General features: G+C 41.6%; 1 protein-coding gene across 1 annotated transcript; it reads right to left on the bottom strand.

Annotated features, from left to right (window-relative positions):
- Positions 1-4,927: 4,927 nt before the first annotated feature.
- Positions 4,928-23,551, bottom strand: LOC135527508 (homeobox protein aristaless-like 3). The gene is made up of 4 exons (XM_064956011.1): positions 23,191-23,551; positions 8,965-9,242; positions 6,123-6,230; positions 4,928-5,346 (listed from the first exon to the last, which is right to left on the bottom strand). Exons 1-4 carry the CDS (start codon positions 23,549-23,551, stop codon positions 4,984-4,986), a joined length of 1,110 nt encoding a protein of 369 aa, XP_064812083.1. The 3' UTR covers positions 4,928-4,983.
- Positions 23,552-57,509: the final 33,958 nt, after the last annotated feature.

The following is a 57,509-nucleotide window of genomic DNA, read 5'->3' on the forward strand; positions in this document are numbered from 1 at the left end:
TACCAGATGGGGTGGTGCCACGCAACTCTACAGTTCAGAGCAGCACCAGCCATTGATGAGAAGACATTACACACAGAAAGAGCATGTAGTTATCTTCATCTTCCTCCAATCAATAGTAGCCAGCAACCACACCATCCTGCTGCATCCTTGATTGCCTCTGAAGCTAAACTGCCCTGCAGGGTTGGGCATGTTCGACCCTTGGATGGGAGACCAGATGCTGCTGGAAGTGTTGTTGGAGGGCCAGTAGGGGCCACTCTTCCCTCTGGTCTAAGGAGACCCCAATAACGGTGGTGTATAAAAATGACAAGGCCATGCATTTACCACCAATCCCTCCTTATACATTGCTCTCCATTACATTTATTTTTGTATGGGTCATTATCACAGTATACATGATCCCAATATTAGCGCCAAGTCACCGCTAATTTAAAAAAGAAAATGTAAAGTGGATTGTGAGGATTTATTGCCGCATTGAACCATGCCTTCGTTTGAAAACCATTTGGATATGTTTAAAACAATGACGTCATGTCTGAACTCCAACATCTTTGTGTACATTCGGCCATTGTCTCCATGAGTTACAGTAACTCATGAAGGCTTTCCCTGGGTCATTGAAACCCATATGTAATGTGGAACATCATGCAACACCACCACTGTGTCAAGTGCCTATCAGTATACAGTAATTAATCACCTCTGCATAAAATACTCCTTGTGATAAAAAAAATAATGAAGAAACAACCAGGGAATTATAACCCCAATTTCTTCATAGCTCATCATTCATTGGAGTTTTTGGGTTGACCCTCTCTGTTGCCAGATGTGAACTAGGTAGACCCTGCATTCTCAATACGGAGCTGGGACTCTAGAGGGATGTCTGATAGCCGACCTACACTTCATCATCAATGGCATAGTGCAGTCGCTCAGTTACTTTTTCATTAATAGGCCTACCACTTTAAACTGATGCATGGGGTGCCATCCGAAGGCCTCTTGATGTGAGGCCAGCTATACCGCTACATACACACCACACACACACAGAGCCCCTCCCTCAGCACACCTCAATGGACAAACCTGGATGTTGTGTAGGAATATTGTTTATTCTGTACTTCTTTCCTTTCACTCTGTCAATTAGGTTATTATTGTGGAGTAACTACAATGTTGTTGATTAATCTACAGTTTTCTCCTGTTAAAGCCATTAAACTCTAACTGTTTTAAAGTCACCATTGTTCCTCATAGTGAAATCCCTTGAGCGGTTTCCTTCCTCTCCGGCAACTGGAAGATATAGGACGGACGCCTGTATCTTTGTAGTGACTGGGTGTATTGATACACCATCCAAAGTGTTATTAGCAACTTTATCATGCTCAAAGGGACTTTCAATGTCTGCTTTTTATTATACCCATCTACCAATAGGTGACCTACTTTGCAAGGCATTGGAAAACCTCCCTGGTCTTTGTGGTTGAATCTGTGTTTGAAGTTCACTGCTCGACCTTACAGATATTTTATATTTGTGGGATACAGAGATGAGGTAGTCGTTAAAAAAATCATGTAAAACACTATTATTGCACACAGAGTAAACTTATTATGTGACCTGTTAACCAAATATTTCCTCCTGAACTTATTCAGTGTTGAAAGTGTTGAATAATTATTGACCCAAGACATTTCAGCTTTTCATTTTTTTTAAATAAATGTGTAAAATGTTCTACAAACATACCGTACATTAGCAAAAGTACAGTACTGCAGATGTTTTGGTACCCTTCCCCAGATCTGTGCCTCGACACAATCCTGTCTCGGAGCTCTACGGACAATTCCTTCGACCTCATGGCTTGGTTTTTGCTCTGGCGTGCCCTGTCAACTGTGGGAGCTTATGTAGACAGTGGTGTGCCTTTCCAAATCATGTCCAATTCATTGAATTTACCACAGGTGGCCTCCAATCAAGTTGTAGAAACATCTCAAGGATGATCAATGGAAACAGGATGCACATGAGCTTCATTTTGAGTCTCATAGAAAAGGGTCAGAATACTTATGTAAATTAGGTATTTCTGTTTTTTATGTTTAACACATTTGCTAAAATGTCTAACAACCTGTTTTCACTTGGTCATTATGGGGTACTGTGTATATATTTATGTATGGGGTACTGTGTATAGAACAATATTTTTAAAATATTTAATATATTTATATATTTAATATATATTTTTTATGACCAACTAAGCAAGAGACGCCTCACAAGTCCTCAACTGGCAGCTTCATTAAATAGTACCCGCAAAACACCAGTCTTAACGTCAACAGTGGAGAGGCGACTCCGGGATGCTGGCCTTCTAGGCAGAGTTGCAAAGAAAAACCATATCTGACTGGCCAATAAAAAGAAAAGATTAAGATGGGAAAAAGAACACAGGCACTGGACAGACGAACTCTGCCTCGAAGCCGCCTCTTCACTGTTGACGTTGAGACTGGTGTTTTGCGGGTACTGTTTAATGAAGCTGCCAGTTGAAGACTTGTGAGGCGTCTGTTTGTCAAACTGGACACTCTAATGTAATTCTCCTCTTGCTCAGTTGTGCACCGGAGCCTCCCACTCCTCTTTCTATTCTGGTTAGAACCAGTTTGCGCTGTTCTGTGAAGGGAGTAGTACACAGCGTTGTACGAGATCTTCAGGTTCTTGACAATTTCTCGCATGGAAAAGCCTTAATTTCTCAAAACAAGAATAGATTAACGAGTTTCGGAAGAAAGTTCTTTGTTTCTGGTAATTTTGAGCCTGAAATCGAACCTACAATGCTGATGCTCCAGATACTCAACTAGTCTAAAGAAGGCCAGTTGTATTGCTTCTTTAATCAGCACAATAGTTTTCAGCTGTGCTAACATAATTGCAAAAGGGTTTTCTAATGATCAATTAGCCTTTTAAAATGATAAACTTGGATTAGCTAACACAACGTGCCATTGGAACACAGGAGTGATAGTTGCTGATAATGGGCCTCTGTACGCCATATATAGATATTCCATAAAAAAAATCAGCCGTTTCCAGCTACAATAGTCAATTACAACATTAACAATGTCTACACTGTATTTCTGATCAATTTGATGTTATTTTAATGGACAAAAATGTGCAAAAAACAAGGACATTTCTAAGTGACTCAACTTTTGAACGTTAGTGTATATATACTGTATATTTATTTTCTGGAGTCTGACATTGCTCGTTCGGATATTTCTTAATTTCTATTTTTGGAATTTGTGTGTATTGTTTGTATTGTTAGGCATTACTGCACCTGCAATAACATGTGTGACCACAACTATGCTAATGGGTAGGTGTCAGTAAGAGGTGGGAGAAGTAACATTAACTGGAGAGAGAGAGAGAGAGAGAGAGAGAGAGAGAGAGAGAGAGAGAGAGAGAGAGAGAGAGAGAGAGAGAGAGAGAGAGAGAGACAGACGGACAGACGGACGGACAGACAGAGGGAGAGGGAGAGAGGGGGGGGGGGGGGTTGTCCGGACAGACTGTTTTAACACTCTTGCTTTGACCACCAGATGATGAGCTGAATATAACAGTCAGTGGAAGGGAGGACAGTAGCAGGAGACACTATGAGCTGAACATAACAGTCAGTGGAAGGGAGGACAGTAGCAGGAGACACTATGAGCTGAACAGAATGCCAGTGGAAGGGAGGACAGTAGCAGGAGACACTATGAGCTGAACATAACAGTCAGTAGAAGGGAGGACATTAGCAGGAGACACTATGAGCTGAACATAACAGTCAGTAGAAGGGAGGACATTAGCAGGAGACACTATGAGCTGAACATAACAGTCAGTAGAAGGGAGGACAGTAGCAGGAGACACTATGAGCTGAACATAACAGAATGCCAGTGGAAGAGAGGACAGTAGCAGGAGACACTATGAGCTGAACATAACAGGAGACACTATGAGCTGAACATAACAGTCAGTGGAAGGGAGGACAGTAACAGGTGATCCAACTGTGGTTTGCGACTACTACGATTTCCTATCGTAGCCAATTCAGTTGCAGTCATTACGTTACAGATTGCTTGGTATTTCGAATTACGAATTTTAATCACTTAATACGTCAAAAACAAAATTTGATATCAGTAAAATCACTATAACTAATTGGTATGTCTCATGAAGGAGATGTGTGGCTGTTTGGTAACGGAATTACAAATCACAATTACAGAGGAAATATTTATTATACTTTCAGATGGTACATTTAACCAAAACTAAAAGTAAGTGTTGATAAGTGTTGATATTAGTTGGCAGGGGTCGTTATACAGCATGGGGCGGCAGTGTAGCCTAGTGGTTAGAGCGTTGGACTAGTAACCGAAAGGTTGCAAGTTCAAATCCCCGAGCTGACAAGGTACAAAATCTGTCGTTCTGCCCCTGAACAGGCAGTTAACACACTGTTCCTAGGCCGTCATTGAAAATAAGATTTTGTTCTTAACTGACTTGCCTAGTAAAAAAAATAATAAAAAAAATACTACAATATTATTGTCTTTTGATGTATTTCTGATACCTTTAAATACTTTTTTCTGGTAGAAGTTTTCTAAGACCCCCTTTGTCCATCTGTTTGACCAGAAATCAAAACCTTTTACTTTATGACAAATGTTCAAGATGGAAAATGGTTTCTATGCTTTCATTTCCACAAAAATATATACTCTTAGTTTTCATTTGACACCCAGTTTTACCTGTTTGTTTTAACTTTATATGTTGGTCCTTTTTACATGGAAATGCCCAGGGACAAAATACCTAACAGACTCAAAGGTTGATCATGTCATGTTTTGAAGTCTGTGGGTTTATGTTTTCGGGAGAAAAATAGCAGAGTGTGTGTATACATATTATAGTGAATCACAGGAGAGAGTTTTGACTTCTGCTGTTATCAACATGCAGTAACAAAAACACATGTGGCCATAACTATCCATGGCGTAGCTAGTATACAAGATTGAGTTTGAATGTGTGTGTGTACATTGGCTCAGTCAGTACATAGTAGGGCCCTGACACTGTGGTGGTCATGTAGGCCAGGATAGAAGACTCCCAGGGTCCTTAGCCTTCATCCGCAGGGCCAACAGGCTGGATGGCTTATACTCTGTCTCGGGCCCCGGCTCAAAGGAGTGGCCCCCGAGGGCCCCAGGAAAGCTGTGGAGAGAGTAGAGGCTATTGATGCCAGGGTGGTGTGGGGGGTGATGGTGAGGGTGGTGGGGGTGGCTGGAGGACGGGGGCATGCCCATGAATCCCATGGAGGAGAGGTTACTGTGGGGATGGGGGTAGGGACTCATACAAGAGGAAGACATGGTGTCAGGGCTCAGGACACAGCCCCCGCCGGACCCCCCGCCCCCTCCTGCACCAGCTCCTGGCCACAGGTTGCTCTGCATCTAGAGAGGAAGAGAGTACGTCAGATTAGATTGAGGGATGAGCGTGCGTAGGATTGACGCCACCTGTCGGAAGACAGTACCTGGTAGGTGGAGATATCATATGGAGCAGCAAAGTGAACTAGGTGTGTCAGTGTTTACCTGGTAGGTGGAGATATCATATGTAGTAGCAAAGTGAACTATGTGTGTCAGTGTTTACCTGGTAGGTGGAGATATTGTATGTAGTAGCAAAGTGAACTAGGTGTGTCAGTGTTTACCTGGTAGGTGGAGATATTGTATGTAGCAGCAAAGTGAACTATGTGTGTCAGTGTTTACCTGGTAGGTGGAGATATCATATGTAGTAGCAAAGTGAACTATGTGTGTCAGTGTTTACCTGGTAGGTGGAGATATTGTATGTAGCAGCAAAGTGAACTAGGTGTGTCAGTGTTTACCTGGTAGGTGGAGATATCATATGTAGTAGCAAAGTGAACTATGTGTGTCAGTGTTTACCTGGTAGGTGGAGATATTGTATGTAGTAGCAAAGTGAACTATGTGTGTCAGTGTTTACCTGGTAGGTGGAGATATTGTATGTAGCAGCAAAGTGAACTAGGTGTGTCAGTGTTTACCTGGTAGGTGGAGATATCATATGTAGTAGCAAAGTGAACTAGGTGTGTCAGTGTTTACCTGGTAGGTGGAGATATTGTATGTAGCAGCAAAGTGAACTATGTGTGTCAGTGTTTACCTGGTAGGTGGAGATATCATATGTAGTAGCAAAGTGAACTATGTGTGTCAGTGTTTACCTGGTAGGTGGAGATATTGTATGTAGCAGCAAAGTGGTTTCGCACCTCCTGGATCTTCCCGTAGCGTTCCCTCTTCCTCCACTTGGCCCGGCGGTTTTGGAACCACACCTGAATGGAGAGAGAGAGAAAGGGATCAGAGGACATCTGCCACCTACCGTAATTCACTTTGAAATGCAAAAGTTTGTTGTAAGGCAACAAACAAAAATCTTAACTTAAAAGGACTGAGCAGCAGTTCTGCTTTGCATTTCTGCACGTAAATATTGTAGCCTATAATCTGGATGTCTTAACTGTTTGCAGCATGGTACTGCAAACTATTACAGTTGCAAACTGAGACAGTTACTGTAGCAGCCAGGATAGGGGACTGAGATAGTTACTGTAGCAGCCAGGATGGGGACTGAGATAGTTACTGTAGCAGCCAGGATAGGGGACTGAGATAGTTACTGTAGCAGCCAGGATAGGGGACTGAGACAGTTACTGTAGCAGCCAAGATAGGGGACTGAGATAGTTACTGTAGCAGCCAGGATAGGGACTGAGATAGTTACTGTAGCAGCCAGGATAGGGGACTGAGACAGTTACTGTAGCAGCCAAGATAGGGGACTGAGATAGTTACTGTAGCAGCCAGGATAGGGGACTGAGATAGTTACTGTAGCAGCCAGGATAGGGGACTGAGATAGTTACTGTAGCAGCCAGGATAGGGGACTGAGATAGTTACTGTAGCAGCCAGGATAGGGGACTGAGATAGTTACTGTAGCAGCCAGGATAGGGGACTGAGACAGTTACTGTAGCAGCCAGGATAGGGGACTGAGATAGTTACTGTAGCAGCCAGGATAGGGGACTGAGACAGTTACTGTAGCAGCCAAGATAGGGGACTGAGATAGTTACTGTAGCAGCCAGGATAGGGGACTGAGATAGTTACTGTAGCAGCCAGGATAGGGGACTGAGACAGTTACTGTAGCAGCCAAGATAGGGGACTGAGATAGTTACTGTAGCAGCCAGGATAGGGGACTGAGATAGTTACTGTAGCAGCCAGGATAGGGGACTGAGATAGTTACTGTAGCAGCCAGGATAGGGGACTGAGATAGTTACTGTAGCAGCCAGGATAGGGGACTGAGATAGTTACTGTAGCAGCCAGGATAGGGGACTGAGATAGTTACTGTAGCAGCCAGGATAGGGGACTGAGATAGTTACTGTAGCAGCCAGGATAGGGGACTGAGATAGTTACTGTAGCAGCCAGGATAGGGGACTGAGATAGTTACTGTAGCAGCCAGGATAGGGGACTGAGACAGTTACTGTAGCAGCCAGGATAGGGGACTGAGATAGTTACTGTAGCAGCCAGGATAGGGGACTGAGATAGTTACTGTAGCAGCCAGGATAGGGGACTGAGATAGTTACTGTAGCAGCCAGGATAGGGGACTGAGATAGTTACTGTAGCAGCCAGGATAGGGGACTGAGACAGTTACTGTAGCAGCCAGGATAGGGGACTGAGACAGTTACTGTAGCAGCCAGGATAGGGGACTGAGATAGTTACTGTAGCAGCCAGGATAGGGGACTGAGATAGTTACTGTAGCAGCCAGCATAGGGGACTGAGATAGTTACTGTAGCAGCCAGCATAGGGGACTGAGATAGTTACTGTAGCAGCCAGGATAGGGGACTGAGACAGTTACTGTAGCAGCCAGGATAGGGGACTGAGATAGTTACTGTAGCAGCCAGGATATGGGACTGGGATAGTTACTGTAGCAGCCAAGATAGGGGACTGAGATAGTTACTGTAGCAGCCAGGATAGGGGACTGAGATAGTTACTGTAGCAGCCAGGATAGGGGACTGAGATAGTTACTGTAGCAGCCAGGATAGGGGACTGAGACAGTTACTGTAGCAGCCAGGATAGGGGACTGAGATAGTTACTGTAGCAGCCAAGATAGGGGACTGAGATAGTTACTGTAGCAGCCAGGATAGGGGACTGAGATAGTTACTGTAGCAGCCAGGATAGGGGACTGAGATAGTTACTGTAGCAGCCAGGATAGGGGACTGAGATAGTTACTGTAGCAGCCAGGATAGGGGACTGAGATAGTTACTGTAGCAGCCAGGATAGGGGACTGAGACAGTTACTGTAGCAGCCAGGATAGGGGACTGAGACAGTTACTGTAGCAGCCAGGATGGGGACTGAGATAGTTACTGTAGCAGCCAGGATAGGGGACTGAGATAGTTACTGTAGCAGCCAGGATAGGGGACTGAGACAGTTACTGTAGCAGCCAGGATAGGGGACTGAGACAGTTACTGTAGCAGCCAGGATGGGGACTGAGATAGTTACTGTAGCAGCCAGGATAGGTGACTGAGACAGTTACTGTAGCAGCCAGGATAGGGGACTGAGATAGTTACTGTAGCAGCCAGGATAGGGGACTGAGATAGTTACTGTAGCAGCCAGGATGGGGACTGAGATAGATACTGTAGCAGCCAGGATAGGGGACTGAGACAGTTACTGTAGCAGCCAGGATAGGGGACTGAGACAGTTACTGTAGCAGCCAGGATAGGGGACTGAGACAGTTACTGTAGCAGCCAGGATAGGGGACTGAGACAGTTACTGTAGCAGCCAGGATAGGGGACTGAGACAGTTACTGTAGCAGCCAGGATAGGGGACTGAGACAGTTACTGTAGCAGCCAGGATAGGGGACTGAGACAGTTACTGTAGCAGCCAGGATAGGAGACTGAGACAGTTACTGTAGCAGCCAGGATAGGGGACTGAGACAGTTAGTATAGCAGCCAGGATAGGAGACTGAGACAGTTACTGTAGCAGCCAGGATAGGGGACTGTAGGATGTGTAGGATGTGATGATGAGGGGGATTACCTGTACACGGGCCTCTGTCAGTTCGGTCCTGAGGGCCAGCTGTTCCCGGGCGTAAACGTCAGGGTAGTGAGTCTTCTGAAACACTTTCTCCAGCTCCTCCAACTGGAAGGTACTGAACGTGGTACGGTTACGACGCTTCTTGTTCTTGCCCGATAGGTCGATGGAGTCTGCTATGGAGTCCCCTGGTTGGAGACCGTTGGTTGGCTCCTTCAGCTTGATGCAGAAGTCTGAACCAATCACTGGGTAGCCCATGGGCTTGGGACCCACCTTCTCTCTGGCTGAGGGCGGGTAGAGAGAGAGAAAGGAGGAAGATAGGGCTTACTATAGGAAATGTGTGTGTGTGTGTGTGTGTGTGTGTGTGTGTGTGTGTGTGTGTGTGTGTGTGTGTGTGTGTGTGTGTGTGTGTGTGTGTGTGTGTGTGTGTGTGTGTGTGTGTGTGTGTGTGTGTGTGTGTGTGTGTGTGTGTGTGTAAAAAGTAAATTGCTGTGTTTAAGCGAGGCTCTGATGTCTACCAGTGGTAACATTGTCACACAGAGATATTCAGATTAAACAGCCAACCTAACATTAATGTCCACTGAGGCATCAGTGTAATCTCCGTTAATAATAAACAGGATTCATTAACGTCCACTGTAAGAGTATCACGATGTTCTTAATAATGATGGTCGGACCAAGGCGCAGCGTGAGTTTAGTTCCACATCTTTTAATGAATAAGTGAAACTGAAAACAAAATAACTAAACCTACAAAGATACGTGACTACGTAGTGCTCAAACACACTTATACATAAACAATATCCCATTATCCACAGGTGGACAAAATGCTACTTATAAGTATGATCCCCAATTAGAGACAACGATAACCAGCTGCCTCTAATTGGGAATCATACAAATCACCAACATAGAAAATCAAACCTAGAACCCCACATAGAAAATAGACCTACTCTACGATAGACAATGACAGGTTTTCTATGGTCAGGATTTTTCATAGAGGCATCAACGTAATATTCTCCATGAATAATAAAAAGGATTCAGCCACGGAGACCTGTCTTTTCTCAGGAGATTTGACTAAGATCTGAAAAAGGACGTTGGTTTGGAAAGGAGTGAACGTTCCTATGTTGTCTCAGGGGTCCCACTGGTCTCTTACAGACCCCTGATAAGAGGTGAGAAAAACAGGCCAGATGAGCCACGAATACAAGACAAGCAACTATATGTGCAAAACACTAAGTGAGCTGCTGACGGAATTATTTTACAGTTATGCACAAATTTGTATGAGATAGAGTTGGAAATAAACATGCGTTGCTTTTAAAACTTGCTTTTTTTTTCTCTTAATTTAATATTTTAGTTTGAAGTCTCCTTGTTATGGTTTTAATCAGATCTGACCAGACACAACATTCCAGACCACTGCAACACTGTTTGTTTTGACCCGCATTAAATGAAGGTCAAGACCCCCTGAGCAGAACTCAAACGGATGTGTTTTGGGTTTGAGGAGGTTTCACATGGACCTAGTGTTTGGGATCATGTTATGGAGAGAATATACTACAGATTCTTCCAACTAATTTAACAAGTTCAAAGTTTATTTTTGAAGACTGAAAATCTCGTTATGTGATATCTCTTATTCCAAGAACACATTTTTGACATTGTGAGTCATTTGAGTTTTTAATTAAATTTAGAAAGTTAGACTGACCAAATTTGATACAAAGTATCATTGTGTGTATGAAATAACAAGGCATGGTCAAATATATGTATTTCATGACTATGATTGATATGACAAACAGACCATCTATTCATTTATGTGATACAAGTCACTTCCTTGTAACTGTACCGGACAGTACCATTATGGACTGGGTGTGTTTGGATCACTGGACAGTACCATTATCAACTCCCTGAGTGTTTGGATGACTGGACAGTACCATTATGGACTGGGTGTGTTTGGATCACTGGACAGTACCATTATCAACTCCCTGAGTGTTTGGATGACTGGACAGTACCATTATGGACTGGGTGTGTTTGGATCACTGGACAGTACCATTATCAACTCCCTGAGTGTTTGGATGACTGGACAGTACCATTATGGACTGGGTGTGTTTGGATCACTGGACAGTACCATTATCAACTCCCTGAGTGTTTGGATGACTGGACAGTACCATTATGGACTGGGTGTGTTTGGATCACTGGACAGTACCATTATCAACTCCCTGAGTGTTTGGATGACTGGACAGTACCATTATGGACTGGGTGTGTTTGGATCACTGGACAGTACCATTATCAACTCCCTGAGTGTTTGGATGACTGGACAGTACCATTATGGACTCTGGGTGTGTTTGGATCACTGGACAGTACCATTATCAACTCTCTGAGTGTTTGGATGACTGGACAGTACCATTATGGACTCTGGGTGTGTTTGGATCACTTGACAATGCCATTATGGACTGGGTCCATTTGGATGACTGGACAGTACCATTATCAACTACCTGTGTTTGGTTGACTGGACAGTACCATTATGGACTCTGGGAGTGTTTGTTTGACTGGACAGTACCATTATTGATTATGTGTGCATTTGGATGACTGGACAGTACCATTATGGACTCTGGGAGTGTTTGTTTGACTGGACAGTACCATTATGGATTATGTGTGCATTTGGATGACTGGACAGTACCATTATGGATTCTGGGTGTGTTTGTTTGACTGGACAGTACCATTATGGACTCTGTGTGCGTTTGGATGACTGGACAGTACCATTATCAACTCCCTGAGTGTTTGTTTGACTGGACAGTACCATTATGGACTCCAGGAGTGTTTGAATGACTGGACAGTACCATTATGGATGTCACTGGACTAAAACATTATGGATGTTTCACTCGGGCTGTGTTTGGATGTTGTTCTTCATGTTAATGATGGGGTCCCAGAAGATAATTATTCTCTCTTGGTCCCATTTGTCTTATCTAGACTTTCCCCATGTCCTATCATTAGGCTCACTCAGAGGACAGTTGAGATCAGTCATTCAGCATAGTCCTAATTAACTTCCTGTCCCAAACAGATAAGTCTTTTCTTTGAAAAACCCTATTCCCTACAGAGTGCACTACTTTTGACGAGGGCCAATAGGTCTTTGCTCAAAAGTAGTGCACTATTTATGGAATAAGGAGTCATTTTGGGACGCACCCCTGATGTTGGTTTAGAATAGATCCAACCTCACACCATAATTCATATGTGGTATTGTGTGACAAAATGGCACATTTTGAAAATGGCCTTTTATTGTCCCCCAGCACAAGGTGCACCTGTGTAATGATCATGAGGTTTAATCAGCTTCTTGATATGCCACACTTGTCAGGTGGATGGATTATCTTGGCAAAGGATAAATGCTCACTAACAGGGATATAAACAAATTTGAGAGAAATAAGCTTTTTGCTGCATTATGCTTTTGCTGCATTGTCAGACATTTTTGGTAAAATGTCAAATTTTGGGAGCATTGAATTGGGTTTAACGGTTTCTTAGAATTTAAAACATATATTTTTTTTTTAAATGTTGTATTATTCATTTTTGGACTGTGCTGTTAAAGAAATGTCAACATGGTTGAGATCTGGGGGTTAGGAATATCTAGTCAATTCATCATCCCTCTAACTCACTATACTTATATACTTCTTTATATAACATTTTAGGCTATGTGCTATACCATCCCCCCCTACTTTTCAATCTCTAAACCCTAACCCTCTCCCCTTCCAAGCACCAATAGACAAAACAGGAAGACAAGTCTGCCTTTGAAGGTGTGTGAGTCTGACTGTGTCCCAGAATGTTGGACAGCAATCAAGTGTCATGTGGACACAACATATCTCTACTCAGATCTGAGTCAGAAAAACACCACTCAGGTTAAATTCACAGACAGACTGACGCCAAATGGATTATCTTGTCCAAAAAAAAAAAGTATTCCAATCGTAACAATATTTGGGGCTTTCTGTATCTCATTCTTATATGGTCCACAACTCCATATTTCAAAAAAGTTGAATGAAAACCATTTCATTGAGGGTTTAAAAAAAAGGGCAATTCCATTGTAACAAAATTGCGATTTGACACAGATTTTTCACTTTAACATGTATGCCATACAAAAAACATTGATTTTAAAGTTTAACATACAAAAAACATTGATTTTAAAGTTTAACATGTATGCCATACAAAATACATTGATTTTAAAGTTTAACATGTATGCCATACAAAAAACATTGATTTTAAAGTTTAACATGTATGCCATACAAAATACATTGATTTTAAAGTTTAACATGTATGCCATACAAAATACATTGATTTTAAAGTTTAACATGTATGCCATACAAAATACATTGATTTTAAAGTTTAACATGTATGCCATACAAAATACATTGATTTTAAAGTTTAACAAACTGTGCACTATGCACAAGGACTACTTTGGATAATTTACATTAAAAATCTGAACCAATCATAAATGTCTATGTTTCACAAGTTTGGACGTCACAGTACAGCACAGCAGAGTACAGTACAACACAGCACAGTAGAGTTAAGTACAGTACAGTAAATATGTCCAATACTGTACATTGTACCGTACTCTACTCTAGTTTGCTCTACTCTACTGAACTCTACTCTATTGAACTCTCATGTACAGTACTGGACTCTACTGGACTCTACTATACTGTACAGTACAGTACTCTACTGTACTGAATACTGTACTCTACTGTACTGAACTCTACTCTATTTTACAGTACTGTACTCTTCTCTACTCTTTTCTACTCTAATGTACAGTACTCTATTTTAATGTACTGAACTCTACTGTACAGTAGTGAACTCTACTGTACTGTACAGTACTGAACTGTACTGTACTGTACTCAACTCTACTGTACAGTACTCTACTTTTTGGTAATTCCGTTACCAATTTGGTAACAGAATTACAAGTTTGAATAACTTAATTATTCATAAACAAACTTGATATCAGTAAAATCACTATAACTAATTGTTAGGTCTACCTTTACTTGTTACTCCTGTGAACTTTCATTATCCTCCCTTCTCGTGAGCGAGAGAAACTGGAATATATCTTAAAGATCAGTGGGTGTTTGGTAACAGAATTACAAGGCAATATGTGTTGATATTAGTGGGCATGTGTCTGTATACTACAATATTATTGTGTTTTGATGTATTTCTGATACCTTTAAAACCTTTTTTTCTGGTAGATGTTTTCTAAGACCCCCTTTGTCCATCTGTTTGACCAGAAATCAAAGCCTTTTACTTTATGACAAATGTTCAAGATGGAAAATGGTTTCTATGCATTCATTTCCCCAAAAATATAGACTCTTAGTTTTCATTTGACATCCAATTTGATATGCTCCTATGAACTTCACATGTTGGTGCTGATTGATCCATTTGGATGGAAATGGTTGAAATGGGGACAACAGAAAGGGGGTACCTAGTCAGTTGAACAACAGAAAGGGGGTACCTAGTCAGTTGTACAACAGAAAGGGGGGTGCCTAGTCAGTTGTACAACAGAAAGGGGGATATCTAGTCAGTTGTACAACAGAAAGGGGGGTGCCTAGTCAGTTGTACAACAGAAAGGGGGATATCTAGTCAGTTGTACAACAGAAAGGGAGATATCTAGTCAGTTGTATAACAGAAAGGGGGGTGCCTAGTCAGTTGTACAACAGAAAGGGGGGATACCTAGTCAGTTGTACAACAGAAAGGGGGGTACCTAGTCAGTTGTACAACAGAAAGGGAAAGGGAGGATACCTAGTCAGTTGTACAACAGAAAGGGAGGATACCTAGTCAGTTGTACAACAGAAAGGGAGATATCTAGTCAGTTGTACAACAGAAAGGGGGGTGCCTAGTCAGTTGTACAACAGAAAGGGGGGATACCTAGTCAGTTGTACAACAGAAAGGGGGGTACCTAGTCAGTTGTACAACAGAAAGGGAAAGGGGGATACCTAGTCAGTTGTACAACAGAAAGGGGGATATCTAGTCAGTTGTACAACAGAAAGGGGATATCTAGTCAGTTGTACAACAGAAAGGGGGATACCTAGTCAGTTGTACAACAGAAAGGGGATACCTAGTCAGTTGTACAACAGAAAGGGGATATCTAGTCAGTTGTACAACAGAAAGGGGGATACCTAGTCAGTTGTACAACAGAAAGGGGGATACCTAGTCAGTTGTACAACAGAAAGGGGATATCTAGTCAGTTGTACAACAGAAAGGGGGGATACCTAGTCAGTTGTACAACAGAAAGGGGGATACCTAGTCAGTTGTGCAACAGAAAGGGGGGTACCTAGTCAGTTGTGCAACAGAAAGGGGGGTACCTAGTCAGTTGTGCAACAGAAAGGGGGGTACCTAGTCAGTTGTACAACAGAAAGGGGGGATACCTAGTCAGTTGTACAACAGAAAGGGGGATACCTAGTCAGTTGTGCAACAGAAAGGGGGGTACCTAGTCAGTTGTGCAACAGAAAGGGGGGTACCTAGTCAGTTGTGCAACAGAAAGGGGGTACCTAGTCAGTTGTACAACAGAAAGGGGATACCTAGTCAGTTGTACAACAGAAAGGGGATACCTAGTCAGTTGTACAACAGAAAGGGGGATACCTAGTCAGTTGTACAACAGAAAGGGGGATACCTAGTCAGTTGTACAACAGAAAGGAAAGGGGGATACCTAGTCAGTTGTACAACAGAAAGGGGGATATCTAGTCAGTTGTACAACAGAAAGGGAAAGGGGGATACCTAGTCAGTTGTACAACAGAAAGGGGGATATCTAGTCAGTTGTACAACAGAAAGGGGGATATCTAGTCAGTTGTACAACAGAAAGGGGGATATCTAGTCAGTTGTACAACAGAAAGGGGGGATACCTAGTCAGTTGTACAACAGAAAGGGGGGTACCTAGTCAGTTGTACAACAGAAAGGGAAAGGGAGGATACCTAGTCAGTTGTACAACAGAAAGGGAGGATACCTAGTCAGTTGTACAACAGAAAGGGAGATATCTAGTCAGTTGTACAACAGAAAGGGGGGTGCCTAGTCAGTTGTACAACAGAAAGGGGGGATACCTAGTCAGTTGTACAACAGAAAGGGGGGTACCTAGTCAGTTGTACAACAGAAAGGGAAAGGGGGATACCTAGTCAGTTGTACAACAGAAAGGGGGATATCTAGTCAGTTGTACAACAGAAAGGGGGATACCTAGTCAGTTGTACAACAGAAAGGGGGATACCTAGTCAGTTGTACAACAGAAAGGGGGATATCTAGTCAGTTGTACAACAGAAAGGGGGATACCTAGTCAGTTGTACAACAGAAAGGGGGATACCTAGTCAGTTGTACAACAGAAAGGGGGATATCTAGTCAGTTGTACAACAGAAAGGGGGGATACCTAGTCAGTTGTACAACAGAAAGGGGGATACCTAGTCAGTTGTGCAACAGAAAGGGGGGTACCTAGTCAGTTGTGCAACAGAAAGGGGGGTACCTAGTCAGTTGTACAACAGAAAGGGGGGTACCGAGTCAGTTGTACAACAGAAAGGGGGATATCTAGACAGTTGTATAACTGAAATGTGTCTTCTGCATTTAACCCCACCCCTCTGAAACAGAGAGGTGACGGGGGGCTGCCTTAACCCTTGTGTTGTCGTAAGGGTAAAAAATGACCCGCCACTATGTTCAACAGCAGAGAAAACCCCCTAAATTATATTTTTTTCAGCTTGAAATTTGATGACTTTTCCTAGAGTGAGCCCAACATTAGAAAAAGTGAAACATTGCCTTTGTTCATATTTCCATGAAAGCTGGACACCACCAGGGTACAAAGATTGTCTTAGGGTAATTTTTGACCCGGCAGTTATAGAATCATTTAAAAACCACAACAAAAAAGACAAAGACACACACACACAATGAGAAATGTAGATTGTGTGCTGCTGATTGAACTGAAACTTTCTTGTGCATGTGCAGCATCTGCCCTCCACGACCCCACAAGACTCAAGTTCACAGACAAAATAAAAAACTATTTCAGACAAAATTAAAACAATTTCAGACCACTAATTGGGAATGCAGTCAGAGGCAATAAAGGTGCTGCAGATGACTGTTCTCTCTTTGCTGAAGCCATGAGGGCACGTTTCAGTGCCCAACAGGTCGTAGATCTGAGTTTTTCAGATGTCCGGAGGAACAAGAGAACAATGATTTAGAAGAGGACGAGGTATCTGAAGAAGATCACCATGGTTGGCACAGTGAGAAAGAACAAGCCTGAGCTCCCCCTGCACTCCTCGCAACAAGGGGGAGAAAGGCCTTCTCATCAAAGTTTGCCATCACCAACACTCTAGTTTCTTACCTCCCAATGAGGAACAAGAATGTGGTCTTCCTGACCACACTGCACAAAACGGCTGAGATCAGTGAGCGTGAGGACAGGAAGCCAGTCATCATCCTGGACTACAACCACAACAATAGAAGCATGGACAACCTGGACAAGGTGATTGGAACTTACAGCTGCAGGAGGATGACTGCCCGCTGGCTCCTGGTCATCTTCCAAAACATCATTGATGTGTCCTCATACAATGCCTTAGTGATATAGAACAAGATCAACCCTACCTGGATGCCTGATAAGCAGAACAAGAGCAGGGTGTTCCTGGAGCAGTTGGGACAGGCACTTGTAATTCCTCATTGGACAGTATATAACAATATATCACTATGTTGCCCAAAAAGTTCAAGACTGTTATTGTTTCCCTAAAAATGCATTCAAAACTACTTTCTGCACATTTCTGCTACTTTCTTTGGCTATACAAGTGCTCTCATGCAAAAAACGGATGTTTACACCTATGCAGTACCTTTAGCAACACTAATAATAATAATAATAACCCTCTACTTTAGTAAAGAAAACAATTATGACAGGTGTGATAAAAACAAGGGGTGTCCACTGATTTAAATGCAGTCTTTCTGCATTGCGAAGAGGGAAAAACCCAGATATTCACAAAGTTTCTTCATGCAAAATAGATTTGGGGTTTAACATTCAATTAACCTGCTTTATTTTAGTGAAGGCGGGTCATTTTTTTTTTTACCCTTAGGACAAGGGGAGTATACATAATGTTAAGACGACACAAGGGTTCACCGACAACCACGCTGCCTGGGTAACAGTGGGTTAACTGCCTTGGTAACAGTGGGTTAACTGCCTGGGTAACAGTGGGTTATCTGCCTGGGTAACAGTGGGTTAACTGCCTGGGTAACAGTGGGTTAACTGCCTGGGTAACAGTGGGTTAACTTCGTGGGTAACAGTGGGTTAACTGCCTGGGTAACAGTGGGTTAACTGCCTGGGTAACAGTGGGTTAACTTCGTGGGTAACAGTGGGTTAACTTCGTGGGTAACAGTGGGTTAACTTCGTGGGTAACAGTGGGTTAACTGCTAGGGTAACAGTGGGTTAACTGCTAGGGTAACAGTGGGTTAACTGCCTGGGTAACAGTGGGTTAACTGCCTGGGTAACAGTGGGTTAACTGCCTGGGTAACAGTGGGTTAACTGCCTGGGTAACAGTGGGTTCACTGCCTGGGTAACAGTGGGTTAACTGCCTGGGTAACAGTGGGTTAACTGCCTGGGTAACAGTGGGTTAACTGCCTGGGTAACAGTGGGTTAACTGCCTGGGTAACAGTGGGTTAACTGCCTGGGTAACAGTGGGTTAACTGCCTGGGTAACAGTGGGTTAACTGCCTGGGTAACAGTGGGTTAACTGCCTGGGTAACAGTGGGTTAACTGCCTGGGTAACAGTGGGTTAACTGCCTGGGTAACAGTGGGTTAACTGCCTGGGTAACAGTGGGTTAACTGCCTGGGTAACAGTGGGTTAACTGCCTGGGTAACAGTGGGTTAACTGCCTGGGTAACAGTGGGTTAACTGCCTGGGTAACAGTGGGTTAACTGCATGGGTAACAGTGGGTTAACTGCCTGGGTAACAGTGGGTTAACTGCCTGGGTAACAGTGGGTTAACTGCCTGGGTAACAGTGGGCTAACTGCCTGGGTAACAGTGGGTTAACTGCCTGGGTAACAGTGGGTTAACTGCCTGGGTAACAGTGGGTTAACTGCCTGGGTAACAGTGGGTTAACTGCCTGGGTAACAGTGGGTTAACTGCCTGGGTAACAGTGGGCTAACTGCCTGGGTAACAGTGGGTTAACTGCCTGGGTAACAGTGGGTTAACTGCCTGGGTAACAGTGGGTTAACTGCCTGGGTAACAGTGGGTTAACTGCCTTGCTCAGGGGCAGAATGACATGTTTTTTTTACCATGTCATCTCAGGGATTCGATTCAGCAAACTTTCGGTTATTGGCCCAACACTCTAATCACTGTGTGTGTGTGTGTGTGTGTGTGTGTGTGTGTGTGTGTGTGTGTGTGTGTGTGTGTGTGTGTGTGTGTGTGTGTGTGTGTGTGTGTGTGTGTGTGTGTAAGCATCTAAGTGTGTTTGCATGTGTATAAAAAAGTATTAATTCAAGACCAAAGAACTGGAAAAGTATTCATTTTAAATCAGAACATGGTACTATCTAGATGAAGATTAACTGTAGAGATAGAGTATCTCTATCCACGGTTGTCTTTGGCAATAACATGAATCAGACTGCTGTATGTTATTCTGCACACACAGATATATCACTGTCCTTAACAGAACTCACATCCCTTAATAAAGGCAACTTTAGAGGATAGATTACAAACGTCAATAAATAATACTGAAGAACCACGTCATTTCCTAAGACTCGAGTTCACGGGATATTACGTTTACTAAAGTGTTTCAACTTGGAACGCTATGTTGGTGCAATGTCTCAGGCCGAAGAAAATCATCTTTATCTTTAAGTGAATCTAGTTCTTTAAGTGTATTATTATTTAGAGAATGTTCTGAATGTGCTTAAATATAATAGATAATATTGCACCTGAAAAATATTATGATGTAAAAAAAAAATTTTTTAAATAAAGGGGACAGGGTCTTCCAGAGTCAATATTTGCAAATAGGGCCTGTTGCATAAAACACATATTGAGAATCTAATTAGGAAATGTGTATCTTTTTTTTACGCTTCAGAAACAAAACAGAACTTTTTGATTAAGAAACCTTCTCAATTTAAAATGAACTCAAGTTGTATTTAGTTTTTAGTGGGTTTCGTTTATTACTGTATTTTGTGCAGACTACATATGATTGGTGTGTTTATAAGATGTGTATGGCACGGTGGAAGCTCCCTCCACCGACGCCGTAATCACGCATCTGGACGGCTCAGGCTAAAATAATGACGTTTTCTGATATCGTTGCACATTCATTTGAGTCGGCCTAGCCAATTTCGGTGGGCTGGCTATATTATTTTGTAGTCGTCGTCTAGGCCTATAATATTACATGACTTTAAAATCGTGTTTAAACATCTGATTCACATTTTATTTTCTAATAATTCGAAAGGGCAACATTGGGGATATTAGATTCACCCAAACAACTAAATTCTGAAGAGGAGCTCGCAAGGAACAAAATAACAGGCCAAATTCAAGACGTTCGATCTACAAAGGCATAGCAGCATTCAGGGCCTCGTTTCCCAGAACCTTCGTAGCGTTAAGATACATCATAATTAGAACCATTTTACGATGTATCTTTAGAAGCCGAGCTGTTTCCCAGAGCCTTCGTAGCGTTAAGATACATCATAATTAGAACAATTTTACGATGTATCTTTAGAAGCCGAGCTGTTTCCCAGAGCCTTCGTAGCGTTAAGATAAATCATAATTAGAACAATTTTACGATGTATCTTTAGAAGCCGAGCTGTTTCCCAGAGCCTTCGTAGCGTTAAGATACATCATAATTAGAACCATTTTACGATGTATCTTTAGTAGCCGAGCTGTTTCCCAGAACCTTCGTAGCGTTAAGATACATCATAATTAGAACCATTTTATGATGTATCTTTAGAAGCCGAGCTGTTTCCCAGAACCTTCGTTAGTAACGTTGATGTTAAAAATCTTCACACGTCTACAAGTGATCCAGACAACTCACAGAGCAGCCAAAGTGCACCATTAGATGTTTTGGCCCTTCCGCGTTACTTTATTCACAGACATCTCAGCTAGTAACGCGAGCGGAGTGGTCAGTATGTTAGAGTTAAATTTAGGCAATATTCCGAAATCTTAATTTAGGCATTAACTCTGAGTTCAGGTAAATTCAGGTAAGGGCTAAGGTTTGGGATAGGCTTAAAAAAACATCCCAAAAACAACTTTCTATCGCCTGATTCGAAAGTGTCACCTTTGGAATCAAAGACAGATGCTTGAAGGTAACAGCGCTCATTGTTGCCTCCCGATGTCCCCAGACATGGATGACCGTTGAATAGTGATTTGCATCACGGGTGACCTGTCCTGCCTGTGTTTAGGCTGGGTATCTGTCTGACTTTGACGGCTGATTACTTCAGAGCGAAGTGGACTACAAATACAAAGTTGACAAAGTATTTGCAATTGTTACAAACAAGTGAAAGATAAAACAAATCTTCAAACGAAAACCGTGATGACAACATTAAAATGTAAATAGGCTAAGCCTAAATGGCTCGATATATTTCAATCATATTGAGCTTTATTTTGCCACTAGGCAACTGTCTGTATTTTTTTTTGCCTCAATATGTTTCATGTGTAACAACATGTGCCCAATCTGTGACTTTGTGCATTATTATCGGGTAAACATAATGCGCCACCTCAATAATTACAGCCATAGATGGTAATATCTCTCTAGGAGCTAATCCGTCGTCAGTATTGTGGAATAATCCGAATGTTAAAGTAAGATTTGAATGTAGAAAGCTGATCCGACAGCAGCGCGGTTTATTCTTTCGATCCAATCAATAGGCCTACTAACCACACGACACATGGTCGAACGATGCACTTAGCGAAGGTACTCTCTACTTGTTTGTTTGGGACACACTTAGAACTTTGGCTCGTAAATAATGATGCAACTGGTACGAGCATCGTAATGCTTAAATTACATCGCAACTGGGAAACGAGGCCCAGATCTACAAAGTCATTCCGTTATTTTTGAGGGATTTCTTCAGCCGGAGCCTGCTGTGTGGACTAATAAACATCCGTCCTTTGATGGTCCTTTGGAACGTTATCCTAAATGATAGAAAACAAGCTAAATAATTAGGTGAACAATTAAAAACAGACATTTGGTGAAAAGGAATCACGATCATTAGACTGTACATAATGATTCACCCCCCCCCCCCCAAAAAAAATGTAGGATTTTCACATAAAAACGCAGGTTCCTGGTTTTACTTCAATATTTGAATGTGTTAATTCAATTTAATGTTTTGTTTAATTTACAATTTTTGTCTTGACATTTACTCTCAATTTAAGAATTTGAGAGTACTTGCCGTGTAGCTCAATTTTATATAATACATTTTTTTGTTACTTTTATTATACTCTTACACAACATTATATGCAAATTTACGTTGAAAAATGAGATGACCCATTCCCACTTTAAACAAGGTCATGCGCATAACTGCGCATAACACTTCATGCTGGAGGCACATTGAGCATCTTACGATGCTTGCAGTTCCACCTCCACTTCCGTGTTCAGCAATGCGTGATAAAGTGTGTTAAAATGGCAACAACAACAAATCAACATTAAGATATGATCACTGAAAGTAACTGATCAAAAAGAGAAAGTAGATCTAACGAATAATAACAGTTTGGGAATTAATACACTTCTGTTGGAACAACGCCCTTTTTTTAGACGCTGGACTTAATTTATTAGTGTTTGTGAAACAGCAAAAGTGAAGTATATTATACATCAGAATACCTCATGTTGGAAATACTAAAAAATCTGATGTAAATAGTTACGTAATTTAAAAAAAGGTAGAACTAGCACAATATTGTTTACAGTGTTAACAACGTTTTTATCCAAGCCCTTGAAACATATGCATAGGCTATGTGCAGCGCCAAAGAAACCCTGAAAATATATTTATCCACTGGTCTACAAAATAGGTGAAAATGTAATTTTGAAACAATTTGAAGTAGCTGACAACAAATGTTGGTCGCAATTATCTTATCTATATAATATGTATCTTCTTCAGAATGGATATTGCATAATGTTTGACAAGTCAAACGGTTTCCACACGCAATATAACATTATTCAGTTAGGCCTATACCATTTAGGCAAATACATAATTATTATAATTAGTGTGAGTATTATTATTGCATTTCCCCCTATTTTCGTAGAGAGGCTATATCTTTTTCACAGTTAGCCTCACACTGATGGCCGTGATTTTTTAGATTTTTTAAAATAAAATCTCCACTTACCCTCGGAGTTGTTTTCATAAAACGAGCCCTTCCCGCTTATTGATAAACCATTTTGATCCTGATTAATATTTTCCATATATTTGCTATGTTTGTTGGGCGAGGCGCGAGGGTTCGTGGGAGCTGCCCCGTGCGTAAAGTCCGCGGGTGCGCCGTCATTAAATCGTCCCATGGAGCTCGAGCTGTAGAAGTCCCCCTGACCCCGGAGACTCAGGCGGTGCGCGAGAGGAAGGTGTGCGTTTTTCTGAAGTTCGTCACAGGGAAGAAACGAACCCGAGGAACTATGCTGCTCCAAACCCGGTGAGTTCTCTGGTGGTGTCCGGTTTGGCTGCGAAGAGAAAGACAAACAACTATCCGTCTCCATCATGAGGTCGGTCCGGAACGCACTTTAACGACTACCGGTTACAGTGAAAGCAAGGCGCCTGTGCGAGCCCGAGAGAGTGGGTTTTTTCTTCTTCTCTTCATTTCAAATGGGTGGGATTTAGGAGATCAGGAACAAAGACCCGTGAAACAGGGAGGACCAGGCGGGACAGCGGGCAGATAGGCCCATGATCCGCCGATAATTCAATCACGTGTGGTTCCTGTCGCTACAATTAACAATCGAACTCCTCTTTCATTTTGTTGCAAAAGCAAACATATTACAAATCGGGGCAGGGATAGAGAGAGCATTTTACTACGCAAGGCAAATTACGCACAGATCCAGGCCTTTTGTTATGTTCAGTGCCAAATGGCCAAATACGCACAAGGAAAATAATGTTGCCAATGATGCCATAATTTTTTCCATTGGGTTTACAGGTAACATTCTTGTTACATTACCTGGGTTTATTAAATGTCAATGTAACAGTAAATTGTAGTGATTGAGGTCAGGGAATGTAGGGGATATCTATGAACTTCTATTGTATTAGTTTGGATCATAATCTATTGGCTAACGCATGCACAACGCTTGATTTATAAGCAACCTCAAAATTCGATGTTTTTTTGTACGCATTTCTAATCTAAATGGCAGTAGATACATCATTTCAGGATAACACTGCCCAAACAGATTGAGCGATTTGAAGAAAAATAATAGTGTACCATTTGTTAGTCAAAAAAAAAGAACATTGAAACGACATGGCTACATTTTCAACAAAATTGAACTAAAGCATTTTGGTTGAAGATAAATATGACCGAAAATCTACTAAATAGACCAGAGAACAGTAATGCGATAGCTTTTTTTTGTTTTTTGTTTTTTTTTGCCCATCATTGAATAAAACGCAGGCCATCATAGAACCAACCGTTCAAGCAATATCAACAGGACTTGACCATCTACTTCTGGGGAAGTTGAATAATGCATATAGTACAAATAAAACGGACACTCAATGAATTATTTTTGACCACTTCTATGTGCCAATCAAAGTCTCTGGACAATCTGAGCGTGTTGACAGCGTCGGTCATGTGCAACCTCTGTTTTCTAAGGCCTACAAGAAACTTGTTTTCATAATGATAAGAACAATAATAGCTATGTAATTAACAAAATATTTTAAGACCAGTGTGAATATTCTTTCCCTAGTCTATATTGTCAAACATATCGATATGATGAGACCAACATTTAATTTAGTCAGTGTGAAATTGTTGATCTTATTACATGTTTTAGTTGGGTAATGGTAATACTATTTGTGGGGATTTCAAAAAATCTATATAGCAATTTCTTGCATTCTTGTGGCGTTTGCTTGTATTCAGTTATATATGTATGTTTTCTAAAGGAAATTAGCACGGAATCAAATCGGACACCAAATAAAAGGACATTTAACAAATGTTTTGCAATAACTCAGTTGCAATTGGAGAATTGCAAATCAGAAAGGTCAAAACAAAAAGGGAGTTGATTATTTCAAAGGTCCGAGGTAAATAGAAACGGAAGATATTCAGAATACCTGTTCAAAATATCGAATTCAATTAACCAGATACATTAAAAAGACCCTACACGTGTTAGAAATGTCCGTGGAACACGATCAAACATATAAAATACAAATACTCTGATTCATTAGGCCTACTGAAACAGTATTTGCACCAAAACATCGTAAATCACTAGTCATAATAGGCTAAATTGAAAATAAAGACTTTTATTTAAAAAAGGTTCGTTAAATAGTTGTCAGATCACTAGGGTCTAGGCTATATAGGATACTTTATAATAAGCACATCACTCAATTTTTGTTGCCTATTTTCGAGGCTAAATAGTGCAGGTGGGCATCGCCATTACTTGAAACTTTAGTTAATAATTGGAGTGTAAAATCACCGAAGTTTTGATTTCATTGAACATATATTAGATTGTAAGGGAATATCTTTTAGGCCTATACAGCTGAACGAGAAGAGATTAACCAATTTAGGACACTGTACAAAATTCAATGTTTCCCAGTTAGCTTTCAAATTCAATTAATTCAATCAATTCACTTTTCACTACTCATAAATATATTTCAATGTGAATGGAAGGAACCTTGAATAACGTCAGCTTCTAGTGAAATTGTGCTTGGAACTTGAGTTTTTGACAACAACTATAAAGTTACTGGAAATACTGAAAAAGTTACCACTTTCCTGTGACAAACAAAATGTCACTATACAAATAGACCTATAAACACGCTCTTAAAATTAAAACGTTTTTGTGGCAGTCCAGGGTAAACTATTATTTATTGTTTCTAAAATAAATAATAGCTACAGGATTGGCGAAATAAAGTTGACGCATGAGCAAACAAGACATACATGCACTCATTTTCTGATTAAAATGTTCACTCTAAAATATAAAACACACACAGTTTGACTAGTTTGTAGAGACTTGTAGCCTGTAAGATTAAAGGAATCCGAATATTGAAGTTGACATGGGATCTCTAATCTGCGCCTCCATCTCTAAACACGGTGCACTTACGGAGCTCAGAAATGGCAACTTTGGTTTTGAAGACGTCTCATAATCTTTCTGAATACCTATGGAGGCCGCATGGAGCCTGAACTGATGGACAAGTGTGTAAACACCCGGTCCATTTGGCTATACAGGGGACATAAGCGTCGTTTTATTTAGTGTGGAGGCCAAAAAAGTCAAGCTGTCGACAGAGAAGGGGAGCGTATCACTTCACTATAACAGACCAACATTGCATGACGTGTGCGGTTATAGGAAAAACATGTCCACCATTGAATAACTCGTTTTCTAGTTTCTAGTCTAGTTTATACTGCATTACTAACATCTATGCCTAAATTCACTTTTATGTGCAGACTACAGCCTCCACCAACCTATTTGATCATCCACAACCAGCCACACTCCCAAGTTGGTCGTTTGATAACACAATTAAATGTCAATGCAACACTCACAAACATCTGCATTATTATCTTTTACCCTATGGACCCAAAACGAGCAGTCATGATGCAAAGCCAGAGTGCGAGCTGGTTCTAAAAGTTGCTCACACAAATGACTATCTAACAAGTGAACAAGACTGGCTGCTTTAAATGTCCAATGCGGACGTTTTTTTTATTTTTATTTTTTTAATCTCAATATGAAATTATTTCTGGGCAATAATGAAGTACTATACTCTAAAAAAAAATATTTAAAAAATCTTCTTAGCAAAGAGAAATTTCTCAAGCAAGAATTTTGCTCGGAGTGTCTTGGAGTGGTCTGAGTGGGGAGGGGAAAATTGGAAGCTAACTGTTATTGGCAGAGAGGTTTGGAGCGCTTTCTTATTGGTCTATTAACTAATTTACCATTAGTCATGTCACCAGGAAGGCCAAAACTCCATCGCACCAAAACAGGCTGAAATTTCAGGTGGTCTTTTCAAACATCTATTACACTAAAATGTCATTATCATAATTTTCACAGTATTATTCCAACGTCAGTGTGAAAATATCTAGAAAACACAGGAAATCACGTTTTTGACAGCACTGGGCCTTTAAGATTGTTTTAGAGAAATGAGAAGGAAAAAAAATGTTTTAAGATAGAAACAGAAGGACACGGTTAAAATGTTGTTGCTTAAATCTCATGACAACCATGTCCACTCAGCCTGAGGCGACAGAGAGCTCTGGAACTCAAAAACCCAGCTGAGTAAATGCATTCCAGATATTTATTTATTTTATTTTACCTTTATTTAACTAGGCAAGTCAGTTAAGAACAAATTCTTATTTTCAATGATGGCCTAGGAACAGTGGGTTAACTGCCTGTTCAGGGGCAGAATGACAGATTTGTACCTTGTCAGCTCAGGGATTTGTACTTGCAACCTTTCAGTTACTAGTCCAACACTCTAACCACTAGGCTATCCTGCCGCAGAGTAAGGGGAGAGAAATCTCTATGCTGCTATGATCTCTGGAGTATTTCCTCAGATAACAACAGGGTTTTCACAAATCTTGCCTAATGAGAGAGGAGGAGAGAGGATAATGTTGGAAGAGAGAGGACGTTTTTGAGGGTTATGGGAAATATGAGTCTTTGTGTACCTCTGTGCACTGTGTTGTTGGCCTAGGCTAGGGGTTTCTTAAGCCAGGTCTCTATTTGTATATGCTGCAGGGAATCCTAGCCAGGTCTCTATTTGTATATGCTGCAGGGAATCCTAGCCAGGTCTCTATTTGTATATGCTGCAGGGAATCCTAGCCAGGTCTCTATTTGTATATGCTGCAGGGAATCCTAGCCAGGTCTCTATTTGTATATGCTGCAGGGAATCCTAGCCAGGTCTCTATTTGTATATGCTGCAGGGAATCCTAGCCAGGTCTCTATTTGTATATGCTGCAGGGAATCCTAGCCAGGTCTCTATTTGAATATGCTGCAGGGACTGCTAGCCTGGTCTCTATATGTATATGCTGCAGGGACTCCTAGCCAGGTCTCTATTTGTATATGCTGCAGGGAATCCTAGCCAGGTCTCTATTTGTATATGCTGCAGGGAATCCTAGCCAGGTCTCTATTTGAATATGCTGCAGGGACTCCTAGCCAGGTCTCTATTTGTATATGCTGCAGGGAATCCTAGCCAGGTCTCTATTTGTATATGCTGCAGGGACTCCTAGCCAGGTCTCTATTTGTATATGCTGCAGGGAATCCTAGCCAGGTCTCTATTTGTATATGCTGCAGGGAATCCTAGCCAGGTCTCTATTTGTATATGCTGCAGGGAGTCCTACCTGACCCAGAGGTATATACACTCTTAGAAAAAAGGGTTTCAAAAGGGTTCTTTGGCCGTTATAGGAGAACCCTTTTTGGTTCCACATAGAACCCTCTGTAGAAAATTGATTTACCTGCAACCAAAAAGGGTTCTTCAAATGGTTCTCCTATGGGGACAGCCAAATATAACCTTTTTTTCTGAGAGTGTACTATACATCCAAATGTCCCTTGACCCACCTTGACCCACCTTGACCCTCCTTTACCCACATTGACCCACCAATCTATATAAACATGTGCATAGTGTTTTTGGGCTTCATGTGAGCTCTTCCTGAGTCCGACATAATTATATTACTCTGGGCTCCGGCTTATGGTAATTGGGCCCAAATTTGCTTAACAAATCACATAATAAGTTACATTGACTCATTCTGTGTTCTATAATAGTGCTTAACATGGTTTTTGAATTAATACCCCATCTTTGTACCTCACACATACAATTCTCTGTAATGTCCCTCAATCAAGTAGTGAATTTCAATCAAAGATTCAACTACAAAGATCAGGGAGGTTATTCAATGCCTCGTAAAGAAGGACACCGATTGGTAAATGTGTTAAAAAAAACACAGGTTGAATCAATTAATTACACTTTGGATGGTGTATTAATACACCCAGTCACTACAAAGATACAGGCATCCTTCCCAACTCAGTTGCCGGAGAGGAAGGAAACTACTCAGGGATTTCACAATGAGGCTCATGGTGATTTTAAAACAGTTACAGAGTTTAGTAGTTGTGATATGAGAACAATGAGGATGGATCAACAACATTGTCGTTACTCCACAAACCAAAATGACAGAGTGAAAATAAGGAAACCTGTACGTAATTAAAATATTCCAAAACATGCATCCTGCTGATTAGTACTTTTGTCTGCTCACAGGAGTAATAAAGGCCTAGTTCACAAATTCTATGATTAAAATATTTGTAAACTTTTTATTATTATTTGTATTTGTATTTTGATTTCTCAGGGGCTGCAACACCCTCAGCATCCCCACTTCCCTGGGGCTATGTTCGGGCTGAGTCCACTTCATCTTACCTCCCCAATTAATTTTTTCAGGAGTAGGGCCATTTGAGCTTTTTATTCAGCAGGTGATGAAATGCCAGTTGAAAAAAAAACAAATAAATATGACATATTTCACATCAAAGTCATCGAATTTGCTAGGTCATTAGAAAGTAAATATTTGTGACGTCCTCTGCAGTCCTATAGCTATCAGAGATGGTCCCTAATGTGCACCCAATTGAAAGGTGCACATTCACTTCCATGACATTTGCTCTGGGCTACCAACACATAGCCTAAGATAAACATGCACAATAATACAGGATACCCTTACAAAAATTCCCTGCTGTTAAAATACAGTAAAACTGCAGTACAATTTAAAAAATGGTTGTTTAATTAATGATATCTGGTAGCTTCATTTAGTGATTTTAGCATGTAAATGTTGATGGGGCAAACGCATGAAATAAAACACGTATTAACTCAATTATGTAATCACTTGTTGCAAACTGATATGTGACATGCAGTTGAAGTCGGAAGTTTACATACATTTAGGTTGGAGTCATTAAAACCTGTTTTTCAACCACTCCACAAATGCATTTTTAACGAACTATAGTTTTGGCAAGTCAGTTAGGACATCTACTTTCTGCATGACACAACTAATTTTTCCAACAATTGTTTACAGACAGATTATTTCACTTATAATTCACTGTATAGCAATTCCAGTGGGTCAGAAGTTTACATACACTAAATTGACTGTGCCTTTAAACAGCTTGGAAAATTCCATAAAATGATGTCATGGCTTTAGAAGCTTCTGATAGGCTAATTGCCATAATTTGAGTCAATTGGAGGTGTACCTGTGGATGTCTTTCGAGGCCTACCTTCAAACTCAGTGCCTCTTTGCTTGACATCATGGGAAAATCAAAAGCAATCAGCCAAGACCTCAGAATTTGTTTTACAGACCTCCACAAGTCTGGTTCATCCTTGGGAGCAATTTCCAAACGCCTGAAGGTACCACGCTCATCTGTGTAAACAGTAGTACTCACGTATAAACACCATGGGACCAAGGAGCCGTCATACTGCTCAGGAAGGAGACGCGTTCTGTCTCGTGGAGATGAACGTACTTTGGTGCAAAAAGTGCAAATGAATCCCAAAAGAATAGCAAAGGAGTTGTGAAGATGCTGGAGGAAACAGGTACAAAAGTATCTATATCCACAGTAAAACTAGTCCTATATCGACATAACCTGAAAGGCCGCTCAGCAAGAAAGAAGTCACTGCTCCAAAACCACCATTGAAAAAGCCAGACTACGGTTTGCAAATGCACATGGGTCAAAGATCATACTTTTTGGTGAAATGTCCACTGGTCTGATGAATCAAAAATAGAACTGTTTGGCCATAAAGACCATCATTATGTCTGGAAGAAAAAGGGGGAGGCTTGCTAGCCAAAGAACCCCATCCCAACCGTGAAGCACGGGGGTGGCAACATCATGTTGTGGGGGTGGCAACATCATGTTGTGGGGGTGCTTTGCTGCAGGAGGGACTGGTGTACTTCACAAAATAGATGGCATCATGAAGCAGGAAAATTATGTGGATATATTGAAGCAACATCTCAAGACATCAGTCAGGAAGTTAAAGCTTGGTCGCAAATGGGTCTTCCAAATGGACAATGACCCCAAGCCTACTTCCAAAGTTGTGGCAAAATGGCTTAAGGACAACAAAGTCAAGGTATTGAAGTGGCCATCACAAAGCCCTGACCTCAATCCTATAGAAAATGTGTGGGCAGAACTGAAAAGGCGTGTGCGAGCGAGGAGGCTTACAACCTGACTCAGTTACACCAGCTCTGTCAGGAGGTATGGGACAAAATTCACCCAACTTATTGTGGGAAGCTTGTGGATGGCTACCCGCAACCTTTGACCCAAGTTCAACAATTTAAAGGTAATGCTACCAAATAATAATTGAGTATATGTGTAACGCTCGTCCTCTTCTTCAGACGAGGAGTAAGAGATATCGGACCAATTTGCAGCGTGTTTAATATGTAAAACTGAACACTACAAAATACAAAATAACAAAGTGAAAGAACAAAACAAACAAAGCTTGTGTGGCACAAACACTGACACAGAAAATAAGCACCCACAACTCAAAAGTGAAACCAGGCTACCTAAGTATGGTTCTCAATCAGGGACAACGATTGACAGCTGCCTCTAATTGAGAACCATACCAGGCCAAACACAGAAATCCCAAATCATAGAAAAAAGAACATAGACAACCCACCCAACTCACGCCCTGACCATACTAAAACAAAGACATAACAAAAGAACAAAGGTCAGAACGTGACAGTATGTAAACTTCTGCCACACTGGGAATGTGATGAAAGAAATAAAAGCTGAATTATATAATTCTCTCTCCTATTATTCTGACATTTCACATTCTTGAAACAAAGTGGTGATCCTAACTGACCTAAGACAAAAAAAATACTCTGATTACATGTCAGGAATTGTGAAAAACTGAGTTTAAATGTATTTGGCTAAGGTGTATGTAAACTTCCGACTTCAACTGTATTAATGCCAAAATAACATGCAAAACAGGCAGCAATAAAAAACAGGTGAGGGCTCCTAGCCCCACCTGCCCTGAATGACAGTTCGCCACTGGGTAGCTTGCTGTGTGTGTTGGCTTCTAATTATAATGCTTTGTTGAAGTTAATTGCACTGTTTATTGTGCTGCACATTTTCTTCTGTTCCACTGAATGCAATTTTGATGTTCTATTTTGACTCTACATTTGTTTTCAGAATATAACACAGAACACACTATTTTTTAAATTTCAATATCCCACAATCCACCAGGATTAACAAAACCCTATTGTTATCCCATTAATTTCCATCAATAATTAGTCAAAAATAATTGCACCTGAATTTATCCCTGAAAATATGACAATTATATTTTCCCTTAAAGCTTTTAAGCAATTAACATAATGTGTGCTGCAATTTTTAATTGTAATATCAGTAGCTAAATAATGAGGTAGGCATATAATTTCCAGCTTAATCTTGGTTTGGGAATCTATGCCTCGTTTAGCAATCTATGCCTCGCTTAGCAATAGATCTCTGTTGTAGCCTGCTTGCTCGAGCACATCCGTCAACATTCCATACTGCCTATTGGGACAAAACGCCTAGTAGGCTATACAACAACGCAGCTGGAAAACAACCTCAGCAAAAAAAGAAACTGTATTTATTTTCAGCAAACTTAACGTGTAAATATTTGTATGAACATAACAAGATTCAACAACTGAGACATAAACTGAACAAATTCTACAGCCATGTGACTAACAGAAATGGAATAATGTGTCCCTGAACAAAGGGGGGGGGGTCAAAATCAAAAGTAACAGTCAGTATCTGGTGTGGTCACCAGCTGCATTAAGTACTGCAGTTCATCTCCTCCTCATGGACTGCACCAGATTTACCAGTTCTGATGTTACACAACTCTTCCAAAAAGGCCCCTGCAAGTTCCCGGACATTTATTGGGGGAATGGCCCTAGCCCACACCCTCCGATCCAACAGGTCCCAGACGTGCTCAATGGGATTGAGATCCGGGCTCTTCGCTGGCCATGGCAGAACAATGACATTCTTGTCTTGCAGGAAATCACACACAGAACGAGCAGTATGGCTGGTGGCATTGTCATGCTGGAGGGTCATGTCAGGATGAGCCTGCAGGAAGAGTACCACATGAGGGAGGATGATGTCTTCCCTGTAACGCACAACGTTGAGATTGCCTACAATGACAACAAGCTCAGTCCGATGATGCTGTGACACACTGCCCCAGACCATGACGGACCCTGCACCTCCAAATCGATCCAGAGCACAACCCTCGGTGTAACGCTCATTCCTTCGACGATAAACGTGAATCCGACCATCACCCCTGGTGAGACAAAAAGCCAGTCCTGGCTGGTCCAGCGACAGTGGGTTTGTGCCATAAGGCGACGATGTTGCCGGTGATGTCTGGCGAGGACCTTACATACAACAAGCCTACAAGCCCTCAGTCCAGCCTCTCTCAGCCTATTGCGGACAGTCTGAGCACTGATGGAGGGATTGTGCGTTCCTGGTGTAACTCGGGCAGTTGTTTTTGGCATCCTGTACCTGTCCTGCAGGTGTGATGTTCGAATGTACCAATCCTGTGCAGGTGTTGTTACACATGGTCTGCCACTGCCAGGACGATCAGCTGTCCGTCCTGCCTCCCTGTAGCGATGTCTTAGGCGTCTCACAGTACGGACATTGCAATTTATTGCCCTGGCCACATCTGCAGCCCTCATGCCTCCTTGCAGCATGCCTAAGTCACGTTCACGCAGATGAGCAGGGACCCTGGGCATCTTTCTTTTGGTGTATTTCAGAGCCAGTAGAAAGGCCTCTTTAGTGTCCTAAGTTTTCATAACTGTGACCTTAACTGCCTACCGTCTGTAAGCTGTTAGTGTCTTAATGACTGTTCCACAGTTGCATGTTCATTAACTGTTTATGGTTCATTGAACAAGCATGGGAAACAGTGTTTAAACCCTTTACAATGAAGATCTGTGAAGTTATTTAGATTTTTAGGAATTATCTTTGAAAGACAGGGTCCTGAAAAAGGGACGTTACTTTTTCACTGAGTTTAAAAACAAACAAAAAAACAAAACAAAAAATATTTGACTGCTAAGTGGTAGTTCCTGTTCTCCTGCATTCTGGTTTTATTTTTGTAAGTAAAGCGATGGTTTGTTGGCGAGAAGAACGCCAAGAAAAGTTTTGCTAGCTAGTTAGCTGGCTAATTTTATCTAGCTAACATTAGCGCTCTGGCTAATGCCCTGTACACATTGCAACATATTTCATTACACTGTATGTCATCTTCACACACCGAACGCCATCTTCACAGAGTTGCCCCGCTACTGAATGGAGATGTGTAGTGTTTGCAACGCAAGATGGAGATCTCTCGTCAGAGATCGCACTCTGAACAAAAATATAAATGCAACATGTAATGTGGTGGTTCCATGTGTCATGAGCTGAAATTAAAGAAACCAGAAATGTTCCATATGCACAAAAAACTTGTTTCCCTCCAATGTTGTGCACACATTTGTCTACATCCCTGTTAGTGAGCATTTCTCCTTTGCCAAGATAATCCGTTTTGTCACACAACACAATGCCACAGATGTCTTAAGTTTTGAGGGAGCGTGCAATTGGCATGCTGGCTGCAGGAATGTCCACTAGAGCAAAATAATTGAATGCTAATTTCTCTACCATAAGCCGCCTCCAACGTTATTTTAGACAATTCGGCAGTACATCCAACCGGCCTCACAACTGCAGACCACGTGTATGGCATTGTGTGGGCGAGCAATTTGCTGATGTCAATGTTGGGAACAGAGTGCCCCATGGTGGTGGTTGAGTTATGTTATGGGCAGGAAGAAGCTATGGACAGTGAACACAATTGCATTTCATCGATGGCATCCGTCACCATCAACTCATGTTTCAGCATGATAATGCACGGCCCCATGTCCTGGAAGCTGAAAAAGTCCCAGTTCTTCCATGGCCTGCATACTCACCAGACATGTCACCCATTGAGCATGTTTGGGATGCCCTGGTTGGACGTGTACGACAGCGTGTTCCAGTTTCAGCCAATATCCAGCAACTTCACACAGCTTTTGAAGAGGAGTGGGACAACATTCCACAGGCCACAATCAACAGCCTGATCAACTCTATGCAAAGGAGATGCATGATGCAAATGGTGGTCATGCCAGATAATCAATGGTTTTCTGATCTACGCCCCTACCGTTAAAAAAAAGATATCTATGACCAACAGATGCATATCTGTGTTCCCAGTCATGTGAAATCCATAGATTAGACACTAATTAATTTATTTCAGTCGACTGATTTCCTTATATGAACTGTAACTGTAAAATATTTGAAATTGTTGCATGTTTTGTTTATATTTTTGTTCAGTATATTTTGGCAGATATTACTTTTTTTGTTTTCTAGGGAGTTTTTCCTAGTCACCATGCTTCTACATCGGCATTGCATCCTGTTTGGGGTTTTAGGCTGGGATTCTGTACTTTGTTACTACATCTCCTGATGTAAAAAAAGGCTTTATAAATACATTTGATTTGATTTGATTCAAGACAGGATAACTGTATTGTTTCAGGTGATAAAACATGTTTTCTTCAGTTACTTTTTTCTAAACTTGTTTCTCTAACTTTATAACAAATGACATTACCATCACAATAAAGTTAAACGGGAGGCAACAGTCATAATATAATTGGCTTAAAACTGCTTCAGGATTGGTGCGTCCCCTGTGGGACAGTTGAGCAAACGTAGGCTAATGCGATTAGCATGAGGTTGTAAGTAACAAGAACATTTCCCAGGACATAGACATATCTGATATTGGCAGAAATATAAATTCTTGTTAATCCAACTGCAATGTCCAATTTACAGTAGCTGTTACAGTGAAAGAATAACATGCTATTGTTTGAGGAGAGTGCACAGATTGATCATGAAAAGTTATTAAACACATTAGGCACATTTGGGCAATCTTGATACATTTTGAACAGAAATGCAATGGTTCCTTGGATCAGTCTAAAGCTTTGCACATACACTGCTGTCATCTAGTGGCCAAAATATACATTGCACCTGGGCTGGCATAATACATTATGGCCTTTCTCTTGCATTTCAAAGACGATGGCACAATTTTTTTTTAAACAGTTGTTTTTTTCTTTGTATCATCTTTTACCAGATCAATGTGTTATATTCTCCTACATTCCTTTAACATTTCCACAAGCTTCAAAGTGTTTCCTTTTAAATGGTATCAAGAATATGCATATCCTTGCTTTAGGGCCTGAGCTACAGGCAGTTAGATTTGGGTATGTCATTTTAGGCAACAACAAAAAAAGGGCCAATCCTTAAGATAATATAAATGGGTAATTGTTTGCAAGTTGCTAGCTATCCCATAAAGCCTTCACCTGTAACAAGTGAGCTGAGAGTCAGGAAGCAAGTTCAGGGAGTGTGTTTTAATAAATACATTTAACATGTACAAAACAAGAAACCACAAACAACGCACAGACATGACACAGAAACAATGATACCTTGGGATGGAACCAAAGGGTGTGACAGATATAGGGAAGGTAATCAAGGAAGTGATGGGAGTCCAGGTGAGTCTGACGACGCACAGGTGCACGTAACGATGGTGACAGGTGTGCACCATAACAAGCAGCCTAGTGACCTAGAGGCCGGAGCACATGTGACATCACCGAAAACCACATATTTTAATATTCTTCTGTGGTTTGCTGTCTATCTCTCTCCATCTGTCTGCCTGGCTGACAGATTGATGAGGGAAAAAATAATCAATGTACTTCCTGGGCTAAGTCTAACTTAGTAAAGACAGGTTTTCTGTAGTAGCTAGGTTAATGAACGTAATGGTTATTCATGATTTGTCTCTGTCTTAATAGTTCCTGAAACATGTCAATGGCCTGATGCATGGCCTCTACAGCAGTGCTTGGCCACCCACTCAGTTACCAGGGACCTATTCTGCCACATCCCTGGGGAAGGAGAGAGCAGAACTACCCCTTCCTTAAATCCATTGACAGTTTTGTGTGTTAGTAGTTATTTTTGTGTGTCTTTGATACTCTGATTTTCAATGTTTTATTGATTCCTACTGACCAACTCGGTAAGAGCAAGGTTGGTAAGAGCTAGTTCGGTAAGAGCTAGGTCGGTAAGAGCTAGGTCGGTAAGAGATAGGTTTGGACTAGCTAGTTCGGTAAGAGCTAGGTCGGTAAGAGATAGGTTTGGACTAGCTAGGTCGGTAAGAGCTAGGTCGGTAAGAGCTAGGTCGGTAAGAGCTAGGTCGGTAAGAGATAGGTTTGGACTAGCTAGTTCGGTAAGAGCTAGGTCGGTAAGAGCTAGGTCGGTAAGAGCTAGGTCGGTAAGAGCTAGGTCGGTAAGAGATAGGTTTGGACTAGCTAGTTCGGTAAGAGCTAGTTCGGTAAGAGCTAGGTCGGTAAGAGCTAGTTCGGTAAGAGCTAGGTCGGTAAGAGCTAGGTCGGTAAGAGCTAGGTCGGTAAGAGCTAGGTCGGTAAGAGCCAGGTCGGTAAGAGATAGGTTTGGACTAGCTATGCTGATGATCATTCCCGTTTTTTTTCTTCTCTGCATCAGGTCTCACTGAGACTAGATTCCCCAAAGAGACATGCTATTTAGCTGCCCATAATTGCCTGATCTTAGTGTACATAGATTAAGGCTGGTGGTGGTGGTGTAATGGTGTGGGGAATGTTTTCACCTTTAGGTCTCTTGATACCCTTGATACCGCCTCTCCTTCCAGTTCTCTGCTGCCAATGACTGGAACGAACTACAAAAATCTCTGAAACTGAATCTCTGAAGGACGGCTCATAGCCTGTGGCAAAAATGAGGGGACATGCACAACAGGTATAGGCCAATCAAAAAGGTTATTTATTGTAAACCAAACTATTAACTTTAAACAAAGAAAAAGGAATGAGGTGTGAAAGTATCATAATGTAAGGTGTATGTAAAGTGCAGGGATGCGTGAATCTGTGTGTGTGTGTGTGAATGACTGAGTGAAAACTATGCAAAACTACAAAGGCACAAACAAAACAGGATCATACCCGGAGGAGCAGAAAGAGAGAGAGAGAGAGAGAGGAGTGATTAGTGAAGCCGTTTAAATACCCTGAGCCCAGGTAACTGCCTGCAGGAGGAACCGCCCCTGCAGAGGAGGGGCCGTGACAGGAAACACTTACCTCCTTCACTAGCTTTAAGCACCAGCTGTCAGAGCAGCTCACAGATTACTGCACCTGTACATAATCCATCTATAATTTAGCCCAAACAACTACCTCTCCCCCTACTGTATGTATTTATTTAGCTTCTTTGCACAACATTATTTCTATCTCTACCTTGTACATTCTTCCACGGCAAATCTACCATTCCAGTGTTTTACTTGCTATATTGTATTTCCTTCGCCACCATAGCCTTTTTTTGCCTTTACCTCCCTTATCTCACCTCATTTGCTCACATTGTATATAGACTTGTTTTTCTACTGTATTATTGACTGTATGTTTGTTTTACTCCATGTGTAACTCTGTGTTGTTGTTTGTGTCGAACTGCTTTGCTTTATCTTGACTAAGGTCGCATTGTAAATTAGAACTTGTTCTCAACTTGCCTACCTGGTTAAATAAAGGTGTTCTCAACTGGCCTACCTAGTTAAATAAAGGTGTTCTCAACTGGCCTACCTAGTTAAATAAAGGTGTTCTCAACTGGCCTACCTAGTTAAATAAAGGTGTTCTCAACTGGCCTACCTGGTTAAATAAAGGTGAAATAAAAAAATACCAATGGAGCAACGTTTCCATGCCCTGAAGAATTCAGGCTGTTCTGAAGGCAAAGGAGGGTCTGACCCGGTACTCGATGTGTGTACCTAATAAACTGGCCACTAAGTGCGTAGCACAATCAGTAGGGGTGACTACTAGGCGCTGTCTACAAGTAGTCCAACTCACTGGCATTTGGGTCGTTGTCTACAAGTAGTCCTACTCACTGGCATTTGGGTCGTTGTCTATAAGTAGTCCTACTCACTGGCATTTGGGTCGTTGTCTATAAGTAGTCCTACTCACTGGCATTTGGGTCATTGTCTACTAGTAGTCCTACTCACTGGCATTTGGGTCATTGTCTACTAGTAGTCCTGCTCACTGGCATTTGGGTCGTTGTCTATAATTAGTCCTACTCACTGGCATTTGAGTCGTTGTCTATAAGTAGTCCTACTCACTGGCATTGAGTTTGAGTTGAGTTTATTTTTATTTTTACAGGGACAGTGCACATTAATCAACGTTTCAGTAAAAGTGCCGGTTTTAGCCAGCCGGCTAATTTTCAACCGCAGTCCCTGGGCAGGTTATTAAAAACAATTACAATATAGACAATAGCAACATAGAACAAGCAAGACATAGCAACATAGGACAAGCAAGACATAGCATACAGACAGAGCAACATAGGACAAGCAAGACATAGCATACAGACAGAGCAACATAGAACAAAAAGCAGCAAGACAAAATTCATAAAAGCAACAAAGTGTTTCCACACCTCACAAGCTACAGACAACAGACAACATGGAAAGCGGCAACACACAGCTAGGGACCATGTTCACAAATCTGATTGACCTTTAGCCATGTCTTCAAGCATTTTGTGAAAGTGTGATATGTGGTGCAGTTATGTGTGTCTGATGGCAGTGTATTCCAGACATGGGAAGCTCTCACAGAGAATGCAGATTTACTAAAGGTGCTTTTCCTTAGGGGAATTATACAGTCACCTCTCATGGCAGACCTTGTGGATCTGCTGCCATATGTCTGGGTTTTCTGTTTAACAAAAATATTGAGTGGAGGGGGAGCCAGGCCATTAAGGATCTTGAATACAAGACATGCGTCGGTGTATTGCACAAGATTTTCCCAACTCAAGAGCTCATGCTTTCTAAGGATATGACAATGATGATGGCTATTGGGCTTCCTATCAAGCAATTTGAGAGCCTGTTTGTAGACAGACTGAATAGGTTTTAATGTTGTACAGCAAGCTTGGGCCCAACTAGTCAAGCAGTATGTTAAGTGGGGGAGTATCATAGAGTTGAAGTACAGTTTTGCTACCTCTGTAGTCAAACAATTTCGTATAAATCGGAAATTAGCTAGCTTGAATTTAGTTATTTGAATTACCTTTTTCACATGCTTTTTAAAAGAGAGGTTGGAATCAAGTATGATGCCAAGGTACTTAAAATCGGATACCACCTGGAGCTTCTCCCCTGACACATAGACATCTGGCTCAGTAGCATCTGTTGCCCTCTTTGTGAAGAACATGCAAACAGTTTTTTTCACATTGAGATGCAAACACGAGTCACTGAGCCACTTTGTAACCTGGACCATTACAGTAGTGAGTTCTTGTGCAGCTTGTTGTTTGCTCTTTGCATGCACATATATCACTGTATCATCTGCATACATTTGAACTTCAGACCCAGTACAGACAGAAGGCAGATCATTAATGTACAGGCTGAACAGGAGGGGCCCCAGTATTGACCCTTGGGGCACGCCCACATCATAGCTACGAGTGGGCGACAGCTCATTGCTCACTCTGACACACTGAGTTCTGCCTTCAAGGTATGATTTCATCCATCTCAAGGCATCAGGGGAAAAGTTGAACTTGGACAATTTTGTGATGAGAATCTCATGGTTAACAGTATCAAAAGCCTTCCTTAGGTCCAGAAACACAGCCCCAACAGCACCCCTTTGTCCATCTTGGACTTCACATTTTCAGAAGAAAGCAGTTGGCCGTTTCTGTGGAGTGTTTCGCTCTGAAGCCAAACTGCATGGAGTGTAATGTGAAGGGGCTGTTGTTGAGGTGGGCAATCAGTTGTTCTGCTACACACTTTTCAACAACCTTTGACACCACAGGTAGTATACTAATGGGCCTGTAGTTACTCACGTCAGCAGGGTCGCCTGATTTAAAGATGGCCGTTATTATGGCCGACTTCCATACCCTTGGAAACACACCGAGACCAATAGATGTGTTGGTGACCTTAGTAATGGGGCCAATGAGTGACTCTTTGTAGTTTTTAAGAAAGGTAGAGTCCATCCCAAACATATCTTTGGCTTTAGAGTTCTTTAGTGAGCTAATCACCTTGTTCACCTTTGACTCAGAAACCTCCCTTATGATGAAGACAGGTTGAGTGTCATTCACTAGCACTGAGCCCAAGAAACCAGTGGAGGGGTTCTGTGTCAGTACCCTGACAGAGTCAATATAGTAGGAATTGAAGGCTATTGCTATTTCGACTGCATCCTGTGTTAGATTGTTATTCACCATGATTTCTAGTCTTTTTGCAGTGTTACTATGGTCTTTCCCTGTTAACTTTTTTAGATTCTCCCATATCAATTTAGAATTTCCCTTTGCTTCACCAATTATGTTAATAAAAAACTTTGCCTTGGCCTGTCTGATTTCTTTCATCACCTTATTTCTCAACATGGTAAACCTACATCTGTCATACTCTAATTTAGATTTTAGGGCTATTTTTAGAGCATAATCTCGTTCTTTCATCAATTTCCAGATTTCTCCACTTAGCCAAGGAAGAGTGCTCTTTTGGCCAGGTTTGGATTTGATTTTCTTTAGGAAGCCATTTATTGTAGTCTGGATTGTGGATAGAAAAACCTGACTATCAGCGTCCACGTCTGTATAGGACAAGAGATCATTCCAGTTTATTCCCTTAATTGCTTTTTCAAAATAGTTTAATTCACTCTTAGGTATTCTGAGTTGATCCGGCTTTCTAACAGTAGAGAGGTATAAGTGTCAGATTATGATCAGACAGCCCAGTAACCATATTGAATGATTTAGTCACTCTCTCTGGTTTATTACTGAACACCAAATCAATCTGTGTTTTAGAGCAACAAGTCACCCTGGTTGGCCCTTTAACTAGCTGTGTAAGGTCAAAGGTATTAGTGATCCGTTTGAGGGTTTTCCTACAACACTTGTCTTCATAATTAATGTTAAAATCTCCCATTAAGATGACCTCTTTCCCAAAATCATATTCCCTAAGTATGGTATTAAACTGATCAAAAAACACACTTTTGGTGGAAGGTGGCCTATACATTCCAATGAGGGTAAAAGACATTTGGGGAGACAGTGTAACGTTCAGGCCGATACATTCTAGTTCATTATCACATGACCACTCAATTTGTTTACATCGGATATGTTCTTTAATGTAAATCATCACACCCCCTCCTTCCTTCAACCCTGTCTCTCCTGAAAACATTGTAGCCAGGCACAATCAAAGCAGCATATGGAGAGTGTTTATGGAGCCATGTCTCTGAGAGGCAGAGAAAGTCAAGGTTGGAGTCTGTGAGTAGATGTTGAATTTGATCACTTTTTGGAATGACACTACGAATGTTCAAGTGCCCCCCAGGTAGTCCCTTGGGCTTAGCTCGTGGGTCCCAGATGACTCGAGAGTGATTGACACATTGAAAAAAGTTACATTTTCTGTGTTTTCTGACGGCTGGGTTTAGGCCGTTTTGTTTCGTTGGGTCATTGTCTATAAGTAGTCCTGCTCAGTGGCATTTGGGTCACTGTCTACAACTAGTCCTACTCACTGGCATTTGGGTCGTTGTCTATAAGTAGTCCTACTCACTGGCATTTGGGTCACTGTCTACAACTAGGCCAACTCACTGGCATTTGGGTTGCTGTCTACAACTAGGCCAACTCACTGGCATTTGGGTTGCTGTCTACAACTAGGCCAACTCACTGGCATTTGGGTCACTGTCTACAACTAGGCCAACTCACTGGCATTTGGGTTGCTGTCTACAACTAGGCCAACTCACTGGCATTTTGGTCACTGTCTACAACTAGGCCAACTCACTGGCATTTGGGTTGCTGTCTACAACTAGGCCAACTCACTGGCATTTGGGTTGCTGTCTACAACTAGGCCAACTCACTGGCATTTGGGTCACTGTCTACAACTAGGCCAACTCACTGGCATTTGGGCTGCTGTCTACAACTAGGCCAACTCACTGGCATTTGGGTTGTTGTCTACAACTAGGCCAACTCACTGGCATTTGGGTTGCTGTCTACAACTAGGCCAACTCACTGGCATTTGGGTTGCTGTCTACAACTAGGCCAACTCACTGGCATTTGGGTTGCTGTCTACAACTAGGCCAACTCACTGGCATTTGGGTTGCTGTCTACAACTAGGCCAACTCACTGGCATTTGGGTTGCTGTCTACAACTAGGCCAACTCACTGGCATTTGGGTCACTGTCTACAACTAGGCCAACTCACTGGCATTTGGGTTGCTGTCTACAACTAGGCCAACTCACTGGCATTTGGGTTGCTGTCTACAACTAGGCCAACTCACTGGCATTTGGGTCGCTGTCTACAACTAGGCCAACTCACTGGCATTTGGTTTGCTGTCTACAACTAGGCCAACTCACTGGCATTTGGTTTGCTGTCTACAACTAGGCCAACTCACTGGCATTTGGGTCGCTGTCTACAACTAGGCCAACTCACTGGCATTTGGTTTGCTGTCTACAACTAGGCCAACTCACTGGCATTTGGGTTGCTGTCTGTGGTGCTGAAAGTCGCCTGTTTGTGCAGGGCACAAGCTATGTGAATGTTTGTGTAATGGTTGCACCACCTACCTGCTGCTGTATGGTGGTTGGTTGTGGTTGTTTGATGATTATCTTTGTGGTCGTTTCATAGCAATAAACACAGTAGCAGAAATCTGGTTTATGAGCCTTTAAGAAGCTCAATAGAAAGTGCCAAAACAGGCCTCAGACCTCACCACACGTCACTGGGTCCTAAAGCCTAAAGCCCCGGTCGGTTCTCTGATCTGAACCTACCCTTGACATGACACCACACAGGAAATCAGTTCAGCCTGTTGGGAGTGTCAGGGCTCCCTTCTCCTGCCCCTTCCCCCTTCTCTGCCCGATACTGGATAAGGGCTCCCCTGCACTCTCCTCCCCCTGCCTTGTCCTGCCCCTTCCCCCTTCGCTGCCCGATACTGGATAAGGGCTCCCCTGCACTCTCCTCCCCCTGCCTTGTCCTGACCCTCTCCACTTCCTTGCTGCCCTCCATGGTTGTGGTCTTAGTCCTGGCTTTAAGGCACAGACAGACAAACAGACAGCCAAGTAGGGTGACCCCAACCTTCTGAGCCCTTCCCCTCTCACCCTTGTAGCCCCAAGCCATAGGCTGCTTCCTGTCTCTCTCTTTTGCATTCACTTTCTTGTTATTGTTGTGGTTCTCTCTCTCTCACTCTCTCATTCTCTCTCTCTCTATTTCTCTCGCTCGCTCTATATTTCTCTCTCTCTCAATTTCTCCCTCTCTCTATTTTTCTCTCTCCCCTCCTCTCTCTCTCCCCCCTCTCTCGCCCCCTCTCTTTCTCTCTGTCTGTCTTACTCTCTCTACACACACTCACACATCTCAAGGCACTAGTTGTTTTCAGACAATTGCTCAAATAATGTGACACAGTCAAAGCACAAAGAGAGGAGGTCAAAGGTTCACATATCCTCTGGTTATGAATGAGTAGTACAGCAGGTTATGGATGAGTTGTATAGCAGGCGGGACATTAACAGGCCAATTGTATCATGTTGAATTGCAAAGAAAGAAAAGCAACAGAGCTGACCTCTTCCTTCCATGGACACGGTGGGTGATCCTCCTGATCCGCCAACAGCATGTAGATGGAGAGTTGACAAGCTGCTCGTCAGTCGATCCTCATACAAGACTCCCACTATTAACCCAAATTCTGACAGGGCCTGAGTATACACATTGTCAACATGTGTCTGTCTTTGTCTGGCTGTCAGCCCCTGAAGCCCTTCCTCTCACTATAGACCAGGGTGACGGTCGGTCCAACCTGGGGTTTGCATTAGGATAGGAGAAGGAAACATGAGAAAGAGGAGGGAAGGGGTAATTAAATTACACACCATGAATGCACAGAGATGATCCCATATGACCGGCCTGGGCCTTTCCTTCAGAGGTCCCCTCACAGAGCCCAGTCTGTGGTCAGCGGTTCGTGAGAGGAGAGGCTCGGAGGCCAGCTGAGGGACGTGACTGGCAGCTACCGACCCCTGGGGTCAGCACTCAGACAGGAAGAGAGGTGCAGGCTGGGAAATAGGAGTTGTAGTTGGGTTTGTGTGGAGAATAGTGAATGAAGGGAGAGGGGAGACATGGGGTGTTCTGTCCTCTCTCTGACATTTTATTCAAATTAGGCCAAATACACTGAGACCCAGTGAATCAGTGAATGTGATTCATTCACAGATGACTACATCAGAGCGAAGGGCTACAGTGTGTTATTTTCTAAGCAGATTCTGCCAGTAACACATCCGTCTGCCAGTAAAACATCAATGCTGCGTTGTGTCCAAAATGGCACCGTCTCAGGCCAAACATAATGCTACTTAGGAAATAGGATGACATTTCAGATTTGCCCCTCTGGTAAAACCCACCAAAGTTCATTCTGAGCTATGGAGGAAGCTGCGTATGGTAACTGATACCCTGACTGCATTTTCTTGTCCCATGTAAACAACGTAAAACCGTCTTTTTTTGTCGGCATCATTGAACAGTAGCATAGTGCTGTGTGTGGAGGACCAGAAGGGTTAAGCTCCGTTAGTCAGTCCGATTGTGATAAATACCTCTCTCCTAATGAAGGACAGGCCAAAAGAGAGAAACTCTTTTTTTCACTTACAACCCACAATCTGCAAGAATCCATAAACAGCCACCTTAGCAGAACCATCTGGGGTTGCTGCGGTTAGCTAGGCCTGAATACAGGAGAGTTCTGAGTGGACCCGCGCTAAAGCTAAAAATAAATAAACCCTAAATGTGTTTATAGTGGATGGGACCTCTGGCGATGCGTCCCCATGGCCCGAGGGACATGATTGAATTAGAGGTGGTCGGAGGAACAAACCAACAATGACCGTGAAGCTGCAGTAGAGCCAGAGCAGTGTGTGTGTGTGGGAGAGAGAGAGAGCAAGCGAGTGAGGATGCAAGGCCATGGGATTTTGATTAGGCGTCCTAGGCCGGAGGACAGGAACCTCCTCTCGGGTCCTCCTATTCTAACCTCCAACCTGTTGTCACGCTTCACCTCTTCCCCCGGATACAAGGCACTGGTAGAACATCTTAAGCCGTTACACATGGGGAAAGAGTACTGAGAGCAGTACCTGTGGAAGGAGAGGATTAAATCACCTTTCAGGACTTGTTAAGAGAATAGCCTAAAACAGAAAGAAAGGAAGCATCATCCACATGTAGAAGTGCATTAAAATTACATTAATAATTGTTCCAACCAAATACAGGCCTAAAATACAGAGGGAAGTGTCTTCTAAAATAAATAAACCAACAAAAATGAACAAAAATGATTAACTAATATTATAATAAATATATAGCCATACTGATTGAAAATATCAAAAACATCACTGTGATCAAATAAACTCTGAAGAAAAACATTAAATGTAAATAATAAAGTGGTATATCCGTTTCTGGCTCCAATGTCACAAGCTTTTCAGACTAGACATTTCACAACACAATCGAACATTATTTTCGGGAGCCATATTTGTCTGATTCATCCAGTCATGAATGAGAGGAAAAGAGAGTCTCTTTATATTGACGCGGCAGAACGGATGAGCTGTAGGCTTTAGTGTCTTCAGAGCGCTACACGACATTCATGGCAGTTTTCTGCCATCAGTACCACACCAATGATTTATCACAGAGTGGCTGAACATAATGTATGATGAAAACGATTAAACCTTTGAAAAATATAGCGAGCAAACGAAGTTCAACTGGGGACACTATTGAGAGAGATTTCATTTTTGTTGAGTTGCTTTTTTTTTGCAGTGTCTTATTGTAAATGTAAGCCTACATGGATTTGAATACACTCAAATGTGCTTACAGTAATTTCAGAAATAATTCATTAGAAGATTATTCAGTATAGATAATTATTTTAGAAGCGCATACATGTTTCCAAATTATTTTCAAATTTGATCTAAATATCAAAACAGCATAATTTCATTATAAACATGGACGTTGCTGTTAGAGAGAATATAAAATAGTCATAGAAACCAAAATAGCATAAAATAGACTATTACAATAACTTGTTGAATAGGCTGCAAGTCAAGAGTTAAAATATGTTTTAACAGGACTTATTACTGTGTAATTATCCAGCAGTGTGACAATATTGCAATACCCATTGCAATGTACTCAGTTAGGCCTACTATATTAGGCCTACAATAGTCTAATCATGTTGTAATTATTTTATAAGAAAGTGTGTAAAATTGGTTAAATCATCTGAAACTGGGCAAATGTCTCATCTAAACATTAAAATGTTATGCCTTTACTAGTGTTGTGGACTGTGTCTTTAATATTTAGGGGTGATATTTTCATAACAGGCCATCGAAATGCAGCGATGGTAAACAGCCAAACGTGCTTAAAGCTTCACCCGCGGTCTCGGGACGGACATCACTTGAGAAAACTCCTGACGCGAACGAGTTCCCGGGGACCATTGTTATATTGCTTATATATTTGAGAATAAAGCATTGAAACTGGGCTTAACACTGTCAGCAAAATTCGGAATAAATCGTTACGAAGTCTACAGAGTTAACACTGATAATTACTCCCGTTTGTTTTCTTCCCAACTCCAGGCTGAGCGTCCAGGACTCGTGCTGACAACAACAGGAACACTTTGCTGCACAACAGGTGACGTTTTTAAGAACGTTTTTCTCTGGATAATTTGTAATATCCCAGATTCATTTTGGCCCCTAAAAGCTATGATACAATTTAAGTAAACATTTGAGGAAAATTATCAATTTTATACAGGAATCTCCTTGCAATTATTTAGCCACAAATAGCAATCAAAAGTCAGGCTGGCGGAGGACAGTCAACAAAGTTGGGGTGGGATACAGAGCGGTGGCAGGCCTAATCAATGTGACAATTACAATTTGATTTGAATCTGGAGAATGATAGGCCTACCCTGAAGACGAACTGTGGGTTGCTTTTAACACCCTGCTTTCCTTACAGCAAGATGAAGTATAAAAGGAAAATGTGATAAAAGAAAATGGCTTATATAAAGTTGTGCCCTATAGAAGTCAGTCTCAAATGACACCCTACTCCCTATGTAATGCACTACTTCCCTATGTAGTACACTATTTTTTGACTAGGACCCATAAGCCCCTGGTCAAAAGTAGTGCCCTATGGAAAGGGAAAGGAGAATACCTAGTCAGTTGTCCAACTGAATGTATTCAACTGGAATGTGTCTTCCACATTTAATCCAACCCCTCTGAATCAGAGAGGTGCGGGGGGGGCTTCCTTAATTAAAATCCATGTCTTCGGTGCCCGGAGAACAGTGAGTTAACTGCCTTGCTCAGGGGCAGAACGACATATTTTTTACCTTGTCAGCTCAGGGGATTCGATCTTGCAACCTTTCAGTTACTAGTCCAACGCTCTAACCACTATGGGGGTGGGTTCTTGTGCTTCGCTCTCTGTCTGCAGAGCTGAAACTTAATACAGGAAGATGCTACAGTTCAGTATATGAGTCTAAACAAGGCCTAAACTTCAATAATGGGAATTGATGGGAAAGGATGTAAAATATATCACTAGCCACTTTAAACAATGCTACCTAATATAATGTTTACATACCCTACATTATTCATCTCATATGTATACGTATATACTGTACTCTATATCATCTACTGCATCCTTATGTAATACATGTATCACTAGCCACTTTAACTATGCCACTTTGTTTACATACTCATCTCATATGTATATACTGTACTCGATACCATCTACTGTATCTTGCCTATGCTGCTCTGCACCATCACTCATTCATATCTTTATGGACATATTCTTTATCCCCTTACACTGTGTATAAGATATTCGTTTTGGAATTGTTAGTTAGATTACTTGTTGGTTATTACTGCATTGTCGGAACTGGAAGCACAAGCATTTCGCTACACTCGCATTAACATCTGCTAACCATGTGTATATGTGTCAAATAACATTTGATTTGATTTGAACAGAAAGAGATGACTTCTTCTTTCTCCTTTTACAGACTGATAGAGAAGCTGTCAGATGCTCGGATCATGTAGGAGGCTGGATGATACATTATTATAACAGTGTTATAACAATTCCTCATTCTGAAACCTGACACTGTTATAACGACGCCCTGTTCTCTATCTTCACATTCTGTCTACATGACATGATTGGGAGGTGCTCAGCCTACAGAGCCAAGAATATAACGAAAGCAAGTTCTCTCTTTGACAGAACGATTCCATATTGTTTAAAAACCACTCAGTCATATTTGTTTTGGGGCAGAGGCAGAGAGCCAGCTTGGGAGAAGGAGAGAGGGAATAGGATGGTTAGTATCTAGATAAAGTGCAGCTCAATAGCCTCTGGTCTGGGCTTGGGTTGACTGTAGCTCTGTGTAGCTATGTACTTGCCAAACGCGGGTGCAGCCATCGCAGGCCTTTGTTCCTAGCCAATCAGAGGCAGCTGTGTAAGCCCAGCGCTGCAGGATAGCTGAGGTCATCTCTTCGGATGATGCTACAGCCTCCAGCACAGAGCCATTTACACTGAGTATACAAAACATTAAGAAAACCTTCACTTTCCATGAAATAGACTGACCAGGTGAATCCAGGTGAAAGATATGATCCTTTATTGATGTTACCTGTTAATCCACATCAATCATTGTAGATGAAGGGGAGGAGACGGGTTAAAGAAGGGTTTTTAAGCCCTCAATTGAATTGAGACATGCGTTGTGTATGTGTGCCATTCAGAGGGTGAATGGGCAAAACAAACGATTTAAGTGCCTTTGAAGGGGTTATGGTAGTAGGTGACCGGTTTGTGTCAAGAACTGCAGCGCTGCTGGGTTTTTTACGCACAACAGTTTCCCGTGCGTATCAAGAATGGTCCACCACCCAAAGGACATCCAGCCAATTTCACATAACTGTGGGAAGAATTGGAGAATTTACCCAAGAATGAAAAACAAGCTTTGCTTGATTTACAATCTGATACGTCAGTCATTATTCGTCCTGCTGATAAGGGTGGGTCGGTTGTACTCATGGATAGGACAGCTTATGTACATGAGTGTCATAGACAGCTGCTTGACAACACCTTTTACAAGAAACTCAGAAGTGACCCCACTTCCCAATTTCAGAATACTATCTTGACTGTCCTAGATGGGTATTTAAGTTCTGGTCAGATAACCAAAAAAGAACATGCTTTTTTGGCTATTCAACACCCTAAAATTGCCACTTTCTATACTTTGCCGAAATTACACAAGAATGTTACACAACCTCCAGGGCGCCCTATTGTAGCGGGCATTGATGCAGTAACGGCCCCTCTATCTACTTTTGTTGACTTTTTTATTAGACTACTCGCAGAACAGCTCCCCTCCTTTGTAAAGGACACCAGCAGTATGATCGCAGAACAGCTCCCCTCCTTTGTAAAGAACACCAGCAGTAGGATCTCAGAACAGCTCCCCTCCTTTGTAAAGGACACCAGCAGTATGATCTCAGAACAGCTCTCCTCCTTTGTAAAGGACACCAGCAGTATGATCTCAGAACAGCTCCCCTCCTTTGTAAAGACACCAGCAGTATGATCTCAGAACAGCTCCCCTCCTTTGTAAAGAACACCAGCAGTATGATCTCAGAACAGCTCCCCTCCTTTGTAAAGAACACCAGCAGTATGATCTCAGAACAGCTCCCCTCCTTTGTAAAGGACACCAGCAGTATGATCTCTATCATTGAATCTCTGGATCCTCTCCCTGAGAATACCTTGTTAGTTACTTTTGATGTTGAGTCGTTATACACTAATATTCCACACGAGGGCGGTATTGAAGCTATAGAACATTTTCTTCTGCAACGTGACCCTAATGAACTACCTTCCAGTGCATGTATTGTAACATTGGCTGAAATAGTACTCACGCATATCTATTTCATGTTTCTAAATTACTTCTTTATTCAGATTAAAGGGACTGCTATGGGATCCCCCATGGCTCCTAACTATGCTAATTTGTATGTGGGTTACATGGAGAAACAGTCTATTTTCAATCCTCTCAAAAATGTTTTCTTGCCTCACATCATTATTTGGAAACGGTATATTGATGATATTTTTGTTCTGTGGAGGGGTGATGCTAAACAGCTCCAGGCGTTCCATGCTTTTCTTAACTCCTGTTCTGAGCATCTGAGATGTACTATGCAATCTGATACACGTCTAATCAGTTTTCTTGATCTTCTGATCTTGTGTGAAGATAATGTTTTATACACTGATCTTTACAGGAAACCTACTGATCGTAACAGTTTGTTGGGGCTGAGAGCTGTCACCCACTTCCCTTGAAAAATAGTTTGCCCTACAGCCAATTCTGTTGAATCAAAAGAATTTGCAAAAAACAGTCCGATTTCGACAGAAATATGGCTGAGAGGCAAAGAAAGTTCAAGGAGACAAGAATGATCAGATTCATATTGCCATTGAGAAAATTCAAAACAAAACGAGACATAACCTTTTTCAAGGTCAGTCTTGCAAAAAGACGCATTCTTGCGTTCTAACTACCCGCTATTCAAAGTGCTCTGAACAAATTAAGGGAATTGTTCACAAATATTGGCGCATCCTAAAATCCGATGATAATCTCTGTAATGTGTTTCTCGGTAATGTGTTTTCGGACCTTCCCTTGGTTGTATTCTCGCGGGGCAGAAATCTCAGAGACCAATTGGTAAACTCTGATTTACCACCCCAAGATATTCCTGAACAACGTCTATTTGCGCCCCTACTGGATGAAAATTACAAATGTAATGGCTGTGCTCAATGCAATGGCACTTATAAATGTAGATCCTTCAAACACCCACAAACAGGGAAATCGATCCCAATAAAAGGTGTTATTACGTGCTCCACTAAGGCAGTTATTTATCTTATAACTTGTCCTTGTGGTAAAAATTATGTAGGTAAAACAAAGCGCAAATTAAAAGTACGTATCTCAGAGCATCCTAGCACCATTAGGTGTAAAAACTTGACTTATCCAGTTGAGGCCCACTTCTTGGAGGCAGGCCACTCTATTTCGTCTCTGCGTTATATTGGCATCGAACATGTCACCCTCCCTAGGAGAGGGGGTGACCTTGATAATTTATTGTTAAAACGAGAGGCTGCTTGGATCTTTAATTTAAAGACCCTTGCGCCCTTCGGTCTCAATGTAGACTTTGATCTGAAGCCATTCTTGTGATTATTGTGAATTTGCCATTGTAATTGTGTGTAAACTTGTATATTCAAATTAATCTATGATCGTATGCTATCCATTTGTTTGTATGCTGTTCTTTGTATGACATTTTAATATTTGATTATTAACCAATGATATTAGGCCACTCCTGGCCATGATTACAGACACCTGTGTCCTTTGACACTATATAAACGAGTCATCCCGCAGTGTTTGTGATTATACCCTGATGAAGACAGCTTGGCTGTCAAAACGTTGGTATTACATTTTTGCATCTGAGCTCCAAGAGTGTGCGGCTTTCTTTTATTTTCAAGGAAGAATTGGAGTCAACATGGGCCAGCTTCCCTGTGGAACTTTCTACAACTTGTAGAGTCTATGCATAGAATATTTTAAGTTGTTCTCAGGGCCAAAGGTCGGGTGCAATTCAATATTAGGTGTTAGGCCAATGCAGTTGAACGTTCTGAGAAAGACACTTTCTCATCAATAGCCATTGATAAGTGAAAATTAGTTTTCAAAACCTATGTAGATATCCAATGAAACCAGATATGCAATTTGTTAAAACTACAACACAGTAAAGACTTGGATACATTATCCCAGATGCTAATCAATAAAAATGTCTGTTAAATTTGCTGCTCTGTTCTGCTTGTTTACAGTGGGTCATTTCATCGGGAACATCAATACATGACATATTGTTACATCACCACCATGACGTATTGTTACATCACCACCATGACGTATTGTTACATCACCAACGTGACGTATTGTTACATCAACAACATGACGTATTGTTACATCACCAACATGACGTATTGTTACATCACCAACATGACGTATTGTTACATCACCAACATGACGTATTGTTACATCACCAACATGACGTATTGTTACATCAACAACATGACATATTGTTACATCACCAACATGACATATTGTTACATCACCAACATGACGTATTGTTACATCCCCAACATGACATATTGTTAATTCACCAACATGATGTATTTTTACATCACCAACATGACACATTGTTACATCACCACCATGACGTATTGTTACATCCCCAACATGACATATTGTTACATCACCAACATGACATATTGTTACATCACCAACATGACATATTGTTACATCACCAACATGACGTATTGTTACATCCCCAACATGACATATTGTTAATTCACCAACATGATGTATTTTTACATCACCAACATGACATATTGTTACTTCACCAATATGACATATTGTTACATCACCAACATGATGTATTGTTACATCACCACCATGACGTATTGTTACATCACCAACATGACATATTGTTACATCACCAACATGACATATTGTTACATCACCAACATGACACATTGTTACATCACCACCATGACGTATTGTTACATCCCCAACATGACATATTGTTACATCACCAACATGACATATTGTTACATCACCAACATTACATATTGTTACATCACCAACATGACATATTGTTACATCACCAACATGACATATTGTTACATCACCAACATGACACATTGTTACATCACCAACATGACATATTGTTACATCACCAACATTACATATTGTTACATCACCAACATTTCATGAACAAAGATCTATATGGGCGCTAACATGGTGGCCGTTCTAGAACCTGGCCTAACTCTCTATATCAGAGTTTCTTCAGGTTATTCAGCTTGAGACTCAAGTGAGAAATGTATTGTCCTCGATCGACCCAAATTAAGAAGAAATAGTGTGTGATTAGAAATGTTTACTCATATCTCGTGCCCCACCTCTCACATGCTCAAGGCCCACTTTGGGTTACAACCCATAGTTTAAGAAACCCTGTTGCTAGTCAAATCGAAGGTGTCCATATCAATTCCAATATTAGGATTTTTTTTTTCTAAAAATAAATTCTGGAAAGAGATATAGGTTAAATAAATGAGATTCTGTTTCGATTTAAAATATGTGCTAACTTTGACATTCAGCCAGAGTGTTCCGCTGTGGCTTGTCCACATCACTGTATTATTGAGTACCCCAATATCTCCCCCTAATGCTCAAGTTCAGGTAGCTCGCTGTGATAGTATAGAGGTTAGTACTCTGTCTTGTGGCTGCAGCAGATTCAAGTCCTGATCATGGCATTGCATGACACAATGTCTTGGACAAAAGGCTGTATTCTGAAATAGTTCAAACTTACTGTGCAAGCTAAATAACTAGGCAACCCTGCCAAATTCCCCCAGATCATGGTAGCTGCCCCTGACCTCCCCCTCATGGGTGCACGATTTGGTTTTTACCCTTGCACTACACAGCTGATTCAAATAATCAAAGCTTGATAATTTGTCGGTTATTTGAATCAAATGTTTAGTGCTAGGGCAAAAATCTGAATGTGTGCCTCCTTAGGGGCGCAGTGATCCAAGGCACTGCGTAGCAGTGTTGTGGTGTCACTACAGCTTGTGGTTCGATCCCAGTTGTGACCGGGAGCCCCATAGGGTGTCGCACAATTGGCCCAGGGGAGTGTTTGGATGGTTGGGCCTTACGTGGCTCATTGCCCTCTAGAGACTCCTTGTGGCGGGTCAGGTGCCTGCAGGCTGTTGTCAGTTGGTTGAATGTTGTTTCTTGTGACACATTGGTGCAGCTGGCCTCTGGGTTGAGTGGTTGGTTAGAAGCGTGGCTTGGTGGGTCATGTTTCGGGACCTTTGCCTCTCCTGAGCCTGTTGGGGAGTTGCAGCGATGAGACAAAATCATAATCATGAAATTGGGGAGAAAAAGGGGGTAAAAAATATAATATGTTCACCCGGGGAGAAGGAGTTTTGAGAAGGAGGGAAGGAGAGAGGAAAGTGAACGTGAGGAGTAATGCAATTGAGATTCTCCCAATGTCACGACAAAAGGGCTATTTTCGAATGAATTAAAATGCACTAACTGTGTAAATCTAAACTGTAAATCTAACTACAAACTGTGACATTAGCTGAATTGGCTAACAACTCAAGCATTTAGCCAGCTTGTACATGTCACAGTGCCAGTTTGAGTAGCCCAGTATCTCATCTCTACAATCAAGCTCTGGTAGCTCGCTGTGATCGTATAGTGGTTAGTACTCTGCAACCCCGGATTTAAATCCGAGTCACAGCATTACGATTTCCTGGCAAATGGGCTGTATTTTGAAGTTAAAACATTCTGTTTAATCTAACTGGTAAGGCAAACATGCTGACTCGACCAGGCGTTCGCATACGCCATTGCACACATGTTGATTTTGCCCATCCAGATCAGACGCGATCAGGACATCCGATTTAGCTAGCTAAATTGCCACAAATGTTTAATCTCTTTTCAACCTCTCCCCAAATTAATATCGTTGGTTCGGAGTTTGTTTTGATATTTCAACCTCCGTGTCCTGATTGCGTCTGGTGTGGATGGACAAAATCAACATGCGGGCGATGGCGCACACGGACGCACGCATGTGCCTGTTCTAGTAACTGTAAGTTAACCAACTAATGAGACAACCCTGCTATTGGACACAGTCCTTCAGCTCATAGTAGGTTAAGACATTTGATTAATTTGCTAGTCCAGAGGTTCTTAAACTTTCAGGATATTTTCTTTTGCTGGACAAAGATATGGGTTAAATAAATAAGATTCGGTTTCAATAAAAATGTGTGTTGCTTTTCAGACCCGCAATCAATAATGTATTAACGGTTAACAGGACATCCTGAGTTCGAATCTCAGGGTCTGAACTGGTTTTGCCTCGGGACCTAAATTGAACCAGGTTGTCTCAGTCGTGACCAAACATTTGCGAAAAATAATCCCCAAAATATCATCTAGAAAATATGTTGTATTCTATATTGATAGTACATGTAGCATTAATATGACACTTGAACAACATTCCCAACTCTTTCATTTTCAATAATACAATTCTCTTGAGGAAGAACTTTTATAAACTCACTGTTTTGAGAGCACAAAAACGACCTAATAGGCCTATACTGAGTATACCGAACCATTTCTTAATATTTAGTTACACCCAGTGGCGACCCGGCATTTTTTTTGGGGGGGGGGCTTGTCTGTTTTGCATGTTAGTTTGGAATTAATACGTGTCACATATCGGTTTGCAAACAATGTAAAAGAAAAATATGAGGTAATAAAGCCTGCATAATAACATGGTATCTTTTTTGTTTTCATGATTAAGGCGGCTCCAAAATGCAGGTTTTTCAGCCTAGCTCATGCTTCCTGTGGTGGTGGAGCAAGCCATCAGAAAATACGGAGCGTTGCACCGTCATTGGCACAGTGTTCTGTCACTCATGGGAACACAACGTCACCATCAAGTCTAAGGGTAGAGCTAGAAAGTTCTAGCCCCTTTGGTGCTGCTATAGAGTTATATTAGAAGTGCCCATCCCCGAAGGCTCAAGGTCATTGACCACTAATTAAATTATGTCAAATCACGTTATATGTACAGTAGTTTTGATTGGAGTGATCATGTCAACATCATACATTCAAAATCATAGCTAGCAGTCATCATCATGAATCAAGTTGGCAATCTCCTGGCAAATCCTTTTTAATCCTGAAGATAAATTATAGATGAAACGCATTGGTTCTCATCGGCCATTGGACATGAACATTACACAACAAGTTGGAAATCGTAAATTCAACAATGAGTGGTATGGAAGGAATCAGTGACAGTGGCTAACTGCAAGCATTGCAAAGCAATCACTAGCCTGCTATTCAGTGGTGTGGCTGTGTAGTCACAAATCTGGGATTAATATCCAATTTTAAAATGATAAACATTCAGCATTGGCCATGCTGTCAATGAAGCATGATTTGTGCTGCGCTCAAAACAACTGTTAACTTGGAACTGTGAAAACTTGACTTCAGTGAGTTCCATACAAATTGTAAACACGAATTGTAAATCCGGCCTGTTTCTAGAGCTACGACCTGAAGATCAATGACGTCATTATGATTCAACCTTGTTTTTTCCCGAGTCCCCAGTTGTTTTGAATGTTCCCAGTTGTTTTGCTGCTGCATAAATGATGTAATTTGCCAGGGAGATATGTATACTGTAGCTAAGAAAGTAAATTAAAGTTGTGAGGTAAGATGCTAGTAGCCCATGAGCCTCACCCCTTAATAATGTGGTCTATTTACCCCTCTTCATTTCCCCTACTGTTCTGACTTGGTGGTGCACATGTAGCCTATAACCTGTTTTAGAGAAATGTAGTTACTGAACTTTGTAAGAGCTTTAATTGTCTGCTTATATGCCCCTTTTATTTATCCTATATTTCTGACTTGGTGTACAGGGAGAACACTAAAATAACGGCCCATGTTTTGAATTATGTCACTGTAAATTTCAAAAGTGCTAAACAAATAGTTATATTGACTGTGTCATAGTTTATACATCTCAATCGTCATTAGAAACCACATTTGTTCTTATGCCTGCAGGGGCAGTATTGAGTAGCTTGGATGAAAAGGTGCCCAGAGGTGCCACGAGTAAACTGCCCGCTCCTCAGTCCCAGTT

This window comes from Oncorhynchus masou, chromosome 33, assembly GCF_036934945.1.
Source record: "Oncorhynchus masou masou isolate Uvic2021 chromosome 33, UVic_Omas_1.1, whole genome shotgun sequence".
Lineage (NCBI taxonomy): Eukaryota > Metazoa > Chordata > Actinopteri > Salmoniformes > Salmonidae > Oncorhynchus > Oncorhynchus masou.

Coding starts and splice junctions, on each gene's coding strand:
- LOC135527508 (XM_064956011.1), bottom strand. CDS start 23,551: ATGGAGACGGATAGTTGTTTGTCTTTCTCTTCGCAGCCAAACCGGACA. Junction 6,231..8,964: donor TGACAGAGGCCCGTGTACAG/GTAATCCCCCTC, acceptor CTCTCCATTCAG/GTGTGGTTCCAAAACCGCCG. Junction 5,347..6,122: donor ACAATATCTCCACCTACCAG/GTAAACACTGAC, acceptor CTTCCTCTCTAG/ATGCAGAGCAACCTGTGGCC.